The sequence below is a fragment of the Miscanthus floridulus genome, chromosome 14 (assembly GCF_019320115.1).
Source record: "Miscanthus floridulus cultivar M001 chromosome 14, ASM1932011v1, whole genome shotgun sequence".
Classification (NCBI taxonomy): domain Eukaryota; kingdom Viridiplantae; phylum Streptophyta; class Magnoliopsida; order Poales; family Poaceae; genus Miscanthus; species Miscanthus floridulus.
In genome coordinates, this window is record NC_089593.1 from 19343143 (window position 1) to 19414408 (window position 71266).

The 71266-nt window shown below is 46.1% G+C and overlaps 4 protein-coding genes across 4 annotated transcripts; 3 read left to right on the forward strand and 1 right to left on the reverse strand.

The window, feature by feature from the left end:
* The first annotated feature begins 17829 nt into the window (after positions 1–17829).
* LOC136504677 (probable mediator of RNA polymerase II transcription subunit 26c) lies at positions 17830–20960 on the forward strand. The gene is made up of 9 exons (XM_066499648.1): positions 17830–18522; positions 18644–18712; positions 18829–18911; positions 19027–19100; positions 19215–19267; positions 19648–19693; positions 19774–19919; positions 20282–20378; positions 20594–20960. The coding sequence occupies exons 1-9, from the start codon at positions 18136–18138 to the stop codon at positions 20707–20709; spliced, it is 1071 nt and encodes a 356-aa protein (XP_066355745.1). The 5' UTR covers positions 17830–18135; the 3' UTR covers positions 20710–20960.
* A 4429-nt stretch (positions 20961–25389) lies between these two features.
* Positions 25390–27838, forward strand: LOC136505982 (exocyst complex component EXO70C1-like). The gene has a single exon (XM_066501108.1). The coding sequence runs from the start codon at positions 25526–25528 to the stop codon at positions 27575–27577; it is 2052 nt and encodes a 683-aa protein (XP_066357205.1). The 5' UTR covers positions 25390–25525; the 3' UTR covers positions 27578–27838.
* Positions 27839–28653: 815 nt separating this feature from the next.
* Positions 28654–36161, forward strand: LOC136505983 (phosphoglucan phosphatase DSP4, chloroplastic-like). The gene is made up of 12 exons (XM_066501109.1): positions 28654–28680; positions 29204–29280; positions 29361–29437; positions 29894–29974; positions 30871–30930; positions 31081–31137; positions 31248–31343; positions 32605–32686; positions 32795–33393; positions 34311–34424; positions 35361–35418; positions 35705–36161. The coding sequence occupies exons 1-4, from the start codon at positions 28659–28661 to the stop codon at positions 29943–29945; spliced, it is 228 nt and encodes a 75-aa protein (XP_066357206.1). The 5' UTR covers positions 28654–28658; the 3' UTR covers positions 29946–29974; positions 30871–30930; positions 31081–31137; positions 31248–31343; positions 32605–32686; positions 32795–33393; positions 34311–34424; positions 35361–35418; positions 35705–36161.
* A 308-nt stretch (positions 36162–36469) lies between these two features.
* Positions 36470–37286, reverse strand: LOC136503139 (citrate-binding protein-like). The gene is made up of 2 exons (XM_066498315.1): positions 37011–37286; positions 36470–36859 (listed from the first exon to the last, which is right to left on the reverse strand). The coding sequence occupies exons 1-2, from the start codon at positions 37284–37286 to the stop codon at positions 36470–36472; spliced, it is 666 nt and encodes a 221-aa protein (XP_066354412.1).
* Between the last annotated feature and the right edge of the window lie 33980 nt (positions 37287–71266).

Genomic DNA, 71266 nt, shown 5'->3' on the forward strand with positions numbered 1-71266 from the left:
GTCGTCAGAAACGTCAATGGCAAAGGAAAATAGGCTGTTTGGGAAGTCTTGTTCCTGAGAAAAAGAAAAAGAGGTTAGCTGAGGATAAGTATGAATATTATAAATCGACTAGGTCAATCGGCTTACCTGTTTCAAGGCAATTTCCTGTACTTGGCTGGAGGAAGCAGCCTGGAGTATGCTGTGTGGAGGATCGGCTGAGCTTGCCGATGGGATATCCTCTATGGCCTCATCGGTGGTTGGCCCTTGGGGTATGATGACCGATGGTATGTCCTGTACAGGAGGATTAACTGCTTGCTCAGTTGCATCGACTGATTCTTGCTGGCTTGCAGACGTTGGGGCAAATGTGGGGATCGGCATGGACTTCTATCGTTTTGGCTGTGCCTCAGCATCTGTTAAGGCTTTGCGCTTTGCTTGGGCCTCAGCAATGGTTGGCTGGGGGGCATCGGCACTTGTTGGTTGTGGAGCTTGAACATCTGGTACGCTTGCCGATGTACCCATTTGTTGCTGCAAAACAAGTGTAAGGTATGATATTTAACAGATAAAATGTAAAATCAAAGGAATACCTCTGAAGGTTTGTCAGAGGTAGTGGTGCTTGATGTCGGAGGAATTGCCGATGACGATCCAGCAGCGGCGCTTACACCCTGATGATTAATGTTAATACAGACTGTGATCGGCATGAGTAGAAATAAACAGGGTTGTTACCTTGAATGCCTTGATCAGGGTTGTAGCAGCAGCCAATGGAGTGGCCCTAGCTGTAGCCAATTTGGACTTGGAGGTGATAGTCTTGGCACGGGTCTTCTGGTGAGTCAAAGCAGCTAAGGTGGGGGCATTGTAGCCGATTGGTGATATCGGGGAAATAGGCTGAAGATCGAAGGGTTTCCCACTTTTGCTCATAGATGGTGCTGGGTTGTTAACCTGTCACGAGAAAGTTAGTTACCGATATATGAAAGGAAAAAGCAAAAGGGAGTTAAAAGAAACTTACCGCGTCATCGGGGATGGCGTATTCAGGGTCGATCATGTACCGATATGTGTGAGCAGATGTTGCAAACAGTTGTTCCCTCCACTCTCGCCACCATTGCTTATATGATTCGGTGATGAAAGATGTTGGCGTCCAGATGGATATATCAACACATGTAGTATCGGCATCGGGGGAAAGTCGCACTACCCTGCTCCAATCTGTTCCGCAGGTGATTGTTTCTCTAGGTTTGATCACATCGGCAAAACAAAGTTTGATTAGCAGTTGCCCAAAAGCCAATTGACGGGATACTGCCGATGGATTGTAAAATTCATACGTGATATTGGTGTTTTTCCCACTACCGAATGTGTTTACTGGGATTGCCCTAGGAGTAATGATGGCCATCATGAGTTCATTATCCTGATTCAGAGTGTCATTGGCAAAGTTGAAAAGAAGGGGGAATCTGTTTTCTTCATCAATATAAGGTACCTAGGCCCTATGATCACGAGAAAGACCATTGTAGAAGCTTTGGAAGAATCTGCCGATCTGGTCTTCATTGGCCTCTGTTCCAGGGAGGACAATTATGGCTTCACCAAAATTGAGGGCTGAGCGTGTTGCCGATTCCTCATCCCCAAGCATGTGGTCTTCAGCAATTTCTTGTGGGAATTGTTGGGCAAAGAAGTCCCATTGCAAACGTTTATGCATATGGGCATTCAGCCACATGTTGATAAACCACCACGGGCCTCCTAAGTTGCCGATGGGTTTGCCAAGCAAAAGTTTCTGAGACACTTGATGAAGAAGATGATAAGTGGAGCTCAGAAGGTATCAGCCAAGAGGGAACCTTACACCATTGGCCAAGAGTTTAGCCGCAGGGAAGAAGGCGTTGGTTGGTCCTACTGATCGACCACAGAAGATAAAATTTTCTAACCATATATTCAAGAATGTGGCATGTTCCCTTTGGTTAACTGTCCCGGTCTTCTGGCATTCTTGAATATATCCCATCCAACCACCGATGTTGCGGGTATTCACCCTATATTCAGATTTTCTGCCATAGATGAAGCCTTCATCGGCAGTTGAAATGTCCAAGCCAGTGAGCATGTAGACATCGGCAAGTGTGGGAGTAGCTAGGCCATGTCCAAACATGAAAGTGTTTGTTGTGTCTAACCAGAAGTAAGCAGCTGCAATCATCATTGACTTGTTCTTTTGCATATCGGCAATGGATAGCCTAATGCATTGGTCTAGCTTCCGTTCTGCCCAGTGTACTTGCATCGACCTGTTGACTCTCAAGTACCAATCTTTCCACCCTTTGGTGGTTTTGGGCCAAGATCGGAATGTATCTTTCCATAAATTCAGAGAGAAATTTTGGGCTCTAAAAGGGATTCTGTTAACCTCTGCATTAATCAGATCAGTTGGATCTGGGTTGCCCATTGGTCCTAGGCATTGGAAATGCGGTTGATCGGTTAGAATAACTAATTTGTTGCGAAGTTCCTAAGTTTAGAGGATCCGAAGAACAAAGAAAAAGAGAAAAATTACCAACTATATGAACTCGCAAAGACCAGAGGAATCGAGGTAAAAAGTAACGGAAGTGAAACGAACCGCAGGGACGTCGAAGTTGATTGCCATTATCTTGAGGTAGATGGGGGCACGAGCTGGAGACTCGAGGTTGACGCTGGAGAAAAGTTCTTTTTGGTTGAGGTCGCGCAGTTATTCGTCGGAGTCGCCGCCGGAAAGAGAGAATGCCAAAGATTGGAATCTAAGGGTAGAGGACGAGCGTTCCGGAGAAATCTATTTATAAGCCGCTCGGAGTAGGGGTATTTTGGACTTATCTCTATGCCGCGTGCATGTGGGTCGAGGTGGTTCAGATGGATATGGTAACTGTTCGCACGATAATCAAGGGATTGTACAGATGATTTGATGGCAAGTAATCATGACTTGGAAGAGATCTCGGTACAGGATATTTTAATTCTGAAAATGGCGGCATTATTATGTTAGGATCTTGCCGATGGATTATTGTTTTGGTATCTTAACCATAATCAGGGCAAGAGTGGTTGGAAATTGTGCGATATTTACTGAGGTACGTAAATCAGGACTAGATTTGATTAGATTTGATAACAGATCAAGTTTTGGCTTGGAGGATGAGTTATGGTAATTGGGCAAAGGCAAACGTTATCTGGAGTAAATTTCGGAGCATTAATGGTTTTATACTCCAAAATTGGGGGCATGTGTTGACACCGTTTTTTGCACGTGTCAAAATGATCAGAGTGGGCTAATTGGCAGGAGGAAAGTTACTGTATACGCTGACGGCCGATGAAAATCAGCTTGTAAAGATGGTTGCCGATGAATGGTGGTGATCGATGGAAAGGTTGATTTAGACTCGGGCGTTGCCGATAAGGTTGGAGATGTTATTGTCGATGCCGATGAAGGAAGGCTTAAAAACTACTGCCGATGAAACAGGAAGTATGTCAATGGAAAGGAGGTCGGTGAGAATTCCATCGTAATTGAGGCGGACAGGGAAATAGATAGGAGTTGATTTCCTTTTCTATATTTAGAGTATGATTCATATAAGAGTCACGTGTTTCCTTAAATATTCGTATTTAGTTATGTCTCTTTAGATTAGGGTATAAATATAGATTGAGGGGCAATGTAATAAATAATAAATCAATATCAAAACCAATTTTTACTCCTATTTGCATCTACTTACTTTTCAGCGACTTCGTCAATTTGCATATTTTTCCTTTTTACGAGTTCTCATTGATTCGGCGAGTTGCATCGCTTCAGTGCGACCTTCGATGATTCTCGAGTTCCACGTGAGTACCTCTTGGCCATGACTTCCAGGTATATCGCTGTTGTCAGGACCAAAGTGCTCGTATCTTCATCCTTGTCGATTAACAGGTCAAATCGACTGGCACGCTTTGGATATCGATTCGGGTATTAGCCCTTTGTGTTTGCAGATCCACTTTTGCATCAACACTTAGCCATAAGTTTTAAATCTCGGGACGAGATTTCTTTAAGGGGGAAGGGTTGTAACACCTCTGGTGTTTTGACCTAATACTAAAATTTGACATGTCATCATGTGCATTGCAAAGCATTCATATAGTAGAAAATTTTGAATGCATTCACTATATAAGCTTTATTTCATAATGTTGTTATTTCATGTGGTGTGTTTCAAAAAAACCCTAAATAAAGATCATGACCACAAGGGTCAAATTTCATGTGATCATGTGAGGCCATGTGTCATTTGACTCAAATAACCCTAATGGGCCATGTTACTGGTCAAAAATCAAAATCTAAGTAAAAGGAAGACAAATCAAATTTGAATTCATTTTCAAATTATAAAAGTCCTTTTTGCCCCTTTTGACTCATTCAAAATCCATGAGGAATTTGGGGTTGAGGAAAAAAGCAAAGTTGGAGATTATTTTATGTAGATCAACTTTGGTATTCAAAGTTTTTCAAGTTTACATATAAAATTTGGAGTAATTTTGAAATAATCCAAATGCTCAAATGCACCCCAAATTCAAATTTCAAAATGGAGGCAGAATTTGAAAATGTTCCTAGAAGCAAAGTTGTAGAGTTTGAAAAATTGAACAACTTTCATTTTTGGAGATTTTCAACTTCTTTAGAAAATTTGGGAGTAATTTGAAAAATAGAAGTAGTGGCAGTTCTGTAATTATTTCAAAAAAAATCAACTCCACCTCACTGCTTGCCGCCGCCGCCACACGGGGGTCACCGCCGATCAAATTTCGCCGCTTTCATGCGTAGTGACACGCTGCCATCTCCGTGGCGAGCTCGCCTGTGTGCTGTCGACACCGCACACCTTCCTTCTTTCTATAAATAGGAACGAGCCGCCGTCATTTCGCAGTTTCCTATCGACTGTTCGCCGCCGGTGACATTGCCGCGATCGTCAAATTCATCCTCGTCGGACCACCTCAGGCCAATTGCGTTGGCCAGCAGCTCCGCCTCACCTTGCCGCTCATTCCCGACCTGCTCGCCTCGCTTCTAGCCGATCAACACCACCGCGCGACGTCGTCTTCTTCGGAGCCGGCCGAAGCTCCGCCGCGACCCACCTCACCATGGCCAGGGCGATTCAGTACGTCTTCGCCTGCACCAAGTACATCATCGTGATCACGATGAGCTCCTGAGCGTGATGATCACTCTTCTTTTGACTCTACTGCACCGTAGCCCTAGTTACATCGACCGCCGTCGGGTCCGAGCCGCCATGGCCGGCGTCGAGTTCCATCCGGTGTGCCCTTTGCTGTTCTGAGGATTGGGATAGATTCGCGACATGGTGTAGATCATGTAGGTGTAGTCTGTCTCACCGAAGAGTCACCACCGGCGCATTTTGCTGGCCGGAGCTGGCCACGCTGCCGTGTCTTGTTCCCTGTCGCTGACGAGTGGGGTCAGTCTGTCAGTGAGAAGAGAGAAGAAGAATAGTTAAAATTGTTATTTTCTGATTTTTGAATAGTGCAACAATTTTTCAATTTTGTACAAATTTATTTACACATCCAAAAATTCTGAAAATTTGTGGGTAGCTTCTGTAGATGATCTAGTATGGTTTAAAAATTTGAAACATGAAATTTGAATAAATTTTTAATGTTCAAATATTCAGTCCATTAATTAATAAATGCAATTTCCATGATATTTGTAAGTCACTATATAACTCCAAAAATTATGAAATTTTGTTTGGTACACTAATTTGTCATGAGGAAGCTTACATAAAAATTTGAGCTTAATTGGACAAAGTTTATTTTATACCTAATGTAGACTTAATTATTTAATTAATTATTCATTTAATTAATGTTTAATCAATTAGGATTTGTTTGACTTTAGAATTGATTGTTGACCTGGGGTCATTAACTTATAATGATCCTTAGTACCTTAATTAGTATTTGAACTCATACCTAATTTGTAATTAGTAAATCTTAATGACATTTCATGTGATAACAAAGGTCATTAACAAGTTAATTCGTCGAAACCCTAAGTGTTGATTAGTGTTGGATCTTGTTTTGGTCATGTTTTGTGACTAGTAGGGTTTCAAGATCCATTTGGTCAAGTCACATGTATGGTTCTTAATGGTAGGATTGCAAGTTGGTTTTGTTGGCTTGCAACTGTACCGTGAAATAAAGTCATTTGCGGGTGTTTTTACGTTTCATGTATCGTGAAAGCATCATGTTTACATTATCATCATGTTAAAGCATATGTTATCATTTCATGTAGAACCCGAGAACGAAACGATTCTTGTTGAGCAAGTTCTAGAAGAATCCCCAGTTGTCACGGGATTCGTTAATTGTGGTACTGATCCGGAACCTGAGATCGTCAACGAAGGCAAGCCCCGTTTTATGCATTAAACCATTACCTTGTTTACTTTGAAAAGTTTATCACCTATGTTACTTATTGCATTAAGTTGTTTAATTCAAATGTTACCTACTTGATGCATTATCTACCTTGATAATTGTTTACCATCCTTGAAGATGTTTTCATTTACAAAGCCATAGAATGCTTAGTATGCTTTATGGTAGGCTTTCAAAGTAAAAGTTTTGATACAATCAAAGATGGCATACTGGCCAAAGAAAGAAAGAATGTAGAATGAACTAGAGACTAGTCGGATAACTTATCTTGAATGTTGGGTAATGTTGTCGGCTATGTCGCTTAAAGGCCACTCATTGTGGATCTTCTGAATGAGACACTTTGTAGTACTGGTCACATACTCCGGTAAGCCTACTTCGGCTAATCCGATACTAAGACGAATGCCCACGCACTGGGAGTGGAGAGATGGCGGGAGTAGCATGTACCCTCGTGGCTGGAATGTGGCCGGATTTGAGGTGTGCTGTGCTCTCGGGTGGCGTGGAGACGGCTTAGTATAGGAGGATCCGGTAGCGAGGTTGATATATGCAAGATTAAGTTCTACATATGTCGTGTGATAAGGAATCCTCAGCTGGGACTTGAATCAATTCGAATTGCCGGTGCTCCGTGGATATGGAGACTCGATTCATTACAGAAGCAATGTAGTACTAGTGAATTACTAAAATATGAGAAAAGAATGGAATGAGAAGGAATGGAATACGAGAAATGTACATTTAGTTTGAGATAATGAACAAAAGGTACTTAGTGGTAAAACTTGAAAATAGAATGAAGAATAGTAAGCTTTTGGCAAAGAACTTTTGAATCTTGCTACATCCTTACCTTGCCCCAAACCCCTGCATCTCCAAAGTCTTTAACCCCGTTACGTCGGGTTAGTCTTGTTGAGTACTTTTGTACTCAGGGTTTGTTAACCCTTGTTGCAGGTGAGTCGCATGAGTAGGCTTGTTTTGGTCCCTGCTGCATGACTGTGTTTGAAGTCAATGACGATGAGGAGTGATGAATGGCCTTTGGACAAGGCACTAGTTTGTATGATAAATAAAGTTAATGTAATATTATCCCGCTACTATGGTTGTATAACACTTATGGTATTGTAAGTTTGAAAACAACTGGTTTGTAACTATGTTATCTTAAGACTTCCACTATCTTTACTCTGATGTATATATTTGAATAAACTGTTGTAATCTACAATGACTGTGATTGGGATCCTGTTTGAAAAGAGAAACGTGGATGATTCGGGTTTCCCAAGGACACCCGACAGACCTGTTGAGATGTTGGGAACTCATGTACGCTATCCGAGGTCTATTAAGACAATGATAGGTGCATGTGGGCCTGATTCCTTAGGAGGTTCTGCCATAGCGTGTAGCAGAGCGGGCGACCGCTGCCGAGTGGGGGCTTAAGGCAGCGAAGGCCCATCAGGCAGAGACCGATGCGGAGTTGCGGACATCCCTGGTGAACACCGAGGTGGTGCTCCAAAAATCCCTAGAGACCCTTGAGTTGGAGCGGAGCACCTTGGCATTGGAGCGGAACGTCCTAGAGTTGGCGCGGAAAGCCCTAGAGTCAGAGCAGAAGGCCCGGTCGGAGGCAGACCAGGAAGTGCTCATGCTTTGGGGCTGGGTGATGGGGATGGAGGAGGCGAGCACCCAGCTGCGCGAGCAGGTGGCCCAACAGACATAGGAATTCTCCACCCTTGAGAACTTCCACGTCGGTACGTACCTTTTCTGTTTTTTGTCGTGTTGGTTTTTTCCTTTAGCCCATTTCTAAGCTTGTCGCCCTTCTTTCAGAGCTGGGCGGAAGGGTGAAGACGCTGGAGCGGGACCTAGAGATGATCAAGGTGACTTTCAGTTGAAATGCAGAGGAGCTGACCAAGTCCCATGAAGAGCGACGTGCTCTTGAGGGAGAACTTGACCAGATCTGCAACGTTGCCCAGCTCGTCATCTCGAAGGTCTTCGGTCCGGCGCCAAGTACTAGCGCACCCACCGTCTAGCTGGCGAAGGTCCCGGATGCGGTCTGGGATCTTGTCACGAGCAGACTGTTCTACGGAGCGTCAGGGGTGTTGACTTCGGTGGCAATGCATCATCCGAACCTAGACTTTGCTACTATCTGTAGTGGGTATGCTGATGGCTTGAGCACGGAGGACATCCAATCGATCAGGGAGAGCTTGCTGCAGCATGCAAGGTTGGTGGCAGAGCAAGTCTCTGCTCAATGGGTGATGGATTTCTGCCGTGAAGACATGGCTAGAAGCATGCAAGGGGAGGATTTGCCCAGCCTGTGGATGGCATGGATCCTGGGTCGGAGGTGGACATCGCCCCGGCTTCGACCGAGCCAAATGCCGTGCCATCGGGGAGTGAGCAGCCCGCCCCTTCGTCGGTCGCACCGACAGCAGATGCCGCCGAGCCAGCCCAATAGCTTGTAAAATATAAGTAGTTTAGTGAACGTAAAAAGTTTAAGTTTGTGGGGGAGCCCCCATGTAAATGTTCCTGTGTGCTTAATGACTATAGTTGGTTTCATTTTCTATGATGGAGTCACTTCGTTCGGGGAAGATTGTTCCCTTTTGTTCCTTAGTTTTCCCTTAGCATAATTTTGTTTTTTATTCTTTCTTTCTCGTACCTACCCGTTTGTCCCATAGGCTGCAACCTTGGGAGCCCAGGGCGTGGCCCGTGAGGCTCAGCTGCTCATAACCGTAGAAAAAGGTGGGGTGCGATCAGTCAGAATGTTTTAAAGCAAAGCTACGTAAGGCAAATTAAAGGAACCAACTCCCCTTTTGATCGGGTAGGAAGGAATTTCACCATATGACAGTAAACAAAACAGAGAGGTAGTAGTGTCCCCTAGTGAAGCCCCCGAGCGCCCTGGGCCAAAAAATGTTCAGGTCAGGGTGCTTTTATAGGAGTGTCAGATACCATAAAAAGGGGTACCCTAAGCAAGAACCGAAAAGATTGCTTAGACCTTACAAATATCAAAGCCGAAGGACAACCACGAGGCCTCAGCCAATTTTCCGATTCACCCCGCTGAGGCCCTCTCACCAAGGTCGTCTCGCCGAGGCCGATTCTCTGATTCACCCCGCCGAGGCCCTCTCGCCGAGGCCGATTTTCCGATTCGCCCCGCCCAGGCCCTCTTGCCGAGGCCGATTTTCCGATTCGCCCTGTCGAGGCCCTCTCGCCAAGGCCCTCTCGCCGAGGCCAATTTTCTGATTCACCCCGCCGAGGCCCTCTCGCCGAGGCCCTCTCGTCGAGGCCGATTCTCCGATTCGCCCCGCCGAGGCCCCTCGCCGAGGCCTCGGCCGATTCTCCGATTCGCCCCGCCGAGGCCCTCTCGTCGAGGCCCTCCCACCGAGGCTGATTCTCCGATTCACCTCGTCGAGGCCCTCTCGCCGAGGCTCTCTCACCGAGGCTCTCTCGCCGAGGCCAATTCTCCGATTCGCCCCGACGAGGCCCCTCGCCGAGGCCCTCTCGCCGAGGCCCTCTCACCGAGGCTGATTCCCCCCGCCGAGGCCGTCTTGCCGAGGCCCTCTCACTGAGGCTGTCCCTCTGGCAGGCTGTCCCATCCATTTAATGCGCCCGAATGCACCCACTACATCAGCCACGACCGGCAGGGTATAGCAACAGGAGCGATGGGACAACAGTCAAATCTCCTTTTTACCATCCCTTACTGACGGTGCAGGGGTTACCATGCCCTATGGCCACATGCCTAGCACTTTTCCACCTAAACCAGGTACGACGCTGACCACCGAGGCCCCTGCATCATACTCAGGTCACCTCCTAGGCCTCTACACAGTCAGCCACAAACACCTGCCAGGCCTCGGCGCGCCACCAAGTCAAAAATTCACAAGGCATGGCATGTCACCTACAACGGAGGCCATGCTGACTAGACATCAACGAGGACCCCTACGACTTCAATAGCCTCAGGCAAGGCTGGCATGATGCACCAGTGATCAAGTACCAATTGCCATTCCTGACACTGTGCTGCTATAGGAATAGGCCATAGTACTAGATCTTCCTTCCTCGCTAAGGCTCCACATGTAGCTCTCTCATGTACTCCTGGCTCCCTCCTTGCGGCTATAAAAGGAAGCAGCCAGGGCCGTTTCTAGAAAACGGGACCACGCAGGCCCTCACGCGCAAACGCACTCACTCAATTCACGCACGCTCCCTCGCTGCCTGAGAGCAACGTCTCAAGCAGCCCGCACCACTCCACGCCGAGACCTGGGACTAGCTCCTTCTCTCGCTTGGCTTGTAACCCCCTACTAGAAGCACCTCGGTGCAAAGAATACAAGATCGATCTCTCAGACTGGACATAGGGCACTGATTGCCTGAACTAGTATAAGCCTTGTGTCTCTTTGCATCACCATCCAGGACTGGGAGCACGCAGTTCAAATTCACTAGTCGGTTGAGGACCCCCCGGTCCAAAACACCGACAGTTGGCGCGCCAGGTAGGGGAATACTGCGTGTAAGCTTAATTATCCCAACAAGTTCTGGATGGCAGACCCCATATGACCACTACAAGCACTTCATTTCAGCACGATGATCTGGTTCGAGAGCCTAGAGTTCATGTCTCTAGGATACGAGTACGACATGGTACTCCTCCCACCCAAAGCCCCGTCAACCGACAGCGACATCATGCACCAATAACCCAGGTGCGGGCGGCACCCGGGCCACCGCTCCTATCACGCTCGCTAGGCACGGCACGAGCGGGACCACCTCGACACCGCGCAAGCTCAGGGCGATGCACCACACTCCGCCAGTATCCCATGCCCAGCTGTTGGCACAAGGTCCCTGGTCGGGGGCCTGTCTAGCCTGAGCCTGGGCAAGGGAAAGATGCTGGTGGCATGCAGCGATGCCTCATCATCAAGCTCTGCCCTGCCACCTCCTGAGGAGCCGACTTCTTTCATCACCCCATTCAACACATACTACTATGTGACTATGCCATTCGGCCTCAGAAACATAGGGGCCACATACCAGCGGTGCACCACCCAAGTCTTTGGTGAGCACATCGGGCGAACCATCGAGGCCGGCGTGGACAACATCGAGGACAAGTCCAGGAAGGCCAGTGACCTCGTCGACGACTTGGAAGTTGGTGGCCCACCCAAGTACTAAAGCCCGGGACCTACAAGCTAGCCTACGAGAAGGGTGAAATCCTCACCAACACTTGGAACATAGAATAGATACGTCGCTTATACCCTTAAATTCCCAAGCGTCATACAATTTTCCTTGAAATACAATAAAGAAGTGTTCTTTAATTGTTCTAAATTTTCGAGGAACCCCCCGAGCCCATCGATACGGGTTCGGCATTACGATAACGCTAGGGGGGAGACTCGACTCTACCTCTGTAGAACTGAGCCTCCCTCGGGGGCTAGGGGGGAACCTCCCCCCTAATCCCAAACTCTGTCACGAACTCTGACAAATCGCTTGCAAAAACCTAAGGACCAAAAGTTTGCCTCGAGGCCAAAAGGCTGGCTAAGCCACGAGATAGCCTACGCCTCTAGGCTACGGCAACTCCCTCACCACCTTTCACCCGAGGGGCAGCTTAGGCTCCAAGGAAGTTTTTTGCAAGTGATATGTTCAGAAATGGGGCAGAGGGCAAGGGCTGGGAAACATAATAGAAAATGATTAAAAAGCATATATACACAAGTACTGAAAAGGCCTCGACGGCCACAAACGTTATGGTACAATAATGTACGTCCTAATCTATTACATGACCCCTTTGGCCCAGGTCAGAATACGGGGTCGCCAGCGTCGACGGACGGCGTAGGAGGAGCCACCTCCTCTTCGAATAGTTGGGCCAGCGATGTGCCAGGGGCCTCAGCCGCCTCCACCAAGCTTCATCACCTCCTCCTCGGCCTTCTCATCGTCGTCTGCCATGACGTAATTCATGTCCGAGACCGGTAGGGAGGTTCGAGGGTCGCACAAAAAGCCAGGGGAACTCCTAATCGCCCTCTCGCTTCGTGCAGAGGCTCGGAGGCTCTCCCTGCGACCTTGCCAAAACCCCCACGACCCGAACTCGCACTTGTGGGCTCGGCAAACACGATAAAAACTCCTCACTCAAACACAAAAACGAAAAAAGCCCCTGGAGGAGTAACTCCACTCCTCCAGGGCCTCGGGGGCTACACCCACTAAAACCTAAAAAAACAAAACACAATCCCGACGAGAGCAGCTGCAAGCCAAGTCCTGACAAACCCTTAGGGAGAGTGCTCACACTCCCCCTGAGGCTCAGGGGCTATTGTCGGATACCATAAAAAGGGGTACCCTAAGCAAGAACCGAAAAGATTGCTTAGACCTTACAAATATCAAAGCCGAAGGACAACCACGAGGCCTCAGCCGATTTTCCGATTCGCCCCGCCGAGGCCCTCTCGCCGAGGCCGATTCTCTGATTCACCCCGCCGAGGCCCTCTCGCTGAGGCTGATTTTCCTATTCGCCCCGTCGAGGCCCTCTTGCCGAGGCCGATTTTCCGATTCGCCCCGCCGAGGCCCTCTCGCTGAGGCCGATTTTCCGATTTGCCCCGCCGAGGCCCTCTCGCCAAGGCCCTCTCGCCGAGGCCGATTCTCCGATTCGCCCCGCCGAGGCCCCTCACCGAGGCCGAGGCCGATTCTCTAATTCGCCCTGCTGAGGCCCTCTCACCGAGGCCCTCCCATCGAGGCCGATTCTCCGATTCGCCTCGCCGAGGCCCTCTCGCCGAGGCTCTCTCGCCGAGGCCGATTCTCTGATTCGCCCCGCCAAGGCCCCTCACCGAGGCCCTCTCGCCGAGGCCGATTCCCCTCACCGAGGCTGTCTCACCGAGGCCCTCTCACCGAGGCCATCCCTCTGGCAGGCCGTCCCATCCATTTAATGCGCCTGAATGCACCCACTACGTTAGCCATGACTGGCAGGGTACAATAACAGGAGCGATGGGACAACGGTCAAATCTCCTTTTTACCATCCCTTACTGACGGTGCAGGGGTTACCATGCCCTATGGCCACATGCCCTGCACTTTTCCACCTAAACCGGGTACGACGCTGACCACCGAGGCCCCCGCATCATACTCAGGTCACCTCCTAGGCCTCTGCGTAGTCAGCCACAAACACCTGCCAGGCCTCGACGCGCCACCAAGTCAAAAATTCACAAGGCATGGCATGTCACCTACAGCGGAGGCCATGCTGACTAGACATCAACGAGGACCCCTACGACTTCAACAGCCTCGAGCAAGGCCAGCATGACGCACCAGTGATCAAGTACCAATTGCCATTCCTGACACTGTGCTACTACAGGAATATGCCATAGTACTAGATCTTCCTTCCTCGCTAAGGCTCCACATGTAGCTCTCTCATGTACTCCTGGCTCCCTCCTTGCGGCTATAAAAGGAAGCAGCTAGGGCCATTTCTAGAAAATGGGACCACGCAGGCCCTCACACGCAAACGCACTCACTCAATTCACGCACGCTCCCCCGTTGCCTAAGAGCAACGTCTCAAGCAGCCTGCACCACTCCATGCCAAGACCTGGGACTGGCTCCTTCTCTCGCTTGGCTTGTAACCCCCTACTACAAGCACCTCGGTGCAAAGAATACAAGATCGATCTCTCAGACTAGACGTAGGGCACCGATTGCCTGAACCAGTATAAGCCTTGTGTCTCTTTGCATCACCATCCGGGACTGGGAGCACGCAGTTCAAATTCACTAGTCAGTTGAGGACCCCCCGGTCTGAAACACTGACAAGGAGCATACGCTAAGTAAACAATGGTAGGATTGAAACTTAGGGGAAGAAAAACGACATAGCTGTTCCAAACATTCAGAGAGAATGTCGTTGTTATTGTCCTTCAGTCGGTAGGCGTTCGGTTGGATCACTTCAACCTTCAGTCGTTCGGATCCTTGCCCGCTACGCCCCTTTCTCGGTTGCTACTTCTTCACCTTTTTCTTCCTTTGGCCTATCGGCCTGCCACAGAAGGCGCTTGAGGAGCTGACAGTCCTTGTAGAGGTGTTTAATGGGGTAGTCGTGATTGGTGCACGAGCTCTCTATGAGCTCGTGGGAATGGCCCAGAGGGTTCTACTAGGGCTGTGTGCCCGCGTGATCAGCCATGGCGACCAACGTGGAGTTGACCGGTCGACGACGATCCTTTCTATTCTTTTTTCCCCTCTACGTGGAGGGGCCCTTGTCCTGATCCTGGCGCTTGGCCTTACCTTTGCCCTGGCCTCCGTTGGAGCACGGTGGGAGCACCGCTTGCTGGAGGTGTTGGACAAAGGTCCGTGGTCCTGGGCTATTAGGGCTAGGATTCCGGTCGCTGCTGCGTGTGTCTCGGTTCGGTCTGAGCCACGCGTATATAGGCGGTCGGTGCGGAGTGGTCGTCAAGTCAAGATGAGGTGCTAATGTAGCCTCCTATGCCACGCTCGGCGGTTGTAGCGGTGATCGGGTGGAGCGACCCATCTGCTGCGTCCCCATTCCCCTGGTGGGGAGCGAGGCCATGAGTCGGTGTCACGATACGGAGCTCTCTGCTTGTTGAACGGCGGTGGTCTCCACTAGTGCCCGGAGGTTCCGATGAATCGCCTGTTCATGAGAGTTGTTCGGCTCAGACAGGCTGCACAGAAGCATTGCCGCGGCAGCGATGTTCTGATTGGCCTGAGCGAACTGTGGGGGATCATTCCCCCTATCCATGGTGTTATGCTGGACCCAACGGGCGTGACCCTAGGCGCCGCTCACCGGTCTACGTGCATGGGGCATAGTGTGGTGCGCTGAGCACGCTGGCGTAGTCGGTGGCTGGTGCAGCCACTGTTGTCGTGGTTCCTCATCATGCTCGCGTGCTAGCTCGGGGGTCTCCGTATGAGGATCTAGAGGGGCGTGAGTCTACAAGGACTGCATTGCCACCGGTGTCTATCGTGGAGCATCCGCCATAGCGCACTCCTAGGACGGACGATGGCTAGGCGCCATGTCACCGATGCTGGAGCCATCACTCTCAACATCGTCATCCATGAGGTTGAGGAAACAGGTGGGGGCGTAGCTCGCCATCCCCACAAATTCGAATGTGAGAGGGGGCGACGTCGACATCCTTTGGAGCCCCCGGACGTACGCGTCCACGGGAGACGTGAGGCCATAGGGGAACCAGTTGTATGGCGGTCGTGTCGGGGACAACGGGGTCCCTCTAGGTAACCGGTGGAAGATAAAGAATAGTAAGTAAATAACAATATGAACATTACTCACAGCGAGGTTTGAGCAGAGAGTTTGCACGGAATGAAGCGCGGATACCACGTCCTCGAAGCCATGTGTCCCAGAGTCAATGGAGGGCGCCCCTCTGACGGGTGCCGGAATGAGTGCCTCCTCGTAGAGGTGTAGTACACCGAGCCGGTCGGCGATGAAGTCTAGGCTTCTGAGGAGGAAGGCCTGGGATGGCTCAAAGATGGGTGGAATCCACATCCCAACAGGTGGGAGCACGGGAAACTCTAGTGAGCCAAAGCGAATCGAATCTCCAGAGTCCGCCATGGCAAGGGTGGTGGAAAAGTGGGCCATCCGATGACCAAAAAGTGTTGAACGTACAACGTCTTCCCCCACAGATGGCATCAACTGTCGGTGCAGAAAGTGACCAACAAGTAAATATTTGTAGTTTTGTCGTACGTTGTGATCAGAGGTGGTCTGGCACTCAATGACACAGGGTTTATACTAGTTCAGACAACGTGCTCTACGTCCAGTTTGAGTCGGTCAGTGACTTTATTCCTGAGCCTAGGTGCTCAAAGTTTGCAGTGGGGTTACAAACGAGAAGGAGAAAGATGGGATGCACGAGAGGTCTGGTCGGCTCCGGTCAGAAGGGCCGAGAGCGATAGGAGCTCCACTATAAGCTAAGTGTTCAAGCATGTGCTCGAGGTCCGAACCTGGCGGTTCTATGGTTGTGAGCTAGTAAACTTGATCGATCTGGATTAACTTGTATGAACTTGAATCAACTTTATCTCTTGGGAGAGAGTGCATCCCCTTTTATAGATGAAGGGGATGACCTTACAAGTGAGATGGAGAGAGTTCGTATGCTTCTAAGTCTTGTTGCCCACGCACAGCGGGTATAGGAGGATGGTAGACGCCCACAACACTGTTAGATGTCAGTTATATGTGGGAGGTTACATCGTCTTGTTTCGGGTATAGCAGATGTCGGCACCTGCATATACTGATGATGCTCAGAGGCATGTGAGGAGTCTCACCATGTTCACTTGGTATGGTAAATCCCGGCGCCCGCAACACTGTTGATGCCGAGAGGCATGTGGGGGGGGCTTACCGTATGGGAGTTAATGCCGCCCATAATACTGTAGAGGAAAATATCGACGCCTACAATACTGTTTGTGTTAGGGCGGTTGCAGAGTACTGTTCCTGTAGGTGACAGGGTATGGTCCCTGGTATCATGGTTTGACTTGAGCGTCTTGCCCTCCTTTCTCCGTTCGTTCCCTGGTCCCTTCTGGGTGGGCGTCCCCGGTTGGTTGGTCCCAGTCGGCTCTGGTTGCGCCAGTCGAAGAAGAGCAGTGAGCAGGGTCTTTGCATACCTCGGTTGGAGATGTGGGGTCGGAGTCGGAGGTAGTGCTTTGCCAGGCCTTCCGGTCAGAGAGACCGTCCGAAGGCGCTGGAGGCCGAAGTGAGCGCTCCGGTCAGAGAGGTGGGCCGGAGTCGACAAGCGGGTGCTGTTCCTCCTCGGCTTGACCTTCCGATCGGTGACTGGACTGTCCTCCTGGCCTGTTGTTTTAGACACTTGGGTCGCCCCATGAGTTGTGCGCTGTCTGCTTGGGCCGAGCCTTTGCGGGGAAGCCAGTCCGCGAGGGACCCCGGGTTTATGAACCCGACAGGCGCTGAAGACTGCTGAACTTTTACAGGGACACACAATGCATTGCGATCTTTTTTAATAACACACAAGAAAATCCCCCAATTAAAAAGGCTAATGTCTAAAGCTTCCCCACCTCTCTATAGGGGTATTTTAGTAGTTTCCTATCCATCTTGGTTGTCGTGCCAATCCTAGAAATGCAAATATTTTGGGACAGGGGAGTACATCACTGTAGGGTTAGTGGTTGAAGGATCTTGCTACGAGCAATCAAACGGTAAATTAGTTTAAATCCCAGCTGTGCATGTAGTGGTTGCTGGATCTTACCACGAGCAATCAAAATAGTACCATGTTTCAATTATATTGATGCAACAAATTACTTTAAATCCCAGGTGCATATATAGTGGTTGCAGGATCTTACCATGAGGCATGAGCAATCAAATAGTACCATGTTTCAATTATGAATTTATGATGCAATAAATTAGCTAAAATGATAGAAAACCAATCTTTCTATCTAGTATGCATTAGTTGGAAAACCAATGCGCATCTTGAACATTTTAATTCCAAAATAACAGTATATTTTTTTCAATACCACAAACTCATCGATGAATTAAGAAAGCTAGTCCATCTAGCAATTGCAATTCGCGCATTTTGTTAAAAAATAAATAAAAAGGGTTACATTTCTTAAAAAAAAACAAGCGGCACAACGAATTGTGACACATCAGCCGGGGGAACAAGGAATGTACCCGCGGGAATTTTTGGCCCCCAATCTCTCCGCTTTGCCAACCAACCATGCACGGGTCTCGAACATCCCTTATCGGATCCACTCCGCCCTCCCGTCTTCAGTCCGATTCCCCAGCCTCCTCCTCCACCAGTCCGGAATCCGGATCGCCTTCTCCCACCGATCCGTCCGGGCACCGGCATGGCTGCGCCCCCGCCGAAGGCGCCGGCGCCGAGCGCTTCTTCGGCAGCCTAGCGTTTGTTTGCCTCCGAGGATTTCCGCCGGTCGCGTTACCAGATCTTGTGTGGGCCGTCCGTCGAGGATCCCGCTCGCCGAGCCGCCGCCGCCGCCGCTAGTATGAGCTCCGACGGGCGCCTCCGCCGCGCGCTGGTCGCGTTCGGCGGCGGAGGGGACGTGTGGAGCCTCGTGGACGCGGCGCTCGCCGCCGCCGCGCGGGACAGCCCCGCCGAGCTGCGCGCGCGCCGCGACGGCATCGTCCAGCGCCTCTACGCAGGGGCAGCCCGCTGCCGCAGCTGCGACGCCAACGCTCACCCGCCGCCTGCTCAGCCGAATGGTGCCGTCGCTGCTGCTGCTCCTGCGGCGGCGGCGGCGGCTTCTCCAGCCTCGCCTGACGAGGAGGTCGACGTGGACGGCCTCGACGACGTCGACGGCGAGGCTGATGACGGCGCCGGCGTGGAGAGCAAGATCCTGGCGATCAGGGATTTCCTGGAGGACCCCGACCAGGTCCTCAAATATCCCATCTTTACCGCTTTGATTGACAGTACTGCAATTTTGCTGACAAAAGGGGAGAAAAGGCTCACTGCTTCATTGCAATCTGTACCTCTGTCGCGTGGTCTCCTCACAGTCGGAGGACGAGATGGTGAGCCTGCTGCAGAATCTAGCAGACATGGACATCACCTACAAGGCTCTTCAGGTCAAACTTGCTTTTAGCTTCGCTTTTTGTTGGTCGTGTTTAAGGAAAGATTGGTTCGGATGCTTTCTGAGGCAGCAGCTCAACGTGGTGAAAAGTTTGCGATTCTGTTTTTGCAGGACACGGACATCGGCCGCCATGTGAATGGCCTGCGTAAGCACCCATCCAGTGAGGTCCGGCAACTGGTGAAGCTGCTCGTCAGGTGATGAACCAGCTGGCTGCTGTTAAAGCTGATGTTCTATTGGATCGATGAGACATAACTGTCTTCTGATAATCTGATTGTGGATTTGTCTTTGTCTTTGTCTTTGGTTGTGAAGGAAGTGGAAGGAGATAGTGGATGATTGGGTGAGGCTGCACAACTCAAGTGCTGATGGTGGTGGCTCGATCATAAGTATGGTGCTGTACAGAATTTTGAACTTGTCTAATGCATTGTGTTTAGCTCCAAAGCTTTTGGAATTACTTTGTGTTTGGTGATAATTTTGATACCTTTAATTCATGGTGGCAGGCGATGGTGACTCACCTGATAAAGTCCAACCCAAGTACCAGTCAAATACTCATGTAACCATTCTTTCTCGCTCCAATATGGGCCGATCCTCTGTTTCTTGTGTATAGTATTGCAAATAAAATAGCTGTGTCACACCAGATTTAGTAAATCCATTTTTTTTTCTTAGAGGTTTGACCTGAGAACAGTATCGTGCTAAAGGTGTGTAATTCAATTTCCCTTTCTAAAATCCATTCTGTAAACAAAAAACAGCATATCAAACAAACATCTACTCCCTAAGTGTCATATTTTGCAGCACACGTCTTAGTAGCAACTAAAAAGGCTAACAAAACATTTAAATGCTTCGTATCAATCTTCTTATACCTTTAAATTCTTTTGCTTGTCTCAATGGCATTCTTGCCAACAGAAATCATTTTATTTTGTTGCTATTGTGCAGTTGCAGGCTTCAGACTTCAAGTATTCCCCCAGCCCACAAAGGCATAGTGAGTTCCCATATCCATCCCCTAAAGAGGTTAAGTATAGCTCGTACTGATGTACTGATGGTCCCTATTTTGGACCTTAGATGTTTTGAGCTCAGAGAGGTCTGGCAATCATAATTTGGTGGAGTCAACAATGGAGAAGTGTAGAACGAGCCCTGCTCCTGCATACCATAACGCCAAGCAGAACAACAGCAACAACTATTCTACTGTTTCATCATCAGCACCAGCTGTAAGTCTTTGACCATACAGTCCTCTCTGATTTTTCTTAGAGCTGTACTTGCTTGTCATTGCATAGGGACTATGCGCTTGGTTTTGTTTAGTGCACAACAAAAAGGCTTGAAAATAAGTTCAGTCCTCCCTAGAAAAGAAAAGAGGAAATAAGGTCATTACTCTAGCAGCATGGAGTTGTCATCTGTTCACTAGCCTCACTATACACCACTCACTGCACATTGATGTTATCATGCAAAGTAGTGAAAAAGGCCCTTATCATAATTAGGCTTTAACTTTTCTTAGACTTTTGACTTTGCTCTGCTCACGTTTAGCATAACAGCGCCTATTCTTTCATGTGATGTTCATAATTACACTCCGCAGAGAGCGATGAGGGAGCAAAAGAACACTCTTTTGGATGCTGAGAAGCTACATTCAGCCAGGAAGAGGCTTCAGGAAAACTACCAGGAAGCGCAAAATGGTAAAATTTCAATGGCATGCTCTGTATAGCTACCATTGACTTAGAGCCTTATACGAAGTTAAATAACATCTCACTACGTATAATCCTTGGTCTGATTTCCCGTTGAACTTGTCAAATAATGTGCTAAGCTGTCAGGATAACAATGTGACAGTGAGGACCAAAAGAAGTGACATTGGTACCCATGTCTCTAACATCTTTTTCCCGCCCCCTTTCAGCGAAAAAGCAGAGGACAATACAAGTGATGGATATCCATGACATACCTAAACCGAAGAACAGGAACACCTTCATACGCAAGGGCGGTGGAGGCGGATTCCTGGCAAAACACCGGTGATCTGCCTAACCGCCATCGTGCCTATACCGGACTCGCATATTTATTTTGTACTAGCAAAAAAAAAAACGAAATATGAAAGCAAACTTTTGTTTCCCCAGTTTGATTTGTACTCCTGCAGTCCAGTCCACTGATATATAAGTCTATACTGCCTAGTCCATGAGGCTACGCTTGTACTTCTCTTAAGATTGGAGAACAGAAGGAAAACAAATTGTGTTATTTTTAATGACACCCACCTTCCTACCTGATACCAATCGATGGATAGCCCTATTGTTTCGTTTTGTTTTGCTTTGCTTTTTGTTTTTGTTTCTTTCTTCTCCTTGTTCTTTTTTGCATAGGACAGCAGGCTAAGAACAAGGTCGTGCAATGCAGAATGGGTGCGTGGACGTGTAGTCGAATCCAATCATGCACGTTGTTTGTCATTTTTTTCCTATATAAATAAATAAATAAATAACGAGTAGCACTAGCATGCATTAATTGGCACGAAGATGGTTGCAGTGGCAAGAGCTGAAGTTGTTTAGTCAAAAGTCAAAGCAGCTTTGCATCTCCCGTGGGCCGTGGCCTGGGGAAACTAGAGGCCACATGACATTCGTGTGTGCTGTCCTGTGCTACTCCTGTCCCCGTCGTGGGAAGTGGGGAGCCATGTCCTCGGCACTTCCAGACCAGAGTATTCTACACCTGTCAGTATGTTCGTTTGGCTGTGGCTTATCATAAATGATCGTAAATTTTTAGTTAAAATAGTATTTTTCTCTCACACAAACCAGCTAGTAGTACTTCTTCACAAACCAGCAACGATACGAACCAGCCAACCGAACAGGCTGTGTCGTCTTCATCCGTAACATTAAGATGCTGCCATGCTAGATTCGTCTGTCAGAATCTACGATCTCTGTTCTTTTCACGCACCGTCCTCGTCCTCTTCGACTAAACCACTTTGATATGATAGCAATTTTCGCCGCCACGCTAAGTGCAGAGGCAGCGAAAAACAGACACTAGGCAGTCGCACTTATAGGATGTTTAGGGAGCCTGAGTTTATGCCGTGGTGGGCATTGCCAAGTTATCTCGTGGGAATTCTCTGGCTCTTCCGATGCTTAATTACATAGACCATGTTCTCCGATGTTTCCAACTGTATGAACAAAAACAATAATAGTCAAACGTAAATTCATCGGAAACTCTAACACGCGACCGTCGGGACTTCGCGCGACGGTGCGACCACCCTCCCTGCGCGTCTCCTCTCTCTCCCCCTCTCCCTCCCGTGTGTCTCCCTCTCCCTCACGCGCCCGCGACGGCACCCGCGTCGAAAACGAAGAAGACGACGTTGGCGGTTAGGGTTCCGGCGACCTCGCCGGAGACGAAGAAGACGACAAGCTCACGCCTCGCCGGTCTCCCCCCTCTCCTTCCCAACTCCGGCGGGGATAGAAGGGCCCGGCCAGGGGGAGGCAGGCCAGCTAGGTAGTGGGGAAGGAGGCCGAGCGGCTTACGGGCCCTGGTGGAGGCCGGGCCAGGGAGGGGCGGGGGTCATCATGGTCAGAAGGGGAGAGGAAGAAGGCACCTGTGGCGGGGTGGTGGTCGGCGGCAGGGCGACGAGGAGGAGGATGGCCGAGGTTGAGGACGATGGCGGGCTACTCCACAGGTAGGGAGGGGCCGCGGAGGAGAGACGCAGGGAGGGAGAAAGCAGCGGTGCAGGAGGTGAGCGTGGTCCTAAGCGCGCGTTTAGTTTCAGGAAGTTGGAATTTGGGGCTACTGTAGCACTTTCGTTTTTATTTGGCAATTAGTGTTCAAACATGGACTAATTAGGCTCAAAACGTTCGTCTCGCAATTTCCCACCAAACTGTGCAATTAGTTTTTTTTCGTCTACATTTAATGCTCCATGCACGGGCCGCAAACATTCGATGTGATGGCTACTGTAGCACTTTTTGGAATTTTGGGTTGGAACTAAACAAGGGCTAAATTCATCTTGATGTAAATAAAATCTGGCATAAATCAGCAACAAGTTGAATGGACTAAGTTACTCCGGAGCAGAGCCTTCGTACCTCGCCAAGCTTATAAAAGGGTATGTATTCTGGGGGTCTTGATCATCAGTGAAAGTGAGTTGATGGATGCGCTGCGCACCCTCGAGCTTTTTCAACAGCCAGAGTCCAGAAATTGAAGTGAGTTGATGGATGCGCTGCGCACCCTCGAGCTTTTTCAACAGCCAGAGTCCAGAAATTGAACAAAGAATTTAAGTTGTACCAGTAACCCAAGTGAGGCCCTGATATTGACATATAAGTGTACATGTTCTTCAAATGTGGTTGCAATGCAGGTTCTGTTAAGAAGGGGGGCAATGCCCCCTCCCCACCCACAGTCACATCACCGCCACCATTCAAAAATCTCATGATTAATCAATAATAAAAATTATTGGCCTATTTGTATTATTACATGTCAAATAATATTTTAAAAATCTAGAAAAATTATAAGTATATGCAAACTATAGATGATAAAAAAATGTGTGATAGTTATTGAATAATTGATATTATAATATGCATGCTTATGTCCATGTGAAAAATCCTATATCATATATTTATACTCTATTTGATCTGCAAAATAAAGGAAAACAAGAACCTGGTACTAGTAGTTTGTTGAATAATTTGTATTAAACCACAACTAAGATTATATTTGATGATAAACAACACATGCCACATTCATGTAACACACCCATCTAAAGAAACATCTTATACTAACCATATATATCCTTGCCTAGTTCTTTATATTCCAATATGTACGGTCATTTCAAAAAGTAATATGTACGGTCACTTGGCCCTGTTCACTCTCGCTGAAAAGTCATGACTGAAAGTACTGCTCGCTGATTTGTTATGAGAGAAAAATATTGTTCCTTCGCTGAAACAGTATGGCTTAGGCTCATTAGACAAGCAAACAGGACCAACATTAGTAATGTTTCTCTACTCTATTTGTTCAAAAAGAAGTGCATATCTCACTTTTTTAGGAGTCAGCTAATATCAAATTTGACCAAATATATAAAAAGGTGCTAGTATTTATAATACCAAACAAGTATTATTAGATTAATTTGCAATATATATTTTTATAAACATATTTAGAGATTAAATGTTGATGCTATTTATATAAATCTAGTTAAATTTAAAATTAATTGACAAAATAGATATGATTGGATACTAGAATTTTACACTAGTTCAAATAAATTAAATTTACTCATATACATATGTTAAGTAACATATATGGCCCTTATTTATTTTCCACCCTAAAACTTTACACCCTATTTCATCGAATGTTTGGACAAATGCAGGAAGTATTACATTAGACTAAAAAATAAATAACTGCACATATTGCGACTACTTTGTGAGATGAATCTTTTAAGCCTAATTAGTCCATAATTTAACAATAAAGTGCTACAGTACACATGTGTTAATGACGAGTTAATTAGGCTTAATAAATTCGTCTCGCGGTTTACTGCCGGATTCTGTAATTTGTTTTTTATTAGTATCCGAACACCCTATGTAACACCCTTATCTAACACCCGATGTGACACCCCAAAACTTTACACTTTGGATCTAAACAAGGCTATGATATAGGTTCTTCCACTCATCGCCCTAAGGCCATGTTTGGTTGGGCTTTTGGCTTTGGCTTTTGGCCCCAAAAGCCAAAAGCCCAACCAAAGGGGCTGCTTTTGGAGGGTGCTTTTTCAGAAGCAGCTGCTTTTCCGTAGTTCATTTTTAAAAGCTGGTTTGACTCTGCTTTTGGCTTTTGGCTTTCTGCTTTTCGAAATTGGTGGAATAAAAAGCTCTTCCATAGTTGTTTCAAGAGAGATAAAGATAAAAGGTATATTTTATACTTGTTTAACCAAACAGCTTTCAGCTTTTCTACAGCTCACAGCCCACAGCAGCTTTTCCACAGCTCACAGCCCACAGCAGCTTTTTCCCACAGCCACAGCTCAACCAAACAGGGCCTAAGCTTTGAAGTGAGCAACTTCATGATGAAAGAAGGAAGAAGAAGATGGATGCACTATGCAAATTGGACGGTTTTGATGGCATCATCTATGATGTCAAGCAAACTAAGCAATGGTACCTTCCTTACAATTTCTTTGTCTCTATGGTACGTAGTTTTTTTTTCGCTTATGATGCGTATCCAACGGCAACGCAGATGGAAGCATATGCCAGGGCATATTTAACTTTCCCCTATATCCACCAGCACGGTCTCTTCATACACCAATGAAAAGAGATCAATAAGGAAAATTGTATTCGATGGCCTTACAAAGGGATTTGAGAGGGACAGATTGACAGAGGAGGCAACCAAAAACGGAGAGACATTGGGACGAACCGATAACATTTGTTTACCCTAATATGTTATCTGTATTCGGATGCGGCAGCTACGAGGCCAATGAATGAATGGGAAGATAATAAGGTTGAAGATGAGCTTAAGGTTAACTCTAGATTGTTTTTCTCTAAAAAGAGCACTTATAATATAGCATTTCCCTTAAATTTCACCTAAAATCTTGCTGACCATAAATCTTGAATTTGAATTTATATCTACACGTAAAATCATGCTCATGAAGAGAGAGGATACCTCTGCACCTCTCGTTGCCGGCCAGCTAAAACGGGATCACGGAGAAGCCGTTCCAAGCGTAACGTGCCTGATGTCTCAACTCCCGCGCAAACCGGCTTTCTCTCTCTAGCCACCACCTCACCGCCTCCTTCTCTTTCTCTCTCTTGCTCTGCATGCCTCTTCAGCCATCCGTGCGAACAAACAACCACTGGCCTCGCCATTGCTCATTCCTCCCCCATTCCACCCGGCCGGCCACCCACCGGAGATGGACAGCCGGAGCCAAGCGCCCTACAAGTCCAGCAGCTTCTCGCCGGCGACCACCCGCGACGACGGCGGCAGGACCCGGGAGGTCGACCGCAACTTCTCCCTGGGCGCCCTCCGCGACAAGAGGGACGTTCCGCACGGTGGCTCCAGGGAGCAGTCCATCAAGGAGGAGGACGAGCAAGAGGAGGGTGACCATGGGGCGCGAGGCGGCGGCGGCGGCGAGGGTCCGGGCTCGGGTGCAGGGGGAGGCGGCGAGCCGGACCTCGCCGCGCTGTCGGCGGAGGTCGACGTGTTCCTCGCGGGCAAGGACGAGGACGCGCCGGTGAGCGTCACGGAGGCGACGCTGGAGAGGTTCGCCTCCGCCGTCGAGCTTCTGGTCACCAGGTCCGAGGGCGTCGAGGACAAGTGGGCCGCGGAGGCCCGCGGCGAGCCGTCGGCGCTACTGGCCGCGATCACGCGCATCGCGGCGCTCTCGTCCGCGCTCGGCAAGAGCCCCGAGGGCGGCGGCAAGCACGCCGCCGCCGTGAACCGCGTCACCTCCGCGCTGCACTGGGCCATGGCGTTCCTCGAGGAAGAGTTCCACGGGCTGCTCGAGGACCCGCGCGTCCCCAAGACGGCCGGGGGAGAGCAGGGCGGCGCGCACGAGCCCGACCGTTGCGTCCTCGCGCCTCCGCCGGCGTCGGACTCCGGCGCCGGGAAGGATTCCGCGCCGCCGTACCCGGCGGAGACCGTGGACAGGCTCCGCGCCATGGCCGACGCCTTGGTGGCCGCCGGGTACGTGACGGAGTGCTCGCAGATGTTCCTGGTGGCGCGGCGGAACGCGTTCGACGCGACGCTGCAGGGGCTGGGCTACGAGAAGTCCAACATCGACGACGTGGTGAAGATGACGTGGGAGGCGCTGGAGGCGGTGATCGTGACGTGGACCAAGGCGTTCCGGCACGCCATCAACGTCGGCCTGTCCACGGAGCACGAACTGTGCACCCGCGTCTTCGCCGGCCGCCACGCCGCCGTGGGGCGCGGCATCTTCGCGGACCTGTCCCGCTGCGTGATGCTGCACATGCTCAGCTTCACGGAGGCCGTGGCCATGACCAAGCGCGCTGCGGAGAAGCTCTTCAAGGTGCTCGACATGTACGAGGCGGTCCGCGACGCGTCCCCGGTCATCGAGGCCTTCCTGTCCGCCGACGAGCCGGCGGCCGCCGAGCACCACAGCCATCACTCGGGGCTGGCGGAGCTCAAGTCCGAGATCGCCGCCGTGCGGTCCCGGCTCGGCGAGTCCGCCGCCGCCATCTTCCGCGAGCTGGAGAGCTCGATCCGCGCCGACGCCGGCAAGCAGCCGGTGCCCGGCGGCGCGGTGCACCCGCTGACCCGCTACGTGATGAACTACCTCAAGTACGCGTGCGAGTACAACAGCACGCTGGAGCAGGTGTTCCGCGAGCACCACCACGGCAATGGAGACGACAGCAACCCGTTCGCGGCGCAGCTGATGGAGGTGATGGAGCTGCTGCACGGCAACCTGGAGGCCAAGTCGCGGCTGTACAAGGACCCGTCGCTGAGCAGCATCTTCCTGATGAACAACGGGCGGTACATGCTGCAGAAGATCCGCGGGTCGCCGGAGACGAACGCGATGCTCGGCGAGGCGTGGGCGCGGAAGCAGTCGACCAACCTGCGGCAGTACCACAAGAACTACCAGCGGGAGGCGTGGAGCCGCGTGCTGGGGCTGCTCCGCGACGACGGCGTGCTGACGGTGAAGGGCCACGTGCAGAAGCCGGTGCTCAAGGAGCGGTTCAAGCAGTTCAACGCCACCATGGACGAGATCCACCGGACGCAGGGCGCGTGGGTGGTGAGCGACGAGCAGCTGCAGTCGGAGCTGCGCGTCTCCATCGCCGCCGTCGTCGTGCCGGCCTACCGCTCCTTCCTCGGTCGGTTCGTGCAGCACTTCAGCGCCGGGAGGCAGACGGAGAAGTACGTCAAGCTCAGCGCCGAGGACGTGGAGACCATCATCGACGAGCTCTTCGACGGTAACGCCACGTCCATGACCAGGAGGAGGACATGACAATAATAACAACACTATAGCTTGTTGCTTGACAGCACCACGTCCATTGGTCGGTCCAGCTAATCCATCCATTATCGATTTGAGCAAAGCAATGTATTGTTTTTTTTTCAGAAATACTATACAACACACATCTGTTTTATAAAAAAAACACATGAATTTTGTGTCCGTCCATCGCGCATTGCGATTCATGCTAGCGCCCCCTCCGCACACGGGCTGAGCTGTGGGCTACGGCGGCCTTTTTATTTTTTTTTTAATCACGGGAGTCGCGCCGTTTTGTATTCATTTCTCTCGAGGCTGGGAGGAGGGTGGGGAACCTGCACAGCGGATGGGGGGTGGAGGGTAATCTGCTGGCGATTTCTAGGGTTTGTGAATTTCTATTCAATTCTATCACTTTTGTTGTGTGAATCCAACCTTGTTATTGTGTTCTCCGTCTCGTATTCACACCCCTGTGATCTGTTGGCGATTTTTGTGCGACATTTTTGTGAACTGCCTCCAGAACCTGCTCAAGTAAGTGCCCCTCCCCACCTTGTCTTCCTCCCTCCCTCCCCCCTCGATTCGCTTCTGTTCGTCCTCCGGTTACGCGCTCGCCTGCCCCGCTCCGCTCATGGATTTTCCTCCAGGGAGCCTCCAATCGTGGGATCTAGGTCGATGAGGCGGCCCTCTCCACTTAATCTGGTGAGGCTTCGGACCTATCCATCCGTGTGTTTCTGTGGACATTCTGTTATGTTTTTTCTCAATCTGATTTCGTTGTCTCTGGGCGGTTAGGCGATGGTTCGCGGTGGCAGTCGCCGATCAAACACTGTCAAAACTGTAAGCCTTAGCGCCACCTCGTCATTTCTGATTTCATTTCGACAACGGAAATCTTATCCTCAGACTGAGGATAAGGTATCTCGATAGAGGCTGGCAGGCTACAATGGCTGAATCACCGGTTACTCTTCCTGTCAGTGCTAGTGTCGTTTCGTTACCTCGTTGACGACCCTCAGCTGTTGAATCATCGTGTTGTGGGTTGCCAGTTGCAGGCACCAGGGGCGTCCACTTCCGGTGCCGAGAGCAACGCCGTGGAGATGGGCACATCACTAACATGACGCAGGCTATGGGGGCAGGTAAAGAGAATGTCTGCTTCTGCGTGTGCTACTAAGAGAATGCCTGCTTCTGCGTGTGTTGCTTGTAGTGTTAGGCCTTGTTAGACGCTAACTGTCTTATCACATTTTGGCAAATTGATTGTTGACTTGATGAATTTATAGCTAGGAAATAAAATATTTCCTAGACTCCTACGTGTGTCACAATCAGAGTGTTGAGCTGTCAGTGTGATCAGACCACATGTGTAACAAACACTCACTCTCCATTCCAGTCTGACAGTTTCCTTTCCGTCTACTTCCTGGATTCGAACACATTTTGGCGATTATGAACAGTTGTTCCTGAATGTTTAACTTACCATGTCCAGTCTGCCAAAATCTGATCCTGCGATAGTGCTTCACATGTAATTTTGTTGCAATAACAATTGTGTTACCACTTCATGCTTCAACATTGTGCTTGCCATCTAACCCCTGTGATTGCATTACTCTTTTAGTAAGTTTGGTCTATTAACTTCTCTGATATGTGTTCCTTTTTTCCTTGTTACTATAGCGTTGACATATAGACATGAACTTGGAATGAACTACAATTTCATACCCCCAGACTTGATTGTAGGATCCTGCTTACAGGTGCTTGTCACATTCTTCTTTATACAGAAATATCGCTCCATAGTCCCTACCTCTGTCTGATTATCTGCATTCATGTGCAGAGCCCACTTGATGTTAATAAGCTTCAGAAGATTGGTGTAAAAACTGTATTCTGCTTGCAGCAAGATTCAGATCTTGAGTATCCCCACTAATATTTTGTAATGCATAATCAGCTACCTTTACCAATCTTTTGATTTGAAACCATCAATTTCATACGCCCTTTTAAGGGCTCAAATTTGCTAAACCAGACAGCTCGTAAAGTTAATCCCTTTATTTCAGCAACAAACACAACAAAACAGTCACCCAGTCTTTGTAGTTTTGTTATGAATTAATAGATGCTACCTCTGATTTGAACTGAGAAACTACCTGGGTTACTCCCTTTTCATGCTGACTATGTTAGATATCAATATTATAAAAATGAACTTCAGCCCTAGTAGTCTAATCTTTTATGTGTCTATGTTGGTCAATGCAGCACAAAACATCTTCTAAAAGTTTATTCGTATTTTAATAAAATGGTCTTTTGTTGTTTCCACTGCCATCTGATGCTTCCATTCCGTGAATATATCTTTCTTCCTTTACCATCCAACTTGTTCAGATATTTTGGAGTTGACATCGGTGCCATTCAAGATTATTCTCTTCAATTATAAGATATCATGCACTGCCGTGCTGAAATTAGGTACCCAAACCGTCGTTGTTTCTTTTTGGAAGTTTAGGGCCAAGAACTTTGTGGCATAAATCACGGGCCTTGTTTATATACAATTAAGCAAATCATTTTCACCATGGGGTAATGTCCATTAGTTAAGTTTATAAGCTGTATAGTCTCTTGAGGAAATAGTGGATCTGTATTTCCATCGAACGACACTTATATGCCGGTTGCCAGTTTGTTTTCCTAGCATTGATCTAAGTGCCCGCTTTTTTCCCCTATTGCCGTTATTCTGCATATTTAAACTGTTCCTATATTTAATCACAACGGGGATTTTGATGCTTTTGATTTGCGATTGAGGCTTCCTGCTGTGGTTAGCAAACTGCACAAGCTTATCAACTGTAATGGTGGTGTAACATATATACATTGTACTGCTGGACTTGGAAGAGCTCCTGCTGTTGCAGTAGGTTTACATAGCACTGTTTTTTTTTGTTTCCCAAGACAGCCTATTGTTTTACAGAGTCCATTTGTTTCTCTATAGATCCTTTTGCTGCACTAGGTTTACATTATTTTTTCATATATTGCTCATAACCAGGTTGAATGAAAGCAAACCTTTTGGAGAAAACCATGCTTATGTGCTTTAGAAAGAGTACTAAGTACCAATCCCCCAAGTTACAAAGTTATGCCTAGATAAAAAAAAGCATCCCATGACGCACTGACATCATAAATACAAATGCTACAGTCTGCAGCTTTGTAGCGCTTTAATAACCTCAAGATTTGACTGGGTCTAATTTCTTCCAAGTTATGTAACTTAATTAGAAAATAGTACTTAGGGGGACACATCATTGGCTATAATTTGTTATTGTCCACAACCTTGAGCATTGTTGTTTGATAGCTTTCTAAGTCCGAGCACTTTTTGTAAATTTCAGTTGGCTTATATGTTCTGGATTCTTGGGTACGGTCTCAACGGAGGACATCAGCTGTTGTAGGTAATTCATTGCAGTTGGTACAACCTTTTTTTTTTTGAATATTTCAGCAGTTCTGTTTGTTGGAAGAAAAGATAATATGCTGATTATCTGTGCATTGGAAAACTAACATCTAATGATTATCTGTTCTTAAATTCATTTTTCATTTTGTAGAGTAAACAGGCTTGCTTTCAGAAGTTGGAAGCCATTAAGTTGGCAACTGCTAACATTGTAAGTGAATATTGTACTAATTTCTCAGTAGTAGTTATGATGGAGAAGTGGATACAGATCAAGGCGAGTCAAAGATTTTTCTACTAAGCGATGACTGTCTTATTATTTAGCTGATAGGATTATCCAAAAACACAATCACTTTGAAGTGGGAAGACGATGGTTGTTCCTCTGTTGAAATTTCTGGGCTCGACATTGGCTAGGGCCAGGTATGTTTTTCCTTCAATTGAGCGTTTAAAGATTTCCCTTTCGAACGTGACTAGGATTAGGGCATTTATTGAAGTTGCATAATAAATTAGATGCTACTACCTGTCTACCTCTGCCATATTTATATGACGTTCCGACAAAGCAGTCTTTGTTAACTGAACTGGCCCCTGCGGTGGGGATGTCATATATATTGGATTGGAGGGAGCACATATATATAGATTCTGTATGAGGCTTAGTGGATTAAACTGGCAATATATATGTCCCTATGTGGTTGCTTTGCGGATGAAACTAGGCCATTCATCTGGGTTTTAGCATGCTAGCTCAGACATTGTCTCAAACAGGAAGGCCGTTATCCTGGTTAACTCTTAATGTTGGCAATGATTGTAAGCAGCATAATTTTAATGCAGCTGTCAAATTGTCAATAACGCAGTAGGTTACTTTAAACTAGTTTTGGGATATTATTTGTTTTGTCGTATGCACTCGACAGTTAACGTTTTGTACCTTCATACTACAATAAAAGGCTCTCACAAATTCTCATGTTTAATATCAATTATGGAAAAAATGATATGTATACAGTACTATCTGCTCCATTTTGCACAACTTGTGTCTTACAATCTGCTTTAGATAGATATGCCTAAATCAAAATTACAAATATGATTTCCCCTCACATGATTATGCCTTCATTGTTATGCAGTTCATAATGTAGAAGCATCATTTTTTGATTGCACATTTATTAGTAGTAAATTGCACACTTCAACTACTGCAATTATGGTGTGTAACATGTGCAATATCTGGTCTTTATAAATAACTTTGTCACTATTTTAGTTAACTTAGAGCATGCAATTGTTCTTGCTTTAGGGCATCGATATTCTTCTGGATGGGCTATTTGGGACTAGAAATGGGTCTTTTGTTTCAGTGTAAGCACTAGACAATGCATTTTTAAGGAGTGCATCTCATTTCTATTTTAATACAAGTGTTCTCTTTAAGGAATAGATCTAATTTAGCTTGAGAATTAGTGTGTGTGTTTGTCTTTAGAATGCATTTGGGAAACTGGGTGGGTAAAAACTTTGTAGTGGTGCCAAAATGCTAATCTGAGGCCCAACATATATTTCCACATTTTTAATTTGAACATTCTCCAGCTAATCTGAATGCACGATAATTAGTTTGGGTCTGATGTTGCGGTTGCAGCTTCAGTGTAAGAACCAACCATTTTCCTGTTCCTACACTTATTGAAAGTCATGAGTTTACTTTATTACTGTCTAGGTTGTCTATATACTGGATCAAGTTTGTACACTAGAAAATGAGATGGTTCTTCGTTTAAAGAAACAAGGGCTTGTCTGTCTATGTAAGTGTATTTTTATTTTAATAATTCTTTCATTTTTAGCATATGTTAGGATTGTATATTCTCTCTGCTGGGCTAAGTTCATCGTACCAATTATTGTGTATCTTATAGGCTGCTGATAGCATGTTGATGAAGAAATCTGCTGCAATCATGCTTAGTGGAAAGAAGCCTGTCTAGGTCGTGGTTACTTTGGTTGGCTTTGAAGATGTGTTTGAAAATTATAAGAAATCAATATAGAATGCAGTTGCGGACCAGCCAGTTAGTGTTCCCGTTGAGGCTGGTGGCCGTCAGTTCCATCTATACAAATTGATAAATAAACCTGTTGTAGTTAGCAGCCAATATTTCGACACAACAAGTTTATCTATTGTTCTTAACTTGTGTTTGATTTTTATTAGGGTGTGTTCAGTGGAACTTTGCACCATAAACCTTGACCATGGTGAGCAATTTGATTTCCTTTTGCCCTGCAGCTTCTAATGTACCATACATTCATTTTTCTTTGGCCTATGCTATGATCGCAGAACTGTAGTGAAGCGGTGCTTACTACTTTTGATCACACTTAGAAGTCTGGTTAAAAAAATATGATATTGTACTATGGGTTGTGCAAAGTTTTTAGGAACTATTTGCGCAAATAAAATACAAGGAAGAAGCTCAGTTGCCTGCAGTCTCTGTAGGGCCTCTTCAGGACACCTAAGACTGTTGCAAAATTTCAGGTGAGGTTATTGTTTTTTGAGTTGACATATGAAGTTGTTGAAGTTCATGGACCTCTTTGTCCATAGCTGTTGTAGTTCACTAGTGGTGTTGAAGTTGTTGTACTTTCTCAGTTAATTGTGATTTGTGCCTGCCCACACCAAATTTTTGTCCTTGTCCTTTCATAGAAAAAAAATCTATTGTGATTTATGCTAACACATCTTGAACTTTGTTAATTGTGATTTGTGCTAGCACACCCCTCTTATTTGTCATTGTCTTTTCATAGAAAAAATATCTCTTGTGATTTGTGCTAACACATCTTGAATTCTGTTAATTGTGATTTGTGCTAACTACATGCAGTAACAAAGGCATTTGTTTGTGGTTGTGGACTAGGATTTTCATGCCAGGGGTTAGCTGGCTGATAACTGAGTGTTACTGCATGTAGTTGCACTAGTATTGTTGACATCACTTCTCATGCAAAAGCTATTTGACTATGAATGACATTTTCTAGTTGATAGAGGATACGATCCTAAGTAGATTATAGGTGGCCATATTGACACATGATATTTAACTAAGCTCACAGGATATTTTCTTTTTTGGTTCTTGTGTGCTTGTAGAAGTGCTGGGTTAGCTACTTGATTTGGTTAGGGCAAAGTTAATCAAAGTGGGTAGGGAGGTGATCCAAATCAACTAATTTATTGGGTTTGTGAGTTATCCATCTAGAGTGCACAATATCAGAAGCTCTGTATGAGATAGATATCTGATGTCATTTTAGACTTAGGTGGTATCCTACATATTTTGATACTTCTTTTGTTTGTATTCTCTAAATTCAGCATTAAGTCCATTCTGCTGCATCATAGATTTCATTAGAGGTCACTTCTGGACTGCGGTTTTGAAGTTATTATATAACTGTTCTCACAATGAAGTTGTTTACTTTCAGGATTCTGACACCACCAGGAACTCTACTATTCCCATCTCTAGAGGTTGTCTCAAAAGGTCCGCAGTGAGCCAAGCTGGAACGCCAAAGGCTCGTCCAACTGCCTTAAAATCAAGGGTGAGCCATTTGAACATAAGTTGTACTTTGGTTCTTTGGAGTGCAACTGTACAAGATTATCATAAGTAATATTTCTAACTACACCAGACAAAGTCAGTGAAATTCCACTTCATTTGAACATAAACTGTACTTTGGTTCTACTATGTTTATTGTGATTTGTACCTACCCAAACCAATTTTTTCTCCTTGTCATTTGTGTTGGGATGTGTGTGAGATTATGCTCATTCATAGTCACTTCTGTCCCTACAGCACACCACAGTCCATGACACTAGTTGTTTTTTTTTGTATTTGGGAGGAGGCTGGTGAGCACATACCATTGCTTGTGTCTTTGTGTGTATGTGTGTGGAGGAGGCACATGTGTGTCAGTGTTACTACGGTTTGCTTGCCTCTAAATCCTAATTGATGCACATTCTTTGCTTAAGCTGCAGTAGCCATCATGCCTAATTGAGCTCGGTCCCTCCACTAACAATGACATTGATGAAGATTATTGTTTTACCCTGTACTACTTGTGTATAGCCTCATCCTCCTGTAGTTTTGGATAGTTGGGCTGTCTTGGGCTGTCTTTGTGGCTGTTGTAGTGGAATAGTAGGAGCTCACATCTTTTAATTGTGTGTTACATATACACATACACTATACAAGAAAGCTGTGTTTAGTATCCATTTCTTGATTGCACATTTATAAGTAATAAATTGCACACTTAAAATACTGCAATTATGGTGTTTAACATGTGCAATATCCAGTCTTTATATATAACTTTGGCACCATTTTGTATGGGAGGCGTGCGTCGCAGCTGCTGTCTTAATCTAAGTTTTTTTTGTTTGAAGTCAATATGCTGGTGCTCTGTCATTGATTATATCACAGGTTTGCTGTCTGTTTCTTTGTGATGTCCTTCTTTCACTATCTCTTTGGTAATAATATGATGTTGAACTTACTATAGGGTCTTATGGAAGAATTTCTGGAGTTAGGATCACATATGAATATATGGTGTACAATAGGTATGAGTCCTTGCCTTTTTATCTTACTTGAAATGTACTTTCAGTAGTGCAATAGTTATGTAATGTTTTATAAGGGCCCAAGCTTACTTGTCTTAGACCAGTAAAGACACGATGGTTGCTAAAATACTGAATATTCTTCATTCCGTGCATATGGTTAGTTCAGCTGTGACAGCTAAATGCATAGATATTCAGTTTAGGGTGTTGATAGCTACCAACTTTGAAGCATTTTGTTCTGTACTTGGACCTGCTTCTTAAACTATGCATCTGTGAACTGATTATCTTGCAGGATGTGTGGCGCTTCTTCTCTTCAGTGCTGCTGCCTGATGGAATATCACCCTTGTGATGCTTGAAGAGACTATTTTCAACAATGAAAGGACATATCATCCTGGGTCTGAAGGGACAAGGTACATGAGACGTGTACCAGGGAGCTTCTAACTAGACATGTTCTGTAAAAATCCATTGTTTTAGAGGCAGGCAACAAACGTGTGCCACCTTGTGCTAAAACACATAGTTTCTTCTCTGTTGGAAATCATGTGTTATGCAAGCAACCAACAACCATGCGCTAGCTTATGCTAAAACACATGGTTTCTTCTTTGTTTGAAATCATGTGTTATGCAAGCAACCAACGACCATATGCTAGCTTGTACTGAAACACATGGTTGTTGGGTAGACATACTCTTTTTTTTTCCTCTTCAAAAATCTTCTTTTTATTTGTCTTCTTCTTCTGCTAATTAAAAATGTTACTGTACTAATTTGGTCCAACAGTTGATCGATGTACTAAGAATTGTACTTACTACACTACTTCTCTCAGGAGTCAGGGCAGCTAGATGACCGTTTCTGTAATTCGTACCCATCCCATTCCCATGTATTGCCTGATGACATTTTAAACCTGTTCTTCCAAATGTAATGTTGCAGTCATTGCAGCTAGATGAATTCAGTTCAGACGAAATCACATCAGAAATCTATCGATAAATAAACAACTAATGTCTACGTCCAATCCAAATCTTTTATTCAGGTTCACTGATTTGATCTCTGTTCTTCAGCCTGAACCTCAACCGAGTTTGGGGTAGACCTTGACGTCCCTCCACCACGACTCCATGTAGTGCGAGGGGTCCGTCTGCGTGTACACCCCAAACTTGAAGTAGTGGCGGTACCCGCCATGTCCCGCGACGGCGAGCCGCTCCTCGCCGTCGACGAACACGGTGAGCGCCCCCGCGCCGACGTCGTGCACCACGTTGAGCCGGAACCAGCGGTCGTAGATGGAATCGTCGACGATGCGCGCCTCGTCGTGGTAGTACATGAGCCGGCCGCCGTACACGTGCAACATCAGCGTCGTGTTCCGCCCCGACGCGCCGAACACCTGCATCACCGACACACCGGAGGTCCCCGCCGGCACGTACCCGTAGCCCTCGAACTGCCACACCCCCGTTGTGTACCTCACCTGCACGTAGCAACGACAAACCAAAAACAAATTGAAACGATTAGCAACGACGACAGCTCACTACTAGTAATCATAGGACAGGATTAGCAACATGATTAGCGTTGATCGTGAAGATTAGTGATGCTGCTGGCTTAGATTAATTAGTATATACGTTTAAGAGGATCTCGGAGCGCGGCTTGGTGGGGCTGCCGGGGCTCAAGGGCTTGTCGGTGCAGTACACCCACATCCGCCGCACGCCGTCGCGGAACTCGTACCGCTGCTCCGGCGGCAGGTCGTACGGGTGGTGCAGCTTGAACCGGTCCTCGGTGAGGTTGACAGCGATGAAGCCCAGGGTCGGGTCAACGCCGGCAGAGCACTGACCGCACCACGAGACCAAGACGATGAACAGGAGCAGGAGAGGCCATGGCAGGGAGGAAGCAGGAGCCATTTGCTCGATCGTGTGGATGGGCTTTCTTCTCGAGTTCACTTCACTGACACAAATTCTGATGAACAGGTTTGCTGCATATATAAGATGCTGCTATGCTGGTTTGTGTGAACAGGCCGTTTCCTTAGATAATTCCTTTGAACGGCCGGCTTCGAAGTTAATGAACTATTGGTCAGCAAAAGTAATTAACGCTGACGCCACTGTCTTGCCGTGGCTGTTTCTGAATATTCAGAGTTAGCCTGCAAAGATATTTGTCAGTTCACCTGCAGCCTGTAAATGTTTTTGTTGTTTGGCTCGGAAGACTGGAACTCCAAAGATTATGCAATTTCGGAATATATATTTAGGAAAGGAGCCCGAGAAACATGCAAGATGTCTTTGGTCACTGGATTGTCTTGGGGGAAAAGAATTATTATGTCAAGTTGTTTATGTTTACTACTCCTTCCGTTCTAAATTATAAATCACTTTGACTTTTTTGGTACATCTATTTTACTATGCATCTAGATATATGTCTAGATATATAGCAAAATGGATGAACAAAAAATGTCAAAGCGACTTATAATTTGGAATGGAGGGAGTATTGTTTTGTGGGGACTGTGAAATGTCAGAAATAAAATGGGGATTGAGAGAAAGTTTTCACAATCGTCTAACAAAGTCTTTCATAAAAATTTTCAGTATCTTCAGAAATGGCACATTCTTTTGAAGGAACAAGATGCAAGATTCCTGGCGGACAAGATCGACACAATGAAGAAATGGCTGAAGGAATTCCGGAGGCGAACTGAAGATCTCGAAGTTGAAGGAGTTATCTGATGGGTGGTCTGGCTCTTGCAGTTATCGTTTATTTTCTTGTTTGTAGCCTTTCTGGTGGACGCTTTTGTTCGGTTGTTGATCGTAGTCTTAGGTGTGATGGTCTTTGCGCTCCTCTGGTTTGAAGTTGCCTTTGAATTGTTTTGTTGCTAACTGTGGTGTATCCCCAGCCGGGTTTGTGTGTCTGTATCCTGAACATTTGCTTTCTATCAAACCAGAGTTTTCCTCCGTAAAAAAAATCAAATACTATCTAGCACAGCTATCGAGGAAGGATTAAAACGGAATCATAGAGTAAAGTTCAAAAAAAAATATTGGAAGGGGATACCTATATACTTAGTACTTTTAATTAGTGATATCAATTGGAACAAGTGGAGGGTATAATAAGTGATGATGTTGACCTTAAAAAGTATATCACCAAATACTACGACAGCTTGTTTGGAGCTCCTAAACCTTCTTTTGTGACAAGTGATGAGAGTCGTTAGGAGATAATCAAATTATAGCAGTAGAAAATGAAATCCTTTTTTTAGAAAGGACGATAAAAATTTTTGCCACGATTTCTATTAGACGAAGAAAGAAAAAAAGGCAAGTGCCTATCCATGTTTTTTAATAGAAACTAAGCCCTAAAACCATACAGCTGAGGAGAGTGCACTACTCATCCTACACAACTTTGGTACCATTACACAACTATCCAAACTCACGCCACTACCTGCTCCAACTTGGTCGAGTCGACCCAACTAACAACTCAAAAACCTCTAATAAGAACAAAAGAAATACGACGACCTGCAGAGTGACATCGGGCACCAACCAAGGCTAGACGACAAGGAGCAACCGTGGAACTGGAATGCCTAGCAAAGCCTCCAAGGAGGAAATGACGCTAAAAGCGCAGACAAGGTAGCCTGCCAAGGGAAGGTTTCACCTGCAACATCCACTACGGTACGAGGAGAGGTAGGAAAGGACGCCTCCAACAAGAAAACGGCACCCGCAGATGTCGTCATCCAAGCTTTCGACCCGACCTCAAGAAACCTCCACACCGTCGCCGCCAGAGACCCGACCCTACCATGGAGACAAGCTACAGCGATAGGTTAGCAGCAGCTCGCCCATTTGTCGCCCCTAGGGACACCAGCCAGGAGAAGCGTTGGGAGAAGCCTTTCGGAGAGACCACCCCCGCTAGACCCGGCAAAGCCGGTCAATAGTAAGCAGGTCCGGCCAAAACCGCCGCAGAAGACAGCCTAAGGAAGGGGAAAGGCAGAAGGCAGGGAGAAGAGGTTCGGGATCAGAAGAAGCCTTAGTCGCCTAGCCCGCCCACATCCCAACCCCTGCCAAGCTAGCCCCGCATCAACCACGTCGTGCAAGGCCTCCGACAGTCTCCGCACCGAACCACGAAGCACGCTGAGGTGGATGCCTACTGCCGGAACCAGCTGAAGCCAGCTAGCAGCAAGCCGAACTGGTCGGCAACAAGGGAGAAGGAAGATGACGGGGAGGAAAAGAGAGCCAGGGAAAGGGAGGTAGAAGCCCCAGCTGTCCAAACCGTCAACATCTACCCCCAGCCGCACCTAGCCGCCCCGCCCTGGCCCCTAGACCATCGGCCCTCGGGTAGAGAGGAGGCGAGGAGCCGCGCCGATGCCCGAGTGCCGATGCACACACTGAGCCGTCGCGCCCCACGGAGAGCTGGACTGCCGGAGAACGGCGCATGATGGCGGCGACCAGGCAGGGCTCCACCTCTACGATGACTTCATCTTGGTTCTTGCCTTCTTGTGAATTTCGATCGCCGATCACCGATTAGTGTTTCAGTTCATGTCTAGGCCCTAAGTATTTTTTCCTTGTTCATTTTTTAATCTGTATTAATTATTTGTATAGTATTATAGACTTCTAGTACTTTGTACTCATAGAATCATGTTTTTCTTCTAATTTAGGTGTTAGAATTTTAGAATCTGTAACACCCGTGTTTTGCATCATAATAAAAACCACTAAAATTTTGAACTTTTTAAAACTTTACAACAAATTAAAACTTGATTAGTTCATTTCCTGCAAAACCATTTTTTTTAAAAAATAAAATATTTTTCTAAAAACCCTGTGTCGGTGCAGAAAGTGACCAACTAGTGAATATTTGTAGTTTTGCTGTACGTTGTGATCGGAGGTGGCCTAGCACTCAATGACACAGGATTTATACTGGTTCAGGCTATGTGCCCTACATCCAGTCGGGGTCGGTCGGTGACTTTATTCCCGAGTCTAGATGCTCGAAGTTTGCAGTGGGGTTACAAACGAGAAGGACAAAGATGGGGTGTACAAGAGGTCCGGTCGGCTCCGGGCAGAAGGGCCGAGAGTGACAGGAACTTCGCTATGAGCTAAGTGTTCAAGCGGGTGCTTGAGGTCCGAACCTAGCGGTTCTGTGGTTGTGAGCTATCGATCTAAGGAACTCTGGCCAACTGGACTCGGTCCTCCTTGTTGGTGGAAGCGCACCCCCTTTTATAGATGAAGGGGACGGCTTTACAAGTGAGAGGGTGAGGGTACGTATGCTGCCGAGCCTTGTTGCCCACACCTTTCAAGCCTTGTTGCCCACACCGGTGGGTATAAGATAGTGGTTGGCGCCTACAACACTGTTGCTGTCACTGTAGAATGTCAGATGCACATGGGAGGTCGTGCTGCCTTTTTCAGGGATGGTGGACGTCGATACCTGCAAATACTGTTTGATACCTAGAGGCATGTGAGGAGTCTCGCTATGTTCACCTGGTACAGTAAATCCTGGTGCCCATACCGCTATCGATGCCTAGAGACACGTGGGGGGCCTTACCGAATGGGAGGTTTAGCGCCCCCTACAATACCGTAGAGGGAGATGTCGGCGCCTACAATACTATTTGTGTTAGGGTGGCTACAGAGTACTGTTCTGCGCAGGGTATGGTCCCTGGTATAGTGGTTTTGTCTTGTGAGCCTTGTCTTGCCTTTCTCCGCACGTCTTCTGGTTTCTACCGAGCGGGCGTACCCGGTCGGATGGCTCCAGTCGGCTCTGAGTGCGCCGGTCGGAGAAGAGCGGTGAGCACGGTTCCTGCGACCCCTGGTTGGAGACACGGGGTCGGAGCCAGAAGTAGTGTTTTGGGCCAGACCTTCCAATCGGAGAGGCTGTCCGGTGGCGGCTGGAGTCGAAGCGAACCCTCCGATCAGAGAGGTGGGCCAAAGCAACCGATGAGAGGGTGTTGTTCCTCTTCGGCCAGTCCTTCCGGTTGGTGACTGGGCCGCCCTTTCAGCCTATCGTTTTAGACTCTTGGGCCGAGCCTTGGCATGGAAGCCGGTCCCTGAGGGACCCTAGGTTTATGAACCCGACAGGAGCCCCCGAGCCCCCGAGCCCCCGGGTGATTCGGGTAGAATCATCCGGGGGATTTTTGCCTTGCCGGCGGATGCGCGAGAGCGCACCCACGGGCCCTGAGCCCCTGGGCGATTTGGGCAGAACCGTTGGGGGGTTTTCTGTGTTGTTAGTGGGGGAGTTTTTTTGTTTTGAGACAAAGTTTTGTCGACCAAGGCGTCGTTGTGCAGCCAAGGCAATTTTTAGTTGTTTTGAGAGATTGGGCGAGAGGGAGCTTGTGGATCCTAGCGTCGGTGCACATCGTGGATCGAGTGAGGGAGTTAGTCAAGGGTTTTGGACGAGACGGAGCTTCACTGATCCTGGCGTCGATGCATGCCGTGGGATCAGGTGAAGTAGTTAGTTTTAGACGAGACAGAGCTCACTGACCCTGGCGTCGATGCGCGCCGTGGGATCGAGCGACGGAGTGATTTTTGGACGAGTCAGAGCTCACTGATGCTGGTTGGGTTTTCCATCAAGTAACCGCACCACACTAACTTAGCCCATAGGAGCCACCTTGTTAGATGGATCCCTTTCCATCCAATCTTACTTCAAATTGACATAGTAATGATAGGCTTAGAAATCGACCCATCACCTGACCCAATAGGACCAACCTGTCTAGGATCGTCTTGATTGCTTATGCTTGTTTTACATGCCTTGCTTGTTATTTTCTTGTTTGCCGATGCTAGACCACGTAGGATAGAAGACGTGGAGAGAAGCCGATGGAGTCCAGAAGATAGGAACGAGAGACAGAGGAATCGGACGAGGATATAATCGTCAGCGAATGGAGGCAAGTCCTAACACCCACCTACCCTATCCCTCCGCTTTGACCACCATACCTTATCCACCCCCTCTCCACCACCACCACATTTTACTAGCCTCCACCATAAACCCACCACACTCCATCTCCACCAAATAATAACTTCAACTAACAATACCTAAATCCTCATTGTGAATTAATGGAATCATAAGAAATGATGAGCTTGAACATGATAATGTGATTAATGATGATAAGTTAGTGGTTACCTTGATAGGATATGTGATTAATGAACTTGAGGATAATAACTATGGAACTTAAAATAGGTAAAACTTGACTAAACCCCGATAGTTGGCGAGTGAAGGGTAATTTATGTGGTACAAGTTACCTTGGTAGGTTCGCCTAGTGAGGGTTTTTGTTGGGAGATACTCGCCTCGGTCACATAAGGACCGGTTCGTAGTCCCTCTCGCCTAGTGCGATGTTACGTACAGCCACATGTCTATATGGGTAGACTAGATCTCACACCCCGTTGGCGGAAGTATGATTTCTATTAGGAGGCCGGTGTTGGCAACGGAATATCAGGAGCAGACATGGATGCTATGTGATCTTCCATGGTCTGGTTGGCATGTATGCTAGGTGATCTTCCACGTTAAGCCCCTTGATTTTGGCCGCTTTCAAGCCCATGACTATTATTGATTATTGTGATGATTAGGTATCATCATGTTGGGATGATTAGGTATCATCCTGGATTTGTGTGTTTTCCATCCCCTAAGAAGCCGTGGTAGCATTATATGGAAGTCTAGGGTAGCCCCCAAGCAGGTACGGGGTCTTGTTAGGCCTGTCGCGTGTAGCACCTGGTTTTAAGAACAAAACTAAATACGCACCATATGTGAGCCCAGGAAGTCGAATCTCACATATAGCTACAAATAAGGGTAATATCAAAAGATAATGCTCAATATATAATGTACTTAGTATAAAGGATATAACCTTGGACAGCAAATAGTGAAAAGACAACTCTGATCTTCGGGTGAAGACTCCAATCCACAGGGACAACTGACTGGTTGATCACAAGCCTAACTCCTCCAAACTAGCAATCTGGTACCCATCTGGGATTTTTCCAAAGATTTAAAAAGTAAAGCAAGCGTAAGTACATGTCGTACTCAACAAATATAACATGGGATTCATGAGGCTCAAAAGGCTGACACTGGTTAACTGTGATTAACTTTTAATGAGTCATGATTTCAGCAATATGGTGGCAACAAGTTTATCCACAAGCCCACATAAACACATGATCAGGTAAACATGAATAATGAATAGCATAAACAGTAATCATTAGTGAGCATCTTCATCATTAGTGTCATCAGTGTTCATCATCTTTTCCTTAAGGGTCCAAGGCCGCTCGTGACTGTGAGCACGGCTGATATACTAGTTTTACACTACAGAGGTTGTACACTTTCACTGTGAGTCATGATTTACCCTTTTGCCCGAGGTGGCCAACCTCTTGACCCACTACCAAGGAAGGTCGGCAAGGTTCACTATGAAGACTTTCAAAGGTTCATCTAACAAGTTAGGGCCGCTAAGGTTTCCCCATCAATAAGCATGAACCCCCCTCCAAGAAGTGACTAACAAAATACCAAGAAACCAAAGTGCACCCTCTTGGCAGGCCGAGATCATACCCGTCGGAGCCCCTCTTGCGCCATAAAGGTAACCACTAATAAGCTAGAAAAGGTCCTCATATTGAGCTAAAGCCAGAGCCATGCAGCCCTCATAGCTGTACTATAAGTCCCGAATGTTCGCTTACAGGTAAGTTCTTAGGAAGAGGAATCTAGAGCACCATAAAATAGCCCAATGCTCTAGCCCCCTTTGTTCCATGTTGCTAAAAAGCATCTTTTAGTGTTTATTGCATATTCCATTAGTCAAGTTACAAGATCATGGCTTTAGTTGAGCACTAGCATCATACTACCCAATGTAATAACCCATAGGAATGAAGGAATCTAGGATATCAAATAGCTAGGAAAATTACTGCGGTTGCCAAGGTAGACACATGCATATGATTAAAATGATATTAAGGTGAATAGGACAATAAGGAAGATCCCATACTATACTTGCCTTAAACTCAAATTCTTCTTCTATTGAATTGTAACCTCCAAAGGACTTCTTCTGGATCACCAAGTTCTTTTATATCACCAATGCAAAGCTCATCAACTAGACATGATCATAAAGCAACACACAAGCATCCATGCAATCATACACGAAGCAAACAATAGATCTAAATTAGAATAGTACACCGAACATAACATCAAGATGAAAAGTTTATAAAATGAATCTACGTCTCGCTACGAACACACAGACACGAAAAGCACTCTAATCAGATCTATAACAAAAAAGTTATCAATTAAACAAGATTTCCTTCAATAAAATAATAGATTAAATCTAACCTTGAATTTCAAAACTTAAAAATATATTTAACAGTAGGATGGACATGTGGATTACTCAATTATGAATCTAACGCAACTTGAATGCATCAAAATAGAGTTAAAACGAAGATTTTATGGCCTAAATAAGACTAGTGGCAAAACTATAAATAGATGAAAGCGTATTTTGGATCTAACCGAAGAAACTATGTTTTCAAAAGAAGAAAATGTATTTTGAATCTAACAGAGGGATTTTACACTTTCTGAAAGAGAAAACATATTCGGAATCTACTAGAAAGAAACTACGCTTTGGGAATAGGAAAACGTATTCTGGAAGTGCGCCATGGACTGCAGGTTATATTACATGAAACTGTAGGGGCTCTTTTGCAAATAAACCCGATGAAGGGGTGCAGGCGATCTTGGACCGTTGGATTGAATCTAGATGGCCCAAATTAGAAAGGAGGGGGAGAGAGTCACTGGCTGGAGAAGAAAACCAGTGCGGCGGAGCTCGATTACTGACGGCGAGAAGCTCCCTGGAGCGCTTGGTTTAGGTCCTAGAGGCCACGGATTGACGAGCCGAGAGCATAGGGAATAAGAGGAGAAGACGACGAACTCACCTAGGGCCTTCTTGTGGTCAACGGCGGGTCTACGATGTCGGGTAGCGCGACGACGACAACGACGGCGAGAGGTGGAGGAGAAAATTCTAATTTACTACACGAGGGATTTCCCAAACTAGGGGCTCCCCTTATGGTAGTTTTAGTATGCTTTGCTCAAGGGGTTTGTACATATTTTTAGGGAGGAAAACTCCCCACATCTACATCAACTAGCAATATGGTACTAATTGATATTGCACCCTCCACATTTACTAATGGACCTAAATAATCATTAAAGCCCATTAGTAAATAAATGCATGGGCCTTTGATATTTATTAGGATTATTGCACATGGGTTTTGAGAGTTGGTTGGAAAATGAGATATATTATTTATTTTCAGAATTAATTAATTTTGTGAATAAAATAATTGAAAAAAGTCTAGAATTGATATTTAAGCCATGAAAAATACTCCGAGACATCCGAAAATTTGGAGAAAATTCCCAGAGACACTTTGGAAATGATGAACCCAAATAAAATATTTGGAGCTCATGAAAAGATTGTTGGGAACTTGGAACATAAAGATTAAGGTGAAGAAGGTAGGAATTAAATTCCAGAAAGAAGCTAGATAATTCCTAGAGATAGATATTCGTCTCCTAAACATATTAAAAAACACATTTTACACATAGAAATACAAGGTGCGACCGGTATGAATGCAACAAACATGTTTCTACCTTAAGATAAATTTTAATCTAATGAAATATTATTATTTCCCCCTATTTTCATGAGCATAAAAATACAAAATTAAAATAATTTTAGCTCTATTTCAAGAGAAGCAAATTTTAGGGTGTTACAATTCTTTGTAGCACCTGGTTTTAAGAACAAAACCAGATACGCACCATATGTGAGCCTAGGAAGTCAAATCTCATATATAGCTACAAATAAGAGTAATATCAAAAAACAATGCTCAATAAATAACGTACTTAGTATAAAGGATATAACTTTAGACAACAAACAGCGGAAAGACAACTCTGATCTTTGGGTGAAGACTCCAATCCATAGGAACAACTGACTGGTTGATCACAAGCCTAACTCCTCTAGACTAGCAATCTGGTACCTATCTAGGATTTTTCTAAAGATTTAAAAGATAAAGCAAGCGTAAGTACATATCATACTCAATAAATATAACATGGGGTTCATGAGGCTCAAAAGGCTGACACTGGTTAACTATGATTAACTTTTAATGAGTCATAATTTTAACAATAGGGTGGTAACAAGTTTATCCACAAGCCCATGTAAACACATGATCAGGTAAACATGAATAATGAATATCATAAACAGTAATCATTAGTAAGCATCTTCATCATCAGTATCATCAGTGTTCATCATCTATTTCATAAGGGTCCAAGGCCGCTCGTGACCGTAAGCACGACTGATATACTAGTTGAAAGCATCTAGGCCCATAGTTGGGTTTCAGTGATTAATGACAATACGTGATTACTATGACTAATGTGTGTTTTGCAGAGGCAATTAAGTTAGGTCATGGTAATGGAGATCGATTGGGCAATTATGGTTGTCATGCCCCTACGATAGAAATCATTTTGGTTTTCAAAGGATGGACGACAAGGTTAAGGATGGACTAGTTCTAAGTGTCGATTGGAGTTGGAGAGACACTTAGAGTAGTTTAGGACTTTGTTTTTCCTTTGGTCATACTATTAAGGGGGGTATGAATGGGTAGCTTGACCTAGGTAAGTCTAGTGAGTTAGGTGTGGTGCACACTTGCTAAATCTAGCACTATGTAGCTCCTTAACAGCCCTTAGATCCAATGGAGCAAACTTCATTCACATATGATCGAGAGTTGGAAGTGAATGGAGGGTCAAATACTGACCGGACGCTGGCTCCGGTTTGACTGAACGCTGGCTCAGGGTCCGGTCAGTTCATTTGACCAAGGTGAAAGCGTCTAGAGGTGACCGGATGCTGAGAGGTCAAGTGACCGGACACTGAGGGCCAGCGTTCGGTCGACTCCAGTAAGGTCCTAGAGAGGGAGAATCCTGGTCGGACGCATTCGGTTAGTGCTGACCGGACGCTGATCAGGTTCTGGCTACTGACCGGACGCTGCTCAGCAAGTGACTGGACGCTGGGGGTCTAGCGTCCGGTCGACATCAGTAAGGTTCCAGTGAGGAGAAAACATGACCAGACACATCCGTTCAGTGCTGACCGGATGCTGGCCAGCGTTCGGTCAACACTTGACCACTAGAGTTCGGGGTGTACTGACCGGAGCATCCGGTCAACATGACCGAAGCGTCCGGTCACCCCGCAGAGGCACATAACGGTTCGTTTTTTAGCCGGTGTTATAAATACAACCTCCGCTCGTGTCTGGGGGTACTTTTGCTCATTCCAACAGCTGAGAAACACCTTAGAGAGTGCCAAGAAGAGCAAGGTCCTAGTGAGGTGATTGAGATTTGAGAATACCAAAGAGAGCCCTCATTAGTGAAGATCAAGGGTAGCAAAGTGTGCATCCACCCTTCTTATTAGGCTTGTCGTGGTCAAGTGAGAGTTCATGCTTGTTACTCTTGGTGATCGCCATCACCTAGACGGCTTGGTGGTGATTGGGAGTTTGGTGATCATCCGGAGAGCTTGTGGGTGACCCAACTTAAATTGTGAGCGGTTGTGGGTGATTCACCGCGATGGAGTGTCGAAGAATCAACCCATAGAGAGCACTTTATCCTTGCATGGATCAAGGGGGAGCTACACCCTTACACGGGTGCTCCAACGAGGACTAGTGGGGAGTGGCGACTCTCCGATACCTTGGCAAAACATCGCCGCGTTCCTCCTTCTCTATTTACTTTGAGCAATTCGTTTCTTGTCTTTACATTCATAGAATTGCCATGCTAGAGTAGGATTGGAACTTAGGTTGCAAGTCTTTTGTGTGGTAGAACAATTAGAAACACTTTCTAGGCACAAGGGGTTAATTGGGCTAACCATAGGATTTAATTATTGCAAAGAAATTTAGAATTAGCCCAATTCACTCCCTCTTGGGCATCTTGATCCTTTCAATTGATATCAAAGCCTCATGCTCACGTATTTAGGCTTAACCGCCTAGAGCAAGATGTCTCACGAGGATGGACCTCCTCCTATCTTTGAGGGAGATGATTTTCCTTATTGGAAAATTCGTATGGAGGCGTATCTAGAAGCTCTAGATGTTGGTATCCTTAGAGCCGCCTCACAAGGCTTCCCAAAACCTCAGGATGCTACTCACCTACAAGGCGATGAGGTGAATTACGAGAAGTGGAATGCAAAGGCTCAAAACACCATCTTTAGAGGCCTTTGCAAAGATGTGTTCAATCAGGTGAGGAACCACAAAGACGCCCATGCACTATGGTCGGACGTTTGTGCGCTCCATGAGGGAACTAAGAGTGAGCGTGAGGAACACTATCATCTTGTCATGAAAAAGCTCAACTCTTTTGAAATGCTTCCTAAAGAATGTGCTAATGAGATGTATTCATGTTTGAATGTTCTTGTAGAGGAAGTCAATGGGCTTGGACTCACTCAAATGCAACCATCCGATGTTGTAAGAAAGATTTTGAGTGTCCTCCCCATTGATAAATATGGGCATATTGTGACTGTGCTTCATTAAGGTGATCTTTCCACCGCTACACCAACACAAATCTTGGGAAAGATCAATGCTCATGATATGTACATGCACATCACGCCACAAGATGGCTCATCCTCTACCAAGAAGAAAGATAAGGACTTAGCATTCAAAGCTAGCCAAGAGAAGGGTAAAGCAAGACTTGAGTATGAAAGCTCAAGTGATGATGAAGTTGATGATGAAAGTCTTGCTCTCATGGTGAAGAAGACCGCCAAGATGCTAAAGAAGCTCAACAAGAGTGGCATCAAGTTTGATGGCAAGAAGAAGAAGTTCTTCACTAGCTCTAGAACAAAGCCAATCTTCGAGATGGATTGCTTCAATTGTGGAGAACTTGGTCATCTAGCACACCAATGCACTAAGTCCAAGAAAGACAAGTTCAAGAACAAAGACAAGGGCAAGAAAGATGACTCAAGTAATGAAGAAGAAGAAGAGAAAAAGAAGAACAAGCCATACAAGAAGAGAGATGGCAAGAAGAGGGACTTCCACAAGAAGAAGAAGAGTGGAAAGGCATACATTGTTGGTGATTGGCTCATGGACATTGATTCATCTAGTGCCTCATCCGATGATAATAGTGACAATGAGAAGGTGGCCGCAATTGTTATCAACTCTTCATCTTCTTCATCGCCACCACCACCATCATCCTCTACACACCTATGCCTTATGGCCAAGGGTGACCGCAAGGTATCTAACAATGATGATAGTAGTGATGATGAGCATGCTAGTGATGATGATAGCGATAGTGATGATGATGAATATGAATAACCTTCTTATGAAGATCTTGCTAGGTTGCTAAAACAATACACTAAGATCATCATAAAAACTAGAGCTAAAAATAAAAAGCTAGAAGCTAAAAATGATTCTCTTTTAGCCAAATGCGATATAGCAGAAAAGGCTAGTGTTGAGCTTAGAGAAGCAAATGATGCTATATCATCCAAATTCAAGGAGCTCAAATCTTCTAAGAAAGAGCTTAAAGAAAAACATGATAAACTTGAGAGGACACATAATGAGCTCATCACTAGCCACAACAAGCTAAGAGAAGAATATACTACTCTTAAGGTTAATCATGATAATCTTGTTATTACTCAAGAATTCTTATCCAATGAGCCACATGATGCTACCAACGATGTTGTTAAGATTGATATAGCTACATCATGTGATGACTTGATTATTGAGAGCATTAAGCAAAGTTCTAGTAGCAAGGGCAAGCATGTGGTTGAAGCCGATGATTATGATGAGTTTGTCAAACTCAAGAATGACAATGAAAAGCTCAAGAAAGATCTTGAAGAACTCAAAACCACCAAGTCTATTGTGCTAGAAACTATTGTTCATGATGATGGTTTGATCCTTGAGAATGAGAAGCTCAAAGATGAGAACAAGAAGCTCAAGGAAGAGAAAAACAATGAAGCTCTCAAGGAAGAAAACAAGAAGCTCAAGTTGGAGAAAGAGCATCTTAAGATTAGATTGAGCAAGTTCACTAGAGGCAAGCATCTTCAAAGTGAGCTACTGAACACTGTCATGAAGATGGATAGAAGTGGCATTGGGTACTTGGCAAATCAAGAGAAGAAGGCTCAAGCTCAACAACAACATAAGTCCAAGCCAAAGCCAAAGAGATGTTTTGAGTGTGGACAAGAAGGCCACTTTGCTCATGAGTGCCAAACTCCACCACCACAACCCTTGCCCAAGCATGCTAGACCTTTTGCCTTCAATGCTCACTACATGCTTAGAAAGGACTCTAGTGGAAAGATGAAAGTCATGTTCTTAGGTCCTCCCAACAAGAATAGGCCTAAGAAAATTTAGGTTGCAAAGTCACTTGTTGAGAAGGTGAAGGGCCCTCAACAAGTTTGGGTTCCTAAAGCTTGATCTCTTGTGTGTAGGTGAACTACAAGACCGATGGAAGTCATTGGGTTATTGATAGTGGTTGCACACAACATATGACCGGTGATCCTCATATGTTTACCTCACTAGATGAAGAAGTAGATGGATAAGAAAGAATCACATTTGGAGATAACTCCAAGGGCAAGGTCAATGGATTGGGCAAAGTGGCTATATCAAATGATCATGCCATCTCAAATGTGCTTCATTGAGTTTCAACTTGCTATCCGTTGGACAATTGTGTGATCTTGGCTTCCAATGCTTGTTTACCGAGAAGGAGGTTGTTGTATCCAAGAAGGATGATGATCATGTGATATTCAAAGGATTTAGATACAACAACCTATATCTAATGGACTTCACCTCCGAAGATGCAAACTTGAAGACATGCCTATTCACCAAAACAATACTTGGGTGGCTATGGCATAGAAGACTTGCTCATGTTGGGATGAGCTCACTCAAGAAGCTAATGAAGAATGATTTGGTGAGAGGGTTGAAGGATGTGAAGTTTGAGAAGGACAAGCTTTGTAGTGCATGTCAAGCCGGCAAGCAAGTTGCAAATACTCATCCAACCAAAGCTTTTATGTCAACCACAAGAGTGCTAGAATTCCTTCACATGGATTTATTTGGACCAACAACATATAAGAGTTTGGGAGGAAATCTTTATTGCCTTGTGATTGTTGATGATTATTCAAGGTATACATGGGTATTCTTCCTTCATGACAAATCCGAAGTTGCATCTTGCTTCAAGAAATTTGCCAAGAGAGCACAAAATAAATTTGAAGTGAAGCTCAAAAAGATTAGAAGTGACAATGGGAAGGAATTTGACAACACAAACATAGAAGCTTATTGTGATGAAGTTGGGATCAAGCATGAGGTCTCCACAACATATACTCCTCAACAAAATGGTATAGTTGAGAGGAAGAATTGGACATTGATCACTCATGCAAGAACAATGCTTGATGAGTACAACACCCCCGAAGCTCTATGGGCGGAAGCTATTAACACCACATGCTATGCATTAAACCGCCTATTCCTTCAAAAGTTCCTTGGCAAGACACCTTATGAGTTGCTCAATGGGAACAAGCCGGACGCCTCCTTCTTTAGGGTGTTTGGTTGCAAATGCTATATCTACAAGAAGCGGCAACACCTAGGGAAGTTTCAAAGACATTGTGATATCGGTTTTCTTCTTGGTTACTCATCAAAGTCCAAAGCATATAGAGTATTTAATCATGCCACCAGCTTGGTTGAAGAAACATATGATGTAGAATTTGATGAATCTAACGGCTCCCAAGGAGCACATGAGAATCTTGATGATGTAGGTGATGAACCATTGAGGGAGGCTATGAAGAACATTCCGGTTGGAGACATCAAGCCTAAAGATGATGAAGATGATATACAAGTGATTGATCCACCTTCTTCATCAAGTGTGCCACAAGATGGTGAAAAAGATGGGAGAGTAGAAAATGAAGATACTCATTCTCCCATGAACAAATAGTGGTACAAGCACAAGATGTTGATGCTCCACAACCTCCCCCTCAAGTGGTCAATAGAAGAAATACACCTCTACTTCAAGATCATCCACAAGATCTCATCATAGGGAGTCCATCAAAGGGTGTAATGACTCAATCACAAAAACTTGCTTCATTTATTGCTCATCACTCTTTTGTCTCTTGCTTTGAGCCTACTAAGGTAGAAGAAGCTCTTCAACACCCAGATTGGATAAATGCAATGCATGAAGAGTTGAACAACTTCACTCGCAATGAAGTTTGGACTCTTGAAGAGCGGCCAAAAGGTGCAAGAGTCATTGGAACAAAGTGGGTGTTCCGAAACAAGTAAGATGATTAAGGTTTTGTTGTGAGGAACAAGGCAAGACTAGTGGCAAAGGGGTTCTCTCAAGTTGAAGGTTTGGATTTTGGAGAGACCTTTGCACCGGTTGCAAGATTAGAAGCCATCCGTATCCTCCTTACATATGCATCACATCATGAAATGAAACTTTATCAAATGGATATGAAAAGTGCATTTTTAAATGGCTTTATTAATGAACTAGTCTATGTTGATCAACCTCCCAGGTTTGAAGACCCTAGATATCCTAATCATGTTTATAGGTTGTCCAAGGCATTATATGGGCTTAAGCAAGCCCCAAGAGCTTGGTATGAGTGCCTTCGGGACTTCCTCATTGAGAAGGGCTTCACCATTGGGAAGGTCAACACCACACTATTCACCAAGAAGCTTGATGGGCATATCTTCATTTGTCAAGTGTATGTTGATGATATCATCTTTGGATCATCAAATGAAGATTCATGCAAAGAGTTTGGTGAATTGATGTCAAAAGAGTTCGAGATGTCAATGATTGGAGAGCTTACATTCTTTCTTGGTTTTCAAGTCAAGCAAATGAGAGAAGGGATTTTCATCTCTCAAGAAAAATATACAAAAGATCTTCTCAAGAGATTCAAGATGGATGAATGCAAGCCAATCAAGACACCAATGCCAACTAATGGACATCTCGACCTAGATGAGGGAGGTAACCCAGTTGATTAAACTCTCTACTGCTCTATGATTAGTAGCTTGTTATATTTGACCGCATCTATGCCCGACATCATGTTTAGTGTGTGTATGTGTGCTAGATTTCAAGCTAATCCTAAGGAAACTCATTTAATTGCTGTAAAAAGAATCCTTAGGTATTTTAAGCACACACCAAGCTTTGGCCTTTGGTATCCCAAAGGAGCTATATTTGAATTAGTTGGCTATTCCGATTCAGATTATGCCGGTTGCAAAGTGGATAGAAAGAGCACATCCGGAGGGTGCCATTTGCTTGGTAGATCACTTGTGTCTTGGTCCTCCAAGAAATAAAATAGTGTGGCTTTGTCCACCACCGAAGCAGAATACATTGCCACGGGTGCTTGTTGTGCACAAATACTTTACATGAAACAAACTTTGCTAGACTATGGTGTAGTTCAAGATAAAGTACCTCTTTTGTGCGATAATGAAAGTGCGGTAAAACTTGCAAATAATCCGGTTCAACACTCTCGCACCAAGGACATAGATATCCGCCATCACTTTCTTAGAGATCATGTTGCAAAGAATGATATATCACTAGCAGGTGTAAGGACCGAGGATCAATTAGCGGATATCTTCACTAAACCACTAGATGAGGCAACATTTTGTAGATTGCAGAATGAGCTCAATGTGCTTGATTTTAGTAATTTCACTAAAAAATGAGCTTGTGTTGTCCCTTGCATTGCATTGTAATATACAACATGTTTAATATTTTGTGATGCATATAGTGCTTGTCTAACATGGTTAAGATAACTGCCGAAAAGTGTGTGAAGAAGCTTAACCTTGGATCAAACTTGACAAGCAACTAGATTTACTTACAAGTATTGCATTGCATATGCATGAATGTTGTTTTGTCGTTTGTCTTCAAATTGCCCTCTTATTGCCTATTTTCTTAAAAAGAATTATAGCCTAAGGCAAAATATTTTGAAAAACTTGAGGGTTTGAGAGAGGTCACTCACATCAGTCTTAATTGGTGTTTATTTGAATCTTATTCGAGTTGGGACTTGATTGGGAATAGACAGCACGAAGGACTTTGAAGATTTGATGAAGAAAGAGTGACCGGACGCTGCACCGGACTCTGGAGTCCAGCGTCCGGTCAGTTCACAAGAGGTGAACTTGCTGCGAAGGAGTGACCGGACTCTGCGTTTTAGCATCCGGTCAGAAGGCTTTCAGCGTCTGGTCGTGTGGAGAAGACGAAGGCTGTATTGACCGGACTCTGGCTACGTCCGGTCGGTGTCCACCGAACGCGTCCGGTCACGATTCCAGAGGAATTGGACCACTCTAGAATCGACCGGACGCTAGGTGGCAGCGTCCGGTCACTGCCACCGGAGCGTCTGGTCAATAGGAATCATGCGGATTGCGAACTCTTTCTCCGTTTCCTATTTCATCCCATGGGGGACCCCTTTATAATCACCGCGCACGTGTACCTAAACCCTATTCTGTCTCCACACCGTGCCGACATCGCTGGACCGCCATTCCCCGTGCTCCCTAGTCACCGCCTCCACACCGCCGTAGTGCCTCCCCACGCCACCGCATCTCCCAGCACCACCGCAGCTTCCTAGACCGCCGCAGCCACCCACGTGCCCCTGCGCCGCCAGTCGCACCCTGTGCACGCCTTCCTGCGCCGCGGCTACATGCCCTGAGCACATGCGCCGCCAGCCGCGTGCCCCAGTGCCTCAGCGCCGCACGAAAAGCAGCTCCTCCTCCGTGCCCTAGCGCTCACTCCCGCCATGCCCCGTAGTGCCCTAGCGCCCCCATTACTTTCTCGCCGGTGACTTCAATCGCAATCCAGTGCCACCGATCCACGCTGACCAGCGAACCCTAGCCTCCTTGATCCGATGGTTCCCCGTTCATACCTCTTCTCACCGTTTCACCGGTTCGCTAGGTAGCAAGCCCGTGTTTCAATTTTGTACCTAATTGCTTGCTTTCTTAGGATTTCGTATCTCTAGATGCATAATTTAAATTATCTATATATCCTATCTATTCCATCATGCAGCGAGTCAGTTCCGTTGAGGTGTCAGTGGCAATTGTCAGTTAACTCGGGGCCAAGCTTGTGAGTACGGAATGAGGCCAAGCCTCGAAAGTGACAGTTGATCTTTGTCAGCGGCAGTTGATTCTTCTCATATCCATCAGATGGCTCGTACAAAGAATGTCAAAGGAGGTCCCGGTGATGAGGATGTGAGTCCCCTGCCTTGCCAGCCTGTAGATCCAAAAGGTAAGGCAACAAAGAAGTTGGCAGTAAGAAAGCGCAAGTATTCAGATGCAGAGACAACGAGAGCCGCCGCAGTTGTAGGGGCCGCAGAGCGTGCTGAGAGAGGAGGTGCTCGCAGTAGAGTCTGGATTGTAGATCAGCTTTCACCAGAAGTGAGGGCTTCACTTGAGCGAGTTGAGAGCCTTCATGGTGGTCCAGCTGGGACTCTCCTGATTGGAGGATGACATGTTGCCATTGATGAGGGTCAGCTTTAGGGGGAGTCATAGCAGCAGCCATAAGTAGCAGAGCAGACTTAGGAGGCACATCCAGCACAACAGACTCAGGAGGGTGAGCAGGCAGAGCAGGCCGAGGAGACAGAGCTGGCACCTCAGCCATAGTTACGCCACTCTGGTCATACTCATGCTCTAGTCACGCCGAGGGCAGACACTCAGAGGAGGGGTTCTCGTCCACCGCCTAGACCACAGGGTCCGCCTCCAGTGACCCATCTTGACCTAAGGGCCGCCATGGCCAAGCAGGTATAGCAGCTGAGGTTCATGGACTTTGAGGTGTGGTTTCCACCTAGGAGGGATGAGAGAGCATCAGAGGGATTCTATACACCCTTGTAGGAGGATTTTTATAATGCCTATCTTAACAGTGGTGCTATATTCAGATCACAGAGGGTGTGCAACATAGAGTCTATAGTAGCAGCAGCTGGTGAGCACATTTGTCCGTATCTATCCTATTTACCAGGGCTGACAGATCTGATTGGACGGACATGGCTGTATGTTCCATCTTGGGTTTGACAGTTCTATGCTACACTCTAGATTGACCCGCAGCACATGTTTATACACTTTGCATTCGGAGGCAGAGACTACCGACTGACGAGCACCAGGGTCAAGGAGATACTCAGGCTTTAGGAGCAGCTAGTCCGGCTTCATGAGGTTTGCTATGGACAGACCGCACCCCCCAGACGCCCTCAGGGTGGTATGGTGCCCCCTACGGACTTGGTCCATCACTGTTTCACATAGCCCTTTAGCGAAGAGTCGAGGAGGAACCCTAGTGATCTCACTCCCACTACTCACGTGATTGAGGCTATCATGAGGAGGACATTACTTCCGAGGATGGGATATAGAGAGGGATTGACTCGTATACAACTATGGCTTCTCAACTCTCTGATGCAGTAGACATTTTTTGATATTTGGGATCTTCTTCTATTAGAGATGGAGGACACTATAGCTGAGGGCTTTAGAGGTCACAAGCAGCTACCCTATGCTCACTGGATCACATTCCTTATCCACAGAGCAGTTATAGTTAGGCCACCTGAGATGCTAGCTGAGTATAGTGGTGCCACTATAGAGTTTCCTACTTATAACCTGACTTAGATGATCCGCCATAGTACGCCATAGGCACCTAGCCAGCCGCACCGTCACCCAGAGGTGCCAGAGTCTATAGCCTACTAGGATGCTATTATCAGGGGTATTGCAGCTATAGAGGAGGAGCAGCTTGCTCATCAGGAGGGGATGGTCATGAGCAAGCCCAGTGATAGTTCTAATGATGACTACCAGCCCATTCCTCAGATGCCTCCACGACGACATGATGCTGAGGCCGGTAGCTCTAGTTCAACACCACCTGCCCCATAGACAGACCCTACTCTTCTTGCTATACTTGAGTGGATGAGGTAGGACTAGGCACGATAGGCTCAGGAGACAGCTGCTACATTTGCTCAGTTCCAGACTTGGCAGGACGAGTTTCAGCAATAGCAGCTAGCTATTCAGCAGCAGACACAGGCCCTACAGCAGCAGTAGTAGGCCATGCATTAGCAACAGATCCTCATGCAGCAGCAGCTTCTTGGATTCATGCAGCATGTAGTGACAGCGATTGGGGCCCCACCGCCATAGGCTTTGTCCCAGCTTGGTCAACCTGCCACCACTTCGATGACTCTAGCGTTACAGCCTAGTGGGCTTCAGAGTCAGGGATAGCCACCAGCACAGTATGCTTCACCTATAGAGCAGGTGTCCTAGTGGTTCACTTCGCCAGTGGTAGCCCCGTAGTTCACACCTCTTCAGATGGGCTTGACACCAGCTCAAACATTATCGCTGCTAGTGCCAGACACTTTAGTCTCTAGGAGCCTTGGTGCCTCCTTCAGTGAGTTGATAGGGCAGCCCACTCCTCCATACCTGCATGTTCTAGGTCCTTCTACAGCTGCACCTATCATAGCAACTATAGAGATGCTCCCCTCCTCAGTGGCATCATCAGAGCTGGCTGCTTCAGTTATACCAGCACAGCCTACAGCAACCTTAGTTCCTGATCCGACCCAGACTGCTTCAGCATCACTTCCAGCTACAGAGGGTCAGACAGCTCAGAGCTCAGGATCAGATGATGATGGCACCCAGTTCCACCTCGCTCCTCGTACCTCAGCTCCTGGCTCATCCGCTGCAGCCCCGCCTACCGCCCCTTAGGTTTTGGTGTTTGACACCAAAGGGGGAGAGGGTTCGAGTATGTTAGCCTTAGGGGGGAGCGACATATCTAGGGGGAGCTTAGTTATTATATTAGCTTATCTATTACATTTGGAGTTTTTATGTGTGTGATACATTATGCATTCATGTTTACTACTATATTTATGTGATAGTGATATCTACGTAATCATGATATATGACATGTGTGCTCTCTACTTTGAATTATTTATATGTCATATCACTTGTGTTATGCTCATTTGCCTTTGCTTCCGCATTTTTACTCCGATGCAATTGAGCTTCATTACTTGTACTCATGCTTATTTCATATCTTTTGAGTACATCATGTTGGCTTGGGTCATATAAGCTTGCCTAACACTTTTGGTCTTATTGCCAAAAGCTTATATGAACCAAGCATGTCAAAAACCTCATCTCTTTTACATACTCAAGGTAGTATTGTCATCAATCACCAAAAAGGGGGAGATTGAAAGCATCTAGGCCCCTAGTTGGGTTTCGGTGATTAATGACAATACGTGATTACTGTGACTAACGTGTGTTTTGCAGAGACAATTAAGTTAGGTCATGGTAATGGAGATCGATTGGGCAATTATGGTTGTCATGCCCCTACGATGGAAATCATTTTGGTTTTCAAAGGATGGACGACAAGGTTAAGGATAGACTAGTTCTAAGTGTCGATTGGAGTTGGAGAGACACTTAGAGTAGTTTAGGACTTTGTTTTTCCTTTGGCTGTACTATTAAGGGGGGTATGAATGGGTAGCTTGACCTAGGTGAGTCTAGTGAGTTAGGTGTGGTGCACACTTGCTAAATCTAGTACTAGGTAGCTCCTTAACAGCCCTTAGATCTAATGGAGCAAACTTCATTCTTATATGATCGAGAGTTGGAAGTGAATGGAGGGTCAAATACTGACCGAACGCTGGCTCTAGTTTGACCGGACGCTGGCTCTGGTTTGACCGAACGCTGGCTCCAGTTTGACCGAACGCTGGCTCAGGGTCCGGTCAGTTCTTTTGACCAAGGTGAAAGCGTTTGGAAGTGACCAGACGCTGAGAGGTCAAGTGACCGGACGCTGAGGGCTAGTGTCCGGTCAACTCTAGTAAGGTCCTAGAGAGGGAGAATCCTGATCGAACGTATCCGGTTAGTGCTGACCCAACGCTGATCAGGTTCCGGCTACTGACCAGACGCTGCTCAGCAAGTGACCAGACGCTGGGGGTCTAGTGTCCGGTCGACATTAGTAAGGTTCTAGTGAGGGGAAAACGTGACCGGACGCGTCCGGTCAACACTTGACCACTGGTGTTCGGGGTGTACTGACCGGAGCGTCTGATCAACATGACCGGAGCGTCGGGTCACCCCGCAGAGGCACATAATGGTTCATTTTTCAGTCGGTGTTATAAATACAACCTTCGCTCGTGTGTGGGGGTACTTTTGCTCATTCCAACAGCTGAGAAACACCTTAGAGAGTGCCAAGAAGAGCAAGGTCCTAGTGAGGTGATTGAGATTTGAGAATCCCAAAGAGAGCCCTCATTAGTGAAGATCAAGAGTAGCAAAGTGTGCATCCACCCTTCTCATTTGGCTTGTCGTGGTCAAGTGAGAGTTCGTGCTTGTTACTCTTGGTGATCACCATCACCTAGATGGCTTGGTGGTGATTGGGAGTTTGGTGATCATCCGGAGAGCTTGTGGGTGACCCAACTTAAATTGTGAGCGGTTGTGGGTGATTCACCGCGATGGAGTGTCGAAGAATCAACCCATAGAGAGCAATTGATCCTTGCGCGGATCAAGGGGGAGCTACACCCTTGTGCGGGTGCTCCAATGAGGACTAGTGGGGAGTGGCGACTCTCCGATACCTCGGCAAAACATCGCCGCGTTCCTCCTTCTCTATTTACTTTGAGCAATTCGTTTCTTGTCTTTACATTCATAGAAACCTTTTGCTGTGAGTCATGATTTACCCTTTTGCCCGAGATGGCCAACCTCTTGACCCACTACCAAGGAAGGTCGGCAAGGTTCACTATGAAGACTTTCAAAGGTTCATCTAACAAGTTAGGGCCACTAAGGTTTCCCCATCAATAAGCATGAACCCCCCTCCAAGAAGTGACTAACAAAATACCAAGAAACCAAAGTGCACCCTCTTGGCAGGCCGAGATCATACCTGTTGGAGCCCCTCTTGCGCCATAAAGGTAACCACTAATAAGCTAGAAAGGGTCCTCATATTGAGCTAAAGCCAGAGCCATGTAGCCCTCATAGCTATACTATAAGTCCCGAATGTTCGCTTACAGATAAATCCTTAGGAAGAGGAATCTAGAGCGCCATAAAATAGCCCAATGCTCTAGCCCCTTTTGTTCCATGTTGCTAAAAAGCATCTTTTAGATTTTATTGCATATTCCATTAGTCAACTTACAAGATCATGGCTTTAGTTGAGCACTAGCATCATACTACCCAATGCAATAACCCATAGGAATTAAGGAATCTAGGATATCAAATAGCTAGGAAAATTACTACGGTTGCCAAGGTAGACACATGCATATGATTAAAATGATATTAAGGTGAATAGGACAACAAGGATGATCCCATGCTATACTTGCCTTAAACTCAAATTCTTCTTCTATTGAATTATAACCTCGAAAGGACTTCTTCTGGATTACCAACTTCTTTTATATCACCAACGCAAAGCTCATCGACTAGACATGATTATAAAGCACCACACAAGCATCAAAGCAATCATACACGAAGCAAACAATAGATCTAAATTAGAATAGTACACTAAACATAAAATCAAGATGAAAAGTTTGTAAAACAAATCTACGTCTCGCTACAATCACACAGACACAAAAAGCACTCTAATCGAAGCTATAACAAAAAAAGTTATCAATTAAACAAGATTTCCTTTAATAAAATAATAGATTAAATCTAACCTTGAATTTCAAAAGTAGAAATATATTTAAAAGTAGGATGAAGATGTAGATTACTCAATTATGAATCTAGCACAACTTGAATGGATCAAAACAGACTTAAAACGAAGATTTTATGGCCTAAATAAGACTAGTGGCAAAACTATAAATAGATGTAAGTGTATTTTGGATCTAACCGAAGAAACTACGTTTTCAAAAGAAGAAAACGTATTTTGAATCTAACAGAGGGATTTTACGCTTTCTGAAAGAGAAAATGTATTCAGAATCTACTAGAAAGAAACTACGCTTTGGGAATAGGAAAACGTATTATGGAAGTGCGTTATGGACTGCGGGTTATATTACGCGAAACTACAGGGGCTCTTTTGCAAATAAACTCGACGAAGGGGTTCGGGCGATCTTGGACCATTGGATTGAATCTGGATGGCCCAAATTAGAAAGGAGGGGGAGAGAGAGTCACCGATCGGAGAAGAAAATTGGTGTGGCGGAGCTCCATTATTGACGGCGACAAGCTCCCCGGAGCGCTTGATTTGGGTCCTAGAGGCCATGGTTTGATGAGCCGAGAGCACAGGAAATAAGAGGAGAAGACGACGAACTCACCTAGGGCCTTCTTGCGGTCGACGATGGGTCTACGACGTCGGGCAGCGCAGCGGCGACGACGACGGCGAGAGACAGAGAAGAAAAATCTAATTTAGTACACGAGGGATTTTCTAAACTAGGGGCTCCCCTTATGGTAGTTTTAGTGTGCTTTGCCCAAGGACTTGATACATATTTATAGGGAGAAAAACTCCCCACATCTACGTTAACTAGCAATATGGTACTAATTGATGTTGCACCCTCCATATTTACTAATGGACCTAAATAATCATTAAAGTCCATTAGTAAATAAATGCATGGGCCCTTGAGATTTATTAGGATTATTGCACATGGGCTTTGAGAGTTGGTTGAAAAATGAGATATATTATTTATTTTCAAAATTAATTAATTTCATGAATAAAATAATTCTAGAAAAAGTCCAGAATTGATATTTAAGCCACAAAAAATACTCTGAGACCTCCGAAAATTTGGCGAAAATTCCCAGAGACACTTTAGAACATGATGAACCCAAATAAAATATTTGGAGCTCTTGAAAAGATTGTTGGGAACTTGGAACGTAAAGATTAAGGTGAAGGAGGTAGGAATTAAATTCTAGAAAGAAGTTGGATAATTCCTAGAGATAAATATTCGTCTCCTAAACGTATTTTAAAAAACATATTTTGGACATAGAAACACAAGGTGCGACCAACATGAATGCAACAAACACATTTCTACCTTAAGATAAATTTTAATCTAACGAAAATTTATTATTTCCCCATGTTTTCATGAGCATAAAAATACAAAATTAAATCATTTTAGCTCTATTTCAAGAGAAGCAAATTTTAGGGTGTTACATCGCGCCACTAGCCCTAGTGTCGACTACACCTATCATGTGGGGAAATTTGTACACCTTTGCAGAGTTTATCAAATGTATTCGAATAGCCACGTCCTTGGAATGGGCAGATGCTAGGATGGGATACTATGATTAGACTTCTTCAACTGTGATAATCTGGTAAGATATATTTTACTAATTGGTAACTTATAATGAACCCTAGGAACTGGTGAGAATAGTAATACTTTGCTAGGGTCTAACCTATAATAATAATTACTTCACCCTACCACTTTTACCTCAACCACCTCCACCATATAGCCTTCCCCTTCCCACCTTCCTCCACCCAAAGTTTAGGGCTTGTTGAGTACTTTATGTACTCAACCCCCTCCATTCTACGTTTTTAGGCGAGAAGCCACAAGAGGACATACCAAGATGGAAACTACTGGAGCTACGCAAGGATAGAATACCTGGAGTATACACGAAGACAGAGCTATATGAGAGAGTTACACTAGGACTACGATGATTGGAATATAGGAGCACGCTATAGGAATAATGTTAGGGTTACATCTGCACTCCAAGCTGCTTGTAGGAATGGAGCCACGTTGACATAGCACCGTTGACTGTGATATACGATATAAGGCCAGTGGCCCAAGCTATGCAACCCGAACCATGTACCATGTTTTCCCCATTAGCAATAAAAGTATGGTTTTGGATATAAATCTTGTTGAGTTGTGCGTATCAGCTATTGATCTAGGGACTGATACATAATGCACAGAGGACCCTAGAAGTATGGGTCCGATAGAATGTTACTTAAGAAACATTTGTCATGGGCTAAGAAAAGAAAATGAAAAAGGTAAGAAAATTAGTTTATTCAATCACAAAAAGGTGCTATACATAAGTATTTTTCTGCTTCAAGTAGTGATGTGCCTGATGATGACCATGTAGATGCATGGGGCCGTTGCGACGAGTTTGCCAGAAGGTCCTCAAAATCCTAGGATCAGCGTTGGGCCACTAGCAAACCTTGATCAGACCGCCCCTCATGGATCTAGCATCCACCCACCGTAGCCTGCTGTTTCCTAGGACGTAGGTGAAAGCTTTAGTTTAGTTTTGGTGAGTTGATGAAACCCTAAGTGCTAACCTAGTTTATCAAAGTGATCATGAGATAGGTAGCACATTCCAAGTAATGGAGCAAGTGGTGAAGATCATGATGATGGTGTGACCCTAGTGATGATCAAGTGCTCGGCTTGGAAAAAAAGAAAGAGAAAAACAAAAAGCTCAAGGCAAAGGTGAAACTTGATAGAAGCTTTTTTGGTTTAGTGATCGAGACACTTAACGAGTGTGGTCACATTTAGGATCGATAGTCGTACTATTAAGAGGGGTGAAACTCGTATCGAAATCTAGTTATCAAAGTACCACTAGATGCTCTAACTCATTGCATATGTATTTAGATTCTAGTGAGTGCTAACACCCTTGAAAATGTTTGTGAAAATATGCTAACACACGTGCACAGGATGACATACTTGGTGGTTGGCATATTTGATCAAGGGTGGCAAAGTTGGAGTTGAGAAGGAGCTATCTCGAGGTGACCGCACGCTGTTCTAGCAGCGACCGGAATCAGTAGCTGTGTCTAGTCAGTGGCGCGCAGTGAAGGCCGTCCTTGGTCCTTTGACTGGACGCTAAACAGTGAATGTGACCAGACACGGAGGGTCTGCGTCCGATCAGAAGGTGATGTACGCTGATGTCAGTCGCGAAGCGTTGGCGCATAGAGGAGAAGAAGCACCAGACTCTGGTCTGGGTCTGGTCACACCTAAGCGGACGCGTCTGGTCACGAAAAAATGCCTCTGGATGCTTACTAGAAATGATCTAATGCTGGGTTACCGTGGGGAGCGGCGCGTTTGGTCGTTGGGTGATGACACGGGCGCACGCACGAGCAGGGCTGGCACTGGCGTGTCCGGTCCTGTCTCTTATGCGTCCGGTCGTCACTTGAGTGCTGGCGCGGGTGAATCTGACCGTTGGGATCACGTGGTGCAAAATCAAAGGAAGGAACACGTGGCATAGATATGCGGATCGGATGCTGGGGTCTTACATCCTGTCGACCCGACCTGTGCGTCCGGTCGCCCCATGGAGGCAGAGTAGTGTGAGCCCAACGGTTCTATTTGGTTGGGGGGCTCTATTGAAGACCTATGGATGGATCTAGCTCACTCTCTTGGCCATTTACATTGATATAACAACCTTGTGAGCTTAGCCAAAGCCCTCCCACTCATCTACATCATTGATTTATCATCTTTGTGAGATTGAGAGTGAATCCAAGTGCATTGCTTGAGTGATTGTATCTAGAGGCACTTGGTGTTCATATTTCGCTTCGGAATTCGCTTGTTACTCTTGGTGGTTGTCGCCACCTAGATGGCTTAGAGCAGCAAGGATCGTCGAGCAGAGGAAGGTGCTTGTCTCTAGCTCCGATCATGGTGATTGTGAGGGTTTCTTGACCTTTTCCCGCGGAGAGCCAAAAGGTACTCTAGTGGATTGCTCGTGGTTTGTGTGATCCTCATCTTGTGTTGGTTGTGCGGCACCTGGTTGCGGGGTTGGCATGTGATGTCAATTACCGCGTGAACCTCCAAGTGAGTGAATCGCCATAACGGGGATTAGTTTGCCGGCAAGCAAGTGAACCTCAGAGGAAAAATCATTGTGTCTTGATCGTCTCCATGGTATAAATTGGTATTCATTGACTGATCACTTGTCACGACGGTATACCTCTCTACCACTCTCTTGTATTATATTATGCCTTTACTTGTGTAGACCTTGTTGTAATTGAAACTAGTTAGTGTAGCTCTTAGTTGTAATTCTCTTGCTAGCTTGCTCACCTAAGTGTAAATTAGTGACTTAGCCTTGTTGTGATATACTAGAGATCATAGATTTTAGAGTTGGGTGGGTGGCTTGCAACACAGGTGTAGTGCTAGCGCAAAATTCGCTTCGTCATCTTATTTACTAATCATTTGCCTTAGTGTTGTTGTAGAATTTTTCTTAATAGGCTATTCATCCCTCTCTCTAGCCATTAAGACCTTTTAGCAGGGCACGGTAGGCACCGCAGCCCATCCACCGCCGCCGCCGACCGCACCACCACCCCGTGCAGCCTTCGAGCCGCCACCACGAGCTCCGTCGCCGCAGCCCTGGCCGCCAGGGCCAAAAACGAGGCCGACCCACCGGATCTGGTGGTCGTGCGAAGATCCAGGGGGGACCGGATCCAGCCCGCCACCACCAGATCCGGTCAGCCCATGCCCAGATCTGGTCGACGAGCAAGGAGAAGGCTGCCGGCCATGCCGCAGGGATGCCGACGAAGCTGGAGCAACGGAGAGGAAGGAAGGAAGAACGAGGTTGAGAGGGAGGAGAAGGACAAGATGGCCATGCCGCTGACCGCCTTGCTATTCGCCTGAGCTAGCTCTGGCGACGGCGCTGCAAGGGGCGCTGGGGCAGCGAGCGTGGGGGAGCCACCCGTCACCCTTGCTTGGACGACGCGGGGGCAGAAAATGAAATCGTTGGAAATCTTGGAACCATAAGTCGGCACATCGAATTCGTCTTTAACATACCTCATCATATATGTCTTCATCTCTTAAACTTCGAATTTACGGTACAATTACATCACATGGCTCTAGTGTATCCGTCCAAGCTAGTCCAACTAGAACATGTAGAACCGTACCCAGAAATGAAAAGAATCTACGTCATTTCGCAGCAAATAAACAGTGTACACTCATGCAGATAACTGCTCCATATTCCATCTACTAGCAGTAGCTACTTTTGATTGGACTTGCGTGCCATGCTAACCACATGATCAAAACGCTGCGCGTCATAGGGGACCTTGAGCACCCCCTGCTGGCCGTACCCAAACTGTTCCTCAGCTGCCTCCAGCAACGCGGCCATGCACGGCTCCTTGAGGTCGCTCACACGCACCAGCACCCTCGTCTCACCTTCGTCGTCGTCGCGAACCAGCACTATGGGGAGGTACCCTTTCGGGACCCTGATCTTCCTCTGCTTGCCGTCGTCGCCGGTGACACCGGCGGACACGCAGCTCGTCGGGAAGGCCTTGCTCGAGCTCATAGCCTTCCTTGTCGTCCAAGCGGCGGCGGCCATTGTCATCGTCGTTGTTTCTGTAACACTGTATATGTGTGGATTGGCTAGCTGTGTGTGTTTCTTGTGACTTGATCGATGCTCAAACTTGGTGATGAACTGATGATGGACAAGAGATGCAATGCATTGCAGGGGGTTATATAGCTAGTGTTAGAGGGTCAAAGCGAAATGGGACTTTTTCCAGATCAGTAGACAGACGTGGATTGTGTGATTGGGCATAGTGATACTGACCGGCCGGCCTGTACGTATACGTACATGCAAAGTGATGAGTCGTCGGGATTATTACCGTCCCCGTCAACATGGTTAGTAATAGAAGGCTCCTATATTGTAATGGAAACTATGGTGGTTTTACTTTTTTTTAGATAAGGATGTGGTTTTTCTTATGCCGTACGTGAGGATTATTTGCGTTTAGACTTGTACATGGGCCTAGCAATAACTAGTCAGTCAACTGTCATTGTCTGACCACGTACCATATTGTTCTAGTACGTGTGTAGTTGATCCAATGATATATGTGCTAAATCGTGTGGTGTCGCCACTTCCATTCTTCTCGTTTTGAGTTTCAAATACTAAAACCTTCATTAATAGTATCGCACCATTCGTGTCATAGACTGTTTGTCCGAGTCCGTTCACGTTACGACGCACGTGCAGACGTCTTTTATCTCTTTTAAACTCAAAACAGGTGCACATGACAGCCATCTATTAAAGTTATTAAGTCAATCTTGTATCAATTTCCTATACATGATTAATCTTTTATTGCACTAGTATTTATTATGGGTCATAGAATTTATCTGAAGGGCAGGCCTGGCGCAGTGGTGAGACCTGTCTCACCGAGTCACCAGGTCGTGGGTTCCAAGCATCCTCTCCACAGAATTTGCGGGGCGGGAAGGCTTGCCTCGGTTTTTTCCTTCCCTAGACCCCACTCATGTGGGAGCCTCCGGCACTAGGTCTGCCCTTTTAACTCCGCCTATGGTGAGGCGCCTTTGGTGTCCCAGCATAGCAGGTCCCAAGCCCTGATAAAGGAGAAGGGTTGTGTTAGGCACGGTGAGCCAATGTAAAAACTTAGCCACTTTAATGATGATGAAACCTAAAAGAAATAAACCGAATACATGAGATGCGACTTTGGCGGAGTTGTACAGGAGAAGAAAGATGTGAGTTTGGAAGATAAAGTAGTGCCTAAGAAGGATACCTTTCGGTATCTAGGATCGATGCTACAGAGGGATGGAGATATTGATGCAGACGTTATCCATCAAATCAAAGCAGGGTGGATCAAGTGGCGACAAGCTTCTGACATTCTCTGTGACAAGAGGGTACCACAAAAGCTAAAAGGCAGGTTCTATAGAACGACGATTAGACCGGCTATATTGTATGGAGCATAATGTTGGCCTACAAAGATTCAACATGTTCAACAACTGAGTGTTGTAGAAATACGTATGTTGCGATGGATTTACGGTCATACAAGAATAGACCAAGTTCGGAACGATAATATACGTGATCACCTAGAGATAGCACCAATCAAAGAAAAGCTTGTCCAACATGGGTCGAGGTGGTTTGGCCATGTCCAAAGGAGACCTCCAGAGGCACCAGTGCATTGTGGTGCCCTAAGCTAAACTAATAATATGAGGAGAGGTAGAGAAAGACCGAAATTGACATGGGATAGGCAATAAAAAGAGATTTGAAAGCTTGGGATATATCTAGAGATCTATGTTTGAATAGGAGTAGCTGGAAAGCAGCCATTGAAGTGTCTGAACCGTGACTTGGGACTCTTGATGGGTTTCCACTCTAGCCTACCCTAACTTGCTTAGTACTGAAAGGCTATGTTGTTGTTGATAGAATTTATCTAATTTATGGTTGCATAAAGCCCGATTAAATCCAACAAAACGTAGCTATGGCTCATTATCATTTGCACGAGCATCGCACAACAAATTGTGCATCCAGTTGTAACGTGCAAGCATATTTGCTATTAGGGAACGGCTGGCGCCGGATGTCCGACAGATGTGATCCATCGGGCGGTACCATGGCTCATGCGATTCGTTTCCTGTGCGCGTACGCCTGCACTCCGCGCCCGTGCCAGCACACCCCCACCCACGCCTATGTTTTGTGCGCCCACGCAGGGCCTGCGCCACCCTGACGTCGCCCGTGCCGCGCGCTCACGCCCCCTCCTGCTTCCCACACGCATCTCATATACAACATCCGATCTACTTTTTAAACATTTAGATGCAACACTCGCAACATGCATCTGAAAAACAAATGAAATACTTGAAACATGATTCAGAAACACCTACAAAAACACCTAAAAATACTCGAAAACCATTGCAAAACTTACACAACATCCAGATAAAATACTTTCAATATATTTGTGAAACATATGTAACATCCAGATAAAGCCACTTGCAACATATGACTGAAAAACAGATCAAACATTGGTTACATACACTTGCAATATACGTGTACAACCATTACAATATATGCAACATCCTGATATGTGTTTCCAACATCCGTATGAAACACTTGCAACATACCTCTAAAACATCTTAAACATTTGAATTGTATGCCTGAAACATGCATTGTATCCTGGTGCGTCCTTCTTCGTCGCTTGCATTGGGGCTAATCTAGTTTATCAAAGTGATTATGAGATAGGTAGCACTACTCCAAGTGATGAAGCAAATGAAGATCATGACATGATGATGATGATGGCATGATGATGATCAAATGCTTGGACTTGGAAAAGAAGAACGAAAAACAAAAGGCTCAAGGTAATGGTGAAATTGATAGGAGCTTTTCGGTTTAGTGATCAAGACACTTTGAGAGTGTGATCACATTTAGGATTGATAGTCATACTATTAAGAGGGGTGAAACTCGTATCGAAATGCGGTTATGAAAGTGCCACTAGATGCTCTAACTCATTTCATATGTATTTTGGATCTAGTGGAGTGCTAACACCCTTGAAAACATTTGTGAAAATATGCTAACACATGTGCACATGATGATACACTTGGTGGTTGGCACATTTGAGCAAGGGTAAAGAAGATAGAGTTGAAAAGGAGTTGAATGCGCTGGTCACGGGGTGACTGGACGCGTCCGACGTGCGGACTAGACGCGTCTGGTAACTTCCTGATGTGACCGGACACGTCTGATATCCTTACCGGACATGTCTGGTATTCTGGCCAGGCGTGGCACAGTTGACGAGGTGACCGGACTCTGGGTCATAGCAGTGATCGGACGCTGAGCAAACACTATTTAGCGTCCAGTCGAGGTGACGTGGGGCGCGGGTGTTGGTCCATAGAGGACCGGACGCAGGGGTGCATCTGATCGGCCACACTAGACGCGTCCAGTCGCAGTTGAGCGGCTCTGGGAGCTCTCTAGACTCGACCGGTCACCACATCGGACGCATCCGATGTGAACCAGCAAGACTCAGGTTTTTAGCGCTATAATGGATCAAACACTGGGAGCATCCAGTCCGGTGTGACCGTACGTGTCCGGTCGGCCCAGAGCGGCTCTAGGAGCTTTTTGGACTCGACCGGACGCTGCGTCTCCCGCGTCCGGTCATTTTCTAACAACGCGTCCGATCACACAGAGATAGCCATTGGGCGTAAATGGCTAAACAATTTGAAAGGGACACGTGGTGGTCTGGCTGTGACCAGATGCTACGACCAAACACAGCGATCGGACGCGTCCGGTCACCCATCGGACACAGACGGTGCACACGACCGGTGCGTCCGGTCATCCCGCAGTCAGCCCAATAATTGAGCCAATGGCTCTATTATTTGGGGGTGTCTATAAATATCATTTGGCCAACTCTAGCTCACTCTCTTGGCCATTTGTATTGACATAGCAACCTTATGAGCTTAGCCAAAGCCCTCCCACTCATCTCCATCATTGATTCATCATCCTTGTGAGATTGGGAGTGAATCCAAGTGCATTGCTTAAGTGTTTACATCTAGAGGCACTTGGTGTTCGTGTTTCGCTGTGGGATTCACTTGTTACTCTTGGTGGTTGCCGCCACCTAGACAGCTGGGAGCAGTGAGGATCGTCGAGCGGAGGTTGGTGATTGTCTCTGGCTCCGATCACGGTGATTGTGAGGGGTTCTTGACCTTTCTCCGGTGGAGAGCCAAAATATACTCTAGTAAATTGCTCGTGGCTTGTGTGATCCTCATCTTGTGTTGGTTGTGCGGCACCCTATTGAGGGTTTGGCATGTGATGCCAATTAGCGCGTGAACCTCTAAGTGAGTGAATCGCCATAATGAGGACTAGCTTGCCGGCAAGCAAGTGAACCTCGATAAAAAATCATTGTGTCATCATTTGATTCTGAGGTAATTGGTCTTCATTGGTATTGATTGATTGGTTCATTCCTTGACTCAGCGGTATAACCATCTTGCTCTCTCTCTTTACATTACCGCAAACTAGTTGTCAAGCTCTTTAGTGTAGCTAGTCGTGAGAGCTTGTTAGTTTGGTTAGTGTGGCTCTTTAGTTAGCCTTTGAGAGCACACTAACTTAGTGTAGTGACATAGCCATTGTGTGGATAGAGACTATATAAATTAGAATTGTGGTAGGTGGCTTGTATTTTTAGTAGGCTAGAGCAACACTCGTTTTGCCTCATATTTGTCTAACCGGTTTGCTAAGTGTTGTTGTAGAAATTTTTAATAGGCTATTCACCCCCCTCTAGCCATTAGGACCTTTCAAGTGGTATCGGAGCCATGGTCACAGTGATTTGAGGCTTAACAACCTTTGGTGTTAAAATGGCTCAAATTAACAATACTAAGAAGCCACCCCAATTTGATGGCTCAAACTATCCCTATTGGAATGCTAAGATGACAACATATATCAAGTCAATCAATAGGAAAATTTGGAAGGTGGTGGAGACTAGGATTGAGATAGAGGATCCGGAAAACCCCACCACCACCGAAGAAGTGCTT

Excerpts from the sequence above, each read along its gene's own strand:
- LOC136504677 (XM_066499648.1), top strand. The coding sequence starts at position 18,136 with ATGAGCTCCGACGGGCGCCTCCGCCGCGCGCTGGTCGCGTTCGGCGGC. Across the intron at positions 19,920-20,281 it reads TTTCATCATCAGCACCAGCT|AGAGCGATGAGGGAGCAAAA; the intron begins GTAAGTCTTTGA and ends TACACTCCGCAG. Across the intron at positions 20,379-20,593 it reads CTACCAGGAAGCGCAAAATG|CGAAAAAGCAGAGGACAATA; the intron begins GTAAAATTTCAA and ends GCCCCCTTTCAG.
- LOC136505982 (XM_066501108.1), top strand. The coding sequence starts at position 25,526 with ATGGACAGCCGGAGCCAAGCGCCCTACAAGTCCAGCAGCTTCTCGCCG.
- LOC136505983 (XM_066501109.1), top strand. The coding sequence starts at position 28,659 with ATGACGCAGGCTATGGGGGCAG. Across the intron at positions 28,681-29,203 it reads GACGCAGGCTATGGGGGCAG|CGTTGACATATAGACATGAA; the intron begins GTAAAGAGAATG and ends TTGTTACTATAG. Across the intron at positions 29,438-29,893 it reads CAGCAAGATTCAGATCTTGA|ATATTTTGGAGTTGACATCG; the intron begins GTATCCCCACTA and ends CAACTTGTTCAG.
- LOC136503139 (XM_066498315.1), bottom strand. The coding sequence starts at position 37,286 with ATGGCTCCTGCTTCCTCCCTGCCATGGCCTCTCCTGCTCCTGTTCATC. Across the intron at positions 36,860-37,010 it reads GCTCCGAGATCCTCTTAAAC|GTGAGGTACACAACGGGGGT; the intron begins GTATATACTAAT and ends TGCTACGTGCAG.